At 42.6% G+C, this 71423-nt stretch overlaps 4 protein-coding genes across 18 annotated transcripts in view; 2 read left to right on the plus strand and 2 right to left on the minus strand.

The window, feature by feature from the left end:
• LOC139420137 (abl interactor 1-like) overlaps window positions 1-1022 on the minus strand; it is a 97048-nt gene extending 96026 nt beyond the window's left edge. For 9 of the 14 annotated variants that reach the window (XM_071169912.1, XM_071169910.1, XM_071169906.1 and 6 more), the window contains exon 1: window positions 834-1007. In XM_071169912.1, the coding sequence (XP_071026013.1) occupies window positions 834-950 (117 nt within the window). In that variant the 5' untranslated portion in view covers window positions 951-1007. Of the gene's footprint in view, window positions 1-833 lie in introns of all 14 variants that reach the window. The other 5 variants (XM_071169909.1, XM_071169905.1, XM_071169900.1 and 2 more) reach the window with 3 other exon arrangements.
• A 1019-nt stretch (window positions 1023-2041) lies between these two features.
• LOC139420141 (acyl-CoA-binding domain-containing protein 5A-like) lies at window positions 2042-21067 on the plus strand. The gene is made up of 13 exons (XM_071169921.1): window positions 2042-2081; window positions 2476-2602; window positions 2875-2995; window positions 5914-5986; window positions 6276-6393; window positions 9573-9812; window positions 9918-10121; window positions 12416-12504; window positions 12688-12931; window positions 13105-13304; window positions 13643-13684; window positions 15247-15356; window positions 20300-21067. The coding sequence occupies exons 2-13, from the start codon at window positions 2518-2520 to the stop codon at window positions 20310-20312; spliced, it is 1539 nt and encodes a 512-aa protein (XP_071026022.1). The 5' UTR covers window positions 2042-2081; window positions 2476-2517; the 3' UTR covers window positions 20313-21067.
• An 8080-nt stretch (window positions 21068-29147) lies between these two features.
• On the minus strand, window positions 29148-37580 carry LOC139420596 (serine/threonine-protein kinase greatwall-like). Its single transcript, XM_071170786.1, has 12 exons — window positions 37235-37580; window positions 36882-37019; window positions 36622-36761; window positions 36427-36515; window positions 36045-36151; window positions 35726-35885; window positions 35044-35242; window positions 33800-34955; window positions 33489-33630; window positions 30332-30445; window positions 29939-30040; window positions 29148-29378 (listed from the first exon to the last, which is right to left on the minus strand). Exons 1-12 carry the CDS (start codon window positions 37418-37420, stop codon window positions 29221-29223), a joined length of 2691 nt encoding a protein of 896 aa, XP_071026887.1. The 5' UTR covers window positions 37421-37580; the 3' UTR covers window positions 29148-29220.
• Window positions 37581-37871: 291 nt separating this feature from the next.
• Window positions 37872-56830, plus strand: LOC139420140 (ATP-dependent zinc metalloprotease YME1L1-like). Of its 2 annotated transcripts, none has more exons than XM_071169919.1 (18): window positions 37872-38203; window positions 39290-39424; window positions 40372-40570; window positions 40682-40783; window positions 41054-41160; window positions 41594-41747; window positions 42140-42247; window positions 42650-42823; window positions 43311-43463; window positions 44059-44191; window positions 44326-44388; window positions 45688-45800; window positions 46126-46281; window positions 48359-48510; window positions 48694-48820; window positions 50702-50775; window positions 52795-52881; window positions 55286-56830. In XM_071169919.1, the coding sequence occupies exons 1-18, from the start codon at window positions 38171-38173 to the stop codon at window positions 55427-55429; spliced, it is 2214 nt and encodes a 737-aa protein (XP_071026020.1). In that variant the 5' UTR covers window positions 37872-38170; the 3' UTR covers window positions 55430-56830. The 2 variants fall into 2 exon arrangements, with proteins under 2 accessions (XP_071026020.1, XP_071026021.1); XM_071169920.1 differs by having other exon boundaries at window positions 37873-38203; window positions 42140-42223.
• Window positions 56831-71423: the final 14593 nt, after the last annotated feature.

Consider the following 71423-nt stretch of genomic DNA (forward strand, 5'->3'; position numbering starts at 1 on the left):
CACATTTAAAAAAAAATAACCCTGTAAAATAATTTAAGTTCAGTTGTCCTTGCATCTATGAACTCAGTTCAGGAATCTGTGAAACCATGACCAAATTCCACACTCACCATCTGTGGAAATTTAGTTAAAGGATAACACAATCATATGGGGAAAATTTGCAGAAGCAATCGCTGAAAAACAAGCTCTGAACGTCTGATATTCAAACAGCAATAAGCTCATTATAAATGCCTTGAAATGTATTACGTTTGAAATTGCTTACAATATCATAGTGCAAATATATCACAGAAAATCCTAATAAAATAGGTGTAATTAAATAAATAAATGGAAGTAAAATGTCCAGCTGTCTTGGTGTCTGTGAGAGACAGTAATTAATTAAGCAAGGCCAGTGTTACCGAGAGCACAACTGCTACTCTACTTTGTAACGATCAGATTAAATATGTGTCTAGTACATCACGTTTCACTGACATTTTTCAACAGCGTCATAGTTTGCTACATTGTTTTTTTTAATTTATTAAACGAAGATAAACAGCAGAAGTTAGTACTTAGACACACCCTCTGTGTAAACTAACAAAATCTGACCAAGGGACCAATACAACAATGCAATGGATGGGCAAGACCGTGTCCAATGTGACCAGTGCGGTGAAACTACACACTGAAATGGACAAAGACTCTCAATGGAGGTGTAATCTCTGCGATCTAGTACTGTGGTCATTCATTGTGATCATTTCAATGTCTTTATCTACATTTCCTCTTCCCAGTTTCACACCAGTTCAAACGACAATGATTCAGAGATAACAATGTTGAGTAAAAATCACTCATTTTTTTGTGCTTACCTGAACATAATTGTTTTCACAGTAGTCTGCTACTTGTGTGAGATTCTGGTAACTCTCTACAAGAGCTCTTTTGCCGGCTGGAATTTCTTCCTCTAACAACATTTGCAGCTCTGCCATCTTACATCTCCCCGCATAGCGACTTCGCTTTCGCTTTGACTGAGGTTTGAAACAACCAGCTCTGCCACGGGAAATAAAGAAAGAAACTCCTTCGCCTGGTATTGTGGGATTCATGGGGTATATTCATTAGTCAGATTCCGTTGCAAAACGTTTCGTCTGTTGCAGAAACAGTTTACCGTTTACTCTAGGAACCAAATAGAAGCAAGCATACCGAATAGAACGAAACGGGGAGAAACCTGAGTTTAATCAATATAAACTCTCGTTTTCGTTCCGAAACGTTTTCCGCTTGGATAAGGCCTAAACGGTTTCAGTTGAAAAACATTTTGCAACAGACGAAACGTTTTTCAACGGAATCTGATTAATGAATAGACCCCTAGCCTCGCTTTCACGTCGGCGCAGGGAGCAAAAAAAAAAAAAAAAAAAAACAGCTGCTGGAGAAGTTCTCCAGATTGTCACTATTTACCCCAGTCACAACGTCAAAATGGGCTATATCTTAAAATGTATTAAAAACAAAAATATATATTTCTCGTCTAAATGTAAGGTTAGTGTAAGGCATAAAGTAATCAGTGTGGTTAAGGTTAGGGGTGAGCTTAAAATGACACTTTAAGAAGATACATTGTAGACATAGGCGGGGTTTATGACTTTGTGGCTGTGGTAACTAGTGACGACCATTTATCCCTCTCGCCTCTCTCCCTTTCCTCTGACCGAAACATGGATCACCGTGTAGAATGCTGGGATACGTAGTGCTACAATGTATCCTTGTCTGGGCTTCAGATCGAAACAAAAATCCTCACGTTTTATACAAAACATCAACGCGTGAGGATTTTTTTCATGCCCATGCGACATTTCTTATTGTGGCCAACAACACATAGCATTGTGATGGCTACATTATTTTACACTGCATTTGTTTTAGACTGTATTTAGAACTACATATCCCGTAAGCTGAGGCTGGTGCATTGTGGAGCTTGTAGGGATTTTGATGTCATAATAAAGAACATATTTATCGCCATCCTGGCAGTATAAAACTACAACTCCCATAGCATGCAGCGCCTGTCACCTCTGTATTGTGCCTGTCACTTCTGTCGTTAAGTACAGAGAGGTCGTAGTCTCAAGCAGGTAGATCGTTAAATGGTGAGTGACAAACATGTCCTACTGAGCTTATTTACCGAGTGAAATATATATATATTTTGTTGTGTTCATTGGAAAGATACATTATTAGCATGTTTTTAAACCATTTGTTTAGTCTCTGTTGCATGGAGTGCTCTAAAATTCACAGACGACATAACCTTAACCAGTGGTTTTGGTTTAGCTTATCTGCTATGGGGTTGTTGTCAAATAGTCACCTATAGTACTTATATATCAATATTTGAAGTACTTTTATGCTATTGTGAACGGTTTTCATATCATTTGACCAATGTTATTGTGGGCGTATGACCTAGCTTTAGCCACAACATAATTTCTGCAACCCATACTCAACTCTCATGTTGTACATTCCTGTCTGACCACTTTTAATGATTATCCCTAGGTTTTGAAGAGTTCGCGAGCGTAATTCACACTTTTTGGGGTCATGATGGAGATTGAGGATGGGAAACCATTGCACGAGCGGAGATTTGATGCCGCTGTCAAAGTGATACAGAGCTTGCCTCCAGACGGTAAGGGCTATGAAGGCTAAATGCAACATTGTAGCCTAAAGCCAATTATTGTTAACCTACTTTCCAAAGCTCTATGGGAGTAGGTATATTTATACACCTGAATAATATCACAATTATATTCATTGTGTTAAAACCTAAAGAGTTCCCCCCCCCAAAAAAGCCTTTCAAATACTAAGACAGTGTTTTTACTGCAAAGTTGTATATTCTTAGCCTGGGTACCAGTCTGTTTGAGTTATCATTCCTCTCATTGACACTCCTCATCCTCATTTCAGGTTCCTTTCAGCCCTCCAATGACATGATGCTCAAGTTTTACAGTTACTACAAACAGTCCACACTAGGACCCTGCAACACACCCAGACCTGGTTTCTGGGACCCCATGGGCAAAGTCAAATGGTAATGCAAACCGACCAGTAGGATTCAAATAGGATCTAAGTCACATGGTAATGCAAACCGACCAGTAGGATTCAAATAGGATCTAAGTCACATGGTAATGCAAACCGACCAGTAGGATTCAAATAGGATCTAAGTCACATGGTAATGCAAACCGACCAGTAGGATTCAAATAGGATCTAAGTCACATGGTAATGCAAACCGACCAGTAGGATTCAAATAGGATCTAAGTCACATGGTAATGCAAACCGACCAGTAGGATTCAAATAGGATCTAAGTCACATGGTAATGCAAACCGACCAGTAGGATTCAAATAGGATCTAAGTCACATGGTAATGCAAACCGACCAGTAGGATTCAAATAGGATCTAAGTCACATGGTAATGCAAACCGACCAGTAGGATTCAAATAGGATCTAAGTCACATGGTAATGCAAACCGACCAGTAGGATTCAAATAGGATCTAAGTCACATGGTAATGCAAACCGACCAGTAGGATTCAAATAGGATCTAAGTCACATGGTAATGCAAACCGACCAGTAGGATTCAAATAGGATCTAAGTCACATGGTAATGCAAACCGACCAGTAGGATTCAAATAGGATCTAAGTCACATGGTAATGCAAACCGACCAGTAGGATTCAAATAGGATCTAAGTCACATGGTAATGCAAACCGACCAGTAGGATTCAAATAGGGTCTTCTAACGACGACAGGGGTTTGTCTGTAATGTAAGTCCTTGCAGTCAACTTTCCTATTGCCACATTTTGTCTGATAAACTCTGGACTCGTTGCGCTGAAGAGGCATGATATGTCATGTCACCTTTTACACACTTGGCGGCAGTTGACTGTTTTTACTTGTTTGTTTATGTGTATATATTTATTTATTTATTTATATAGAAGATCTCACCACTGAGGGAATCCTCTTTTAGAGATGACACTGCAGCTGTTTATAAATTGGTTTAACTGTTATACTTGTAGACTGTTATTTCTTTACTGAGCCTTACTTGTAGAGTTGGCAGGCCAGCTGCTGCTTTAGGTTAATGAGCGTCTGGGTCATTGACCAAGTGGAGACTCTCTGCTGATAACAAATGACACGATGATCTCAACAATAATGACTTTACGTGCTGTTCACGACTCCTATGAGAATGACCATTTATGTCTAAGAGTTAAAGAATTTAAAGCAACCTTGATCATAATACCCAAGATCCATAAAAAAATTGTTGTTTCTGTTACTGATATCTTAACTCAAATAAAATAAAAATGGTCACATACACATGGTTAGCAGATGTTATTGGTCACATGGTTGGCAGATGTTATTGGTCACATGGTTGGCAGATGTTATTGGTCACATGGTTAGCAGATGTTATTGGTCACATGGTTAGCAGATGTTATTGGTCACATGGTTAGCAGATGTTATTGGTCACATGGTTAGCAGATGCTATTGGTCACATGGTTAGCAGATGCTATTGGTCACATGGTTTGCAGATGCTATTGGTCACATGGTTTGCAGATGCTATTGGTCACATGGTTAGCAGATGCTATTGGTCACATGGTTAGCAGATGCTATTGGTCACATGGTTAGCAGATGCTATTGGTCACATGGTTAGCAGATGCTATTGGTCACATGGTTAGCAGATGCTATTGGTCACATGGTTAGCAGATGCTATTGGTCACATGGTTAGCAGATGCTATTGGTCACATGGTTAGCAGATGCTATTGGTCACATGGTTAGCAGATGTTGTTGGTCACATGGTTAGCAGATGTTGTTGGTCACATGGTTAGCTGATGTTGTTGGTCACATGTTTAGCAAATGTTGTTGGTCACATGGTTAGCAGATGTTATTGGTCACATACACATGGTTAGCAGATGTTATTGGTCACATACACATGGTTAGCAGATGTTATTGGTCACATACACATGGTTAGCAGATGTTATTGGTCACATGGTTAGCAGATGTTATTGGTCACATGGTTAGCAGATGTTATTGGTCACATGGTTAGCAGATGTTATTGGTCACATGGTTAGCAGATGTTGTTGGTCACATGGTTAGCAGATGTTGTTGGTCACATGGTTAGCTGATGTTGTTGGTCACATGTTTAGCAAATGTTGTTGGTCACATGGTTAGCAGATGTTATTGGTCACATACACATGGTTAGCAGATGTTATTGGTCACATACACATGGTTAGCAGATGTTATTGGTCACATACACATGGCTAGCAGATGTTATTGGTCACATGGCTAGCAGATGTTATTGGTCACATGGTTAGCAGATGTTATTGGTCACATGGTTAGCAGATGTTATTGGTCACATGGTTAGCAGATGTTATTGGTCACATGGTTAGCAGATGCTATTGGTCACATGGTTAGCAGATGCTATTGGTCACATGGTTAGCAGATGTTGTTGGTCACATGGTTAGCAGATGTTGTTGGTCACATGGTTAGCTGATGTTGTTGGTCACATGGTTAGCTGATGTTGTTGGTCACATGTTTAGCAAATGTTGTTGGTCACATGGTTAGCAGATGTTATTGGTCACATACACATGGCTAACAGATGTTATTGGTCACATGGTTAGCAGATGTTATTGGTCACATACACATGGTTAGCAGATGTTAATGCGAGTGTAGCGAAATGCTTGTGCTTCTAGTTCCGACAGTGCAGTAATATCTAACATGTAATCTAACAATTCCACAACAACTACCTAATACACACAAATCTAGATAAAGGAATGGAAATAAGAATATATAAATATATGGATGAGCAATGACAGAGTGGCATAGGCTAAGATACAGTTGATAGTATAGAATACAGTTAATATTCTATATATTCTGTTAACCTGTGTTATCACTTGAAGGGGTATTAAACTCTAGGTAGGAAACTGTCAATGTAGGTGTTATTTCAAACATCTTGTTCTGTCTATTTAGGGATGCATGGAATGATCTGGGAGAAATGCCCAAGGAAGAGGCAATGATTGCTTATGTTGATGACTTGAAGCTGGTAAGTGTTTTGTCTTGAATGGATATGAAGGTTCAATGCAGAAGTCAGCATACCAGCGTTGGCGGTACATTATTGATTATTGATTATTGATGAGTCCAGGAAGCAAGGGGAATTATATTCTTTATAATTGAAATATCCCGAGTTCAATTAAGTTACAAAGGAATTGACTCCCAACCCAGAGGTGGATCATTTTGTTGATGAAAATCTGTCTAAATGACGTTCAGACAGGATGGCCTGGATGTCAGTGGACACTAAATGTTTTTGTTGTCGTGTTGTGTGTAAACAACAGATCCTTGAGGGCATGCCCTGTACTACTGAGGTAGAGCAGCTGCTGCTGGTGTTGGGCCCCTTCTATGAGCAGGTGCAAGAGAAGAGACACATAAATCAGGTTTCCGACCTGTCTGCAGGTACTGTCACTACCTTTTTCATTTGATTTTATATTCATTTGATTTGAATTTTATTTGGCATGTCTTCCATTTTAACTTATACATTTCTATCATGTACTCAGCCCGTTTGACAAAATTTGCACGGCGACTTCAAGGCAAGTCTATAGATGTGTATTTATCCACAATTCCCGGATCATTTTAGTTATGTCTGATGTTGTAGTTTAGTATAAATAGGTTTTCATTTTTTAAATTTATTTTAGCTTTATATCTCATAGTTTGGTTAAATTAGAACTTGTCTCCCGGTATGTCTCCCGGTATACAATATACAGTGCATTCTGAAAGTACTCAGTCCTTTTTCCCCATGTTGTTACATTACAGCCTTATTGTAAAATGGATCAAATGCAAACATGTCCTCATCAATCTACACACAATACCCCATAATGACATCACAATACCCCACAATGACATCACAATACCCCACAATGACATCACAATACCCCATAATGACATCACAATACCCCGTAATGACAAAGCGAAAACAGCTTTTTAGACATTTTTGCAAATGTATGTAAAAAAAAATCTATAATAATATCTTATTTACAAAAGTATTCAGACCCTTTGCTATGAGACTCTAAATTGAGCTGAGGTGCATCCTGTTTCCATTTATCATCCTTGAGATTTTTTTACAACTTGATTGGAGTTCACTTGTGGTAAATTCAATTGATTGGACATGATTTGGAAGGCATGATTGGGGAAGGGTACCAAATAGTTCCTGCAGCATTGAAGGTCCCCAAGAACACAGTGGCCTCCATCATTCTTAAAAGGAAGAAGTTTGGAACCACCAAGACTCTTCCTAGAGCTGGCCGCCTGGCCAAACTGAGCAATCGGTGGAGAAGGGCCTTGTTCAGGGAGGTGACCAAGAACCCGATGGTCACTCTTACAGAGCTCCAGAGTTCCTCTGTGGAGATGGGAGAACCTTCCAGAAGGACAACCATCTCTGCAGCACTCCACAAATCAGGCCTTTATGGTAGCGTGACCAGACAGAAGCCACTCCTCAGTAAAAGGCACATGACAGCCCACTTAAGAGTTTGTTAAAAGGCACCTAAAGGACTCTCAGACCATGAGAAACAAGATTCTCTGGTCTGATGAAACCAAGATTGAACTCTTTGGCCTGAATGCCAAGTGCCACGTCTGGAGGAAACCTGGCACCATCCCTACAGGGAATCATGGTGGTGGCAGCATCATGCTGTGGGGATGTTTTTCAGTGGCAGGGACTGGGAGATTAGTCAGGATCGAGGGAAAGAGATGAACGAAGCAAAGTACAGAGAGATCCTTGATGAAAACCTGCTCCAGAGCACTCAGGACCTCAGACTGGGGTGAAGGTCCACCTTCCAACAGGACCACGACCCAAAGCACACAGCCAAGACAACGCAGGAGTGGCTTCGGGACATATCTCCGAATGTCCTTGCGTTGCCCAGCCAGAGCCCAGACTTGACCCCGATCGAACATTTCTGGAGAGACCTGAAAATAGCTGTGCAGCGATGCTACCCATCCAACCTGACAGAGATTGAGAGGATATGCAGAGAAGAATGGGAGAAACTCCCCAAATACAGGTGTGTCAAGCTTGTAGTGTCATATACAAGAAGACTCGAATACTTCAACAAAGTATTGAGTAAATGGTCTGAATACTTATGTAAATTATATATTACTGTTTTATTTTTAATACATTTGCAAAAATGTCTAAATACTGTTTTTGCTTTGTCATTATGGGTTATTGTGTGTAGATTGATGAGGGAAAAAAACAATTGAATCCATTTTAGAATAAGGCTGAAACATAACAAAATGTGGAAAAAGTCAAGGGGTCTGACTACTTTCCAAATGCACTGTATACAAAAGTATGTGGACACCCCTTCAAATGAGTGGATTCGGATATAGCCATACCCATGGCTGACAGGTATATAAAATTGAGCACACAGTCATGCAATCTCCATAGACAAACATTGGCTGTAGAATGGCCTTAAATAAGAGTTCAGTGTCTTTCAACGTGGCACCGTCATACTGTAGGAAGCCACCTTTCCAACAAGTCAGTTCATCAAACCTCTGCCCTGCAAGAACTGCCCCGGTCAACTGTAAGTGCTTTTATTGTGAAGTGGAAATGTTTAGGAGCAACAACGGCTCAGCCGTGAAGTGGTAAGCCACAAAAGCTCACAGAACGGGACCGCTGAGTGCTGAAGCGCGTAGCACGTAAAATTGATCTGTACTTGGTTGCAACGCGCACTACCGAGTTCCAAACTGCCTCTGGAAGCAACATCAGCACAATAACTGATCTTGGGAGCTTCATGAAATGGGTTTCCATGGCCGAGCAGCCGCACACAAGCGTAAGATCACCATGCCCAATACCAAGCGTCGGCTGGAGTGGTGTAAAGCTCCCCACCATTGGACTCTGGAGCAGTGGAAACATATTCTCTGAACAGATGAATCACGCTTCTCCACCCTCTGGCAGTCCAATGGACAAATCTGGGTTTGGCTGATGCCAGGAGATTGCTACCTGCCCGAATGTATAGTGCCAGGAATAATGATTCGGGGCTGTTTTTCATGGTTTGGGCTAGGCCCCTTTGTTCCAGTGAAGGGGAATCTTAACACTACAGCATACAATTACATTCTAGATGATTCTGTGCTTCCATCTTTGTGGCATCAGATTGGGGAAGGCCCTTTCCTGTTTCACCATGACAATGCCCCCGTGGACAAAGCAAGGTCCGTACAGAAATGGTTTGTCGAGATCCGGTGTGGAAGAACTTGATTGCCCTGCACAGAGCCCTGACCTCAACCACATCGAACACCATTGGGATGAATTAGAACGCCGACTGCAAGCCAGGCCTAATCGCCCAACATAATTTCCCGACCTCGCTAATGCTCTTGTGGCTGAATGAAAACAAGTCTCCTGCAGCAATGTTCCAGCATCTAGTGGAAAGCCTTCCCAGAAGAGTGGAGGCTGTTATTGCAGTCAAGGGGGGGAGGGTCCAACTCCATATTAATGCCCATGATTTTGGAATGAGATGTTCGACCGGCAGGTGTCCACATACTTTTGGTTATGTAGTGTATCATGGTATATCTCCTTGTCTGGGTAAATGAAACTAGCAGTAACATAAAGCTTTTAGTTTTTTTTTTATCATAGTAACACAGTTGTTTCTATGACACAGGTTTTGGGACCATGATTACATCAGCACCTTCAAAAAGTGTCACAAGGAGCATCATCAGGACAATGGAAATGAATGGCACTTTGGAGACACGGCCACCCAGGCCGGCGGCTGAGCCTCCAAAGCCCAAAGTCATGGCAGTGAAGGAACAGGGGGAGGAGGAAGAGGAGTTTGAGTTTGATGAGGAAGATGACGTTGAAGTAGAAGAAGAAGAAATTGCTGAGATCAAGGAGGTGAAAAAAGGTATGTTGTCAAACATTAGAACAAGAAAATAACAATAACACAGAAACAGGAAACCGTTAAATCAGGAAACATCTTTTAATAATATATTAAGAAAATGTCTTTCAGCAAATGAAAAGTCGAGGAAAAAGGGCTCATCCAGGAGACCTAAAGTCCCCCTGTCCGAAGGTAATGTGAGGAACGGGATGAGCCACTTTTCCAATGGGACCCACACCTCCAAGGCTGCGCTGAACAATGAGGACTCAGAGGAGGGCCTCTTGAACAGCACCCTGCCCCTGGAGCCCCATGTGCAGGTCAACGGCCACCATGCAGGTGAGCACCACCAGATCCATGTGTTTAGAGAGTTGTTATCTCTCAATTAACATCACACACGGGGGGGATATTTAATATTTCACTGAACGTCTAGGACTAGAACAATATTCTTAAGGTGGCCCGACTCGTCTCTGGATAGCACATTAATGTTGTGTTGCCAACAGTGACGTACTGTAATCTGCCTATTAGTTAGAATGTTGTGCACACATTACCATGGCTGAAGGTTTGAGTTCCCTATGCCCATGGGCTAAACAAGTCTTTTATCCAATGGCCACAGGATTGTAAATTGTAAATGTATGCTTTTCAAGAGCATAACATACTATTTATTGTAAACACAAAAAGGTAGAAACTATTTCCCCGCGGTAACCAATGGGTATTTCAGGCACTGTAGAAAAAGGTAGAAACTATTTCCCCGTGGTAACCAATAGGTATTTCAGGCACTGTAGAAAAAGGTAGAAACTATTTCCCCGCGGTAACCAATGGGTATTTCAGGCACTGTAGAAAAAGGTAGAAACTATTTCCCCGTGGTAACCAATGGGTATTTCAGGCACTGTAGAAAAAGGTAGAAACTATTTCCCCGCGGTAACCAATGGGTATTTCAGGCACTGTAGAAAAAGGTAGAAACTATTTCTCCGCGGTAACCAATGGGTATTTCAGGCACTGTAGAAAAAGGTAGAAACTATTTCCCCGCGGTAACCAATAGGTATTTCAGGCACTGTAGAAAAAGGTAGAAACTATTTCCCCGCGGTAACCAATGGGTATTTCAGGCACTGTAGAAAAAGGTAGAAACTATTTCCCCGCGGTAACCAATGGGTATTTCAGGCACTGTAGAAAAAGGTAGAAACTATTTCCCTGTGGTAACCAATGGGTATTTCAGGCACTGTAGAAAAAGGTAGAAACTATTTCCCCGCGGTAACCAATAGGTATTTCAGGCACTGTAGAAAAAAGGTAGAAACCAACCAATCAGGTGCATGACGATTAGTACTTTATGATTGTAATGTACATAGGCGTACCTATTACAGTGTATATCAGGCCTAGATTTGTCTGTTACAACAGAACTGAGGTTTGAATTTGGATACAATTCAGGTTTGCCATTGATATCTAGTATGCTGAATATTAGCATTACTGTCTAAAACAAGAAGCAGGCGTTATAGGGGTGGCAGGGTAGCCTAGTGGTTAGAGTGTAGAGGCGGCGGGTAGCCTAGTGGTTAGAGTGTAGAGGCTGCAGCGTAGCCTAGTGGTTAGAGTGTAGAGGCTGCAGCGTAGCCTAGTGGTTAGAGTGTAGAGGAGACAGGGTAGTCTAGTGGTTAGAGTGTAGAGGAGGCAGGGTAGTCTAGTGGTTAGAGTGTAGAGGTGGCAGGTAGCTTAGTGGTTAGAGCGTTGGGCTAGCAGCCGAAAGGTTGCAAGTTCAAATCCCCGAGCTGACAAGGTACAAATCTGTCGTTCTGCCCCTGAACAGGCAGTTAACCCACTGTTCCTAGGCCGTCATTGAAAATAAGAATTTGTTCTTAACTGACTTGCCTAGTTAAATAAAGGTTAAAAAAATAAATAAATAAATATAGGCCTAATCCAGATCGTCCATTAACTAGATGGCAAAAAAAAAGTTTCAAAATGGCTACTTAGCACCCTAGTGGGCGGTTGTCCTCATGGATCCTTTGTCATGTGATCTTATTAAGCTGCTCAGCTTTACTCACAGAGTAAACAACTCTGCACTGGGAACAGACACAGACTCCCCTGCTCTGATGGGTTGTCGTGACATTATCCCCCTAAAAGCTGATCTGGTCTGAGGCCAGTGGACCTCGAACCATCTCTGCTCATCCAATCAATGATCACCTTGAGAAAGGATACGTTTGGAATGTGGAACACATGCACGACCAATCAGAAGTTTGGACACACCTACTCATTCAAGGGTTTTTCTTTATTTTTTACATTGAATAGAATAATAGTGAAGATAATAATAATAATAATAATAATAATAATAATAATAATAATAATAATAGCGCACTTTTTTGGTTACTACATGATTGCATATTGTGTTATGTCATAGTATTGATGTCGTCACTGTTATTCTACAATGTAGAAAATAGTAAAACATAAAGAAAAACCCTTGAATGAGTAGATGTGTCCAAACTTTTGACTGTATCATGCTAATGGAACATCAAAGGCCTCTGTACTAGTTACATTTGTGTTGCTTCTTAATGGGTCCTGCTAGCACAAACATCTCTCTGAAGGAAGGTTCCCATCTTATGGCTAAGTGTGGAAGCTGTGGGACATTGTGCTATCTATTCCTATAGATCTGGATGTATCCTGGCCCCGTCATGTGGCCAGTGACTCAGACAGCGAGGTCTACTGTGACTCTATGGACCAGTTTGGCCTGGAAGAGGTAAGAGTACACACACACACACACATACACTTACACATACACATACACTTACACACACACACACACACACACACACACACACACACACACACACACACACACACACACAGAGTACAGACAAAGCAAGTACACACACAGTACATGCAACATTTCCAAATCCTCATGTATGTGTGTTTGGTCCAGGGCTCTGAGGCACACACTGACCGCTGTCTGGAGCTGGATGAGGAAGAGCAGGGGGAGAGCCACAGCCCTCTGTCTGATCAGGAGGGGCCCGCCGAGGCACCGTGTGGGACCCCTGAGGACTCCCAGGGGCCACCCAAGGGCATCCAGTGTGGCGGGGAGGATGGGGAGACGAGTGGAGGGGCCTCTCAGAGACAGAGACTGAATACAGATAGGGTCGATAACTCCCTGGTTAGGAGAGAACGAGGTAAGGTGTGTGTGTGTGTGTGTGTGTGTGTGTGTGTGTGTGTGTGTGTGTGTGTGTGTGTGTGTGTGTGTGTGTGTGTGTGTGTGTGTGTGTGTGTGTTTAGGCCCGTTCTTATTTGTCTAGAAGTATATGTCAGTGTTCACACTTCTCTGTGTCTCTATATTTGTTTATAGGCTCCAGGTCTTCAGGGCACGGCGTGGAGGCCCAGGGGCCCTTGCAGGGTAGCGGAGGGGACGGGGAGCGATGGGGTGGAGCGGGGGCAACAGGAGGCAGTCTGAATGAGCAGATCGTAGCGGCGCTGGCCAGACTGCAGGAGGACATGCAGAGTGTCCTGGAGAGATTGCACACACTTGAGGCCCTCACTGCATCCCAGGTCAGAGACCAGAGACCCACATACCATTTTGAAACTATCTGTTACACAGCCTGATAAGATAGTAACTACTGCTAAAAGGTGTCTAATAACCCCGTGACAAACATGCTGTCATGTGGTACTTCCACCTATTGCTCTTACAACATTTTATTCATGCTCAAAAGGTCAGGATTTTGGTCTAAGATGATTTTGGTCCAAGATGATTTTGGTCCAAGATGATTTTGGTCCAAGATGATTTTGGTCTAAGATGATTTTGGTCTAAGATGGACTCTAACTATTTAGTTGAAGAAGTAATTTAATGTACGTTGTTGTGTTCCTTTCTTCTCCCTTTTGTTTTCTAGTCGTTGGCTCTACCATACCCACCGTCAAAGAAGGGTAGTAAGGTATGGTGCGCTGCTTTTCTGTCTGTCACTGTTTGTGTTGGACTCAGATCACACGGTCATAGACTGTTCACACGGTCATAGACTGTTCACATGGTCATAGACTGTTCACATGGTCATAGACTGTTCACATGGTTATAGACTGTTCACATGGTCATAGACTGTTCACATGGTCATAGACTGTTCACATGGTCATAGACTGTTCATGGTCAGAGACTGAACACACGGTCATAGACTGAACACACGGTCATAGACTGATCACACGGTCATAGACTGATCACACGGTCAGAGACTGAACATGCCCTTTGTATTGTGATTCAGAATACAGATAATTTTATTTTCAGGGATATTGTGAGATATATATATAAAGAAGGAAGTATTTATTAGGTGTGTTTTCTGAAAGCACAATTCTAGATTATTTACATAGTCTAATTAGTATTAGTATTATTCCAAAACACCTTCAGGATGATGGAACCACTTCATGAATATGTAGATCATGTAATTTATCCATCCTTAAATCAGTTTAAATTAGCATACATTTGCATATTAGAGAAACCACCACACGTCTGTAACCATATAAACTATAAACACGAAACCAACTTTCAAATGTGCAGAAGACCCCAACTTAGATTTCTATGAGAAAATATATTTTTTGATAGAATCTATAGTTTTTTTTTTTTACCACAATATTTAAATGCATTTAAATCCTAATGCATTTCAATGACAATTAAATGGCCATAGACTTACATGGGGGAAAATGTGTCCGCGCAAGTCCTCTTGAACCGCTTAAGCTATCAACACCAAACCAATGTTGAGGTATTCAGACTGGCCCAATTTAGTCAAAGGCTTTTTGATACTATTAATACTTGTTAAACGTGCATAAATTAACATGGTTTTGAATGAGGAACCATAGGAATACAGAGGAAGCTATTCAAAATGGCCAATTAAGCTACTAAACCAACTTTAAAACATTCAGGCTATCCTAACTTCACATTTTTAATTTTTTTATTTTTATCAACTATAACTGTAGATATTTGCATAAAATAACTAACCTACAGTAACTCTTGTACTGTTCAAGCTAGAGACACCAAACCAACGTTCACATGTTTAGGCTACCCTATCCATTCAATCAATCAGTCAATAGCCAAAATCAATTCATTAATCAATCAGTCAATAGCCAAAATCAATTCATTAATCAATCAGTCAATAGCCAAAATCAATTCATTAATCAATCAGTCAATAGCCAAAATCAATTCATTAATCAATCAGTCAATAGCCAAAATCAATTCATTAATCAATCAGTCAATAGCCAAAATCAATTCATTAATCAATCAGTCAATAGCCAAAATCAATTCATTAATCAATCAGTCAATAGCCAAATCAATCAGTCCATTTTTCCATATACCTACTTTTTTCAACTATAATCATTCACCACCATTAGTACTGTATTCATTAGCACTACTGGGACTACTTTTAGCCAATCTAGCAAGCACACTACATCTTCTTCAGGAAATGTACTTCTCTAGTTTTCAGAATATGCATTTTCATCCTATTTCGTCCCCTAGAAACCATCCTGGTGGCCTTTTGACGTGTCTCCTAGCGCTGTTGCCTTTGCTGTGGCATGGCCATTTGTGGTGCAGTGGCTTATCCGCCTATATCTTCAACGTAAGAGAAGGTAATTCTATAGCAACATGGGAGATATTCTACAATAACTGCCAGTCAATGGTATTGTTGAGTAAATTGAGACGGATATTTGTTACATTTCTGTTATTTGGTCATCCATTCACGATTCTACCCCTGAAACCTCTATAATGCCAATCTATTGATCAGACTGGTCTCATAGACTAGACGTCACATAGTAAACGTAAATCCGGTACACTAACATTAGTATGATATGTTACATTTGGTATAGTTACATAAAAGAGAAAAGGTTACTTAAGGCAAAAACAATAAGGAGATGGTGGTGGGTTGGGCGTATAACACGAAACATCTAGCAATCGAAAGGTTGCGTGTTCGGATCTCGTCACGGACAATTTTAGCATTTTGTAACTAATACGCAACTTTGCAACTACACTGAACAAAAATATAAAACTCAACGTGCAACAGTTACAGTTCATATAAAGGAAATCAGTCAGTTTAAATACATTTATTAATCTATGGATTTCACATGATTGGGAATACAGATATGCATCTGTTGAACACATACCTTAAAAATAAAACACTTTTTTTTTTTTTAAAGTAGGAGTGTGGATCAGAAAACCAGTCAGTATCTGGTGTGACCAACATCTGCCTCATATAGCTGGACACATATCCTTCACATAGAGTTGATCAGGCTGTTGATTGTGGCCTGTTGTGCCACTCCTCTGTGAGAAGTTGCTGGATATTGGCAGGAACTGGAATACACCGTCGTGCACGTCGATCCAGAGCATCCCAAACATGCTCACTGGGTGAAATGTCTGGTGAGTATGCAGGCCAATGGAAGAACTGGGACATTTTCAGCTTCCAGGAATTGTGTGAAGATCCTTGCGACATGGGGCCGTGGTTTGTATCGTCCTGAAACACGAGGTGATGGCGGCAGATGAATTGCACGACAATGGGCCTCAGGATCTCGTCACGGTACCTCTGTTTGGCTAACCTTAACCTCTTGAGCTAACGTAAGCCAGCTAGCTAACTTTAGCGTTAACTACCTAGCCACCTAGCAAACATTAGCCACAAGAAATTGGAATTCGTAACATATTATACGTTTTGCAAATACATAACACAGTGTGTTTTGCAAACATATTTGGAATTGCAATTTGTGACATTTCATACAAAATGATTGATGGACATCCACAAATGAATGCATTTGAAAAGTATTCACACCCCTTCCCTTTTTCCACATTTTGTCACGTTACAGCCTTATTCTAAAATGGATTAAATAAAGAAAAATCCTCAGACATCTACACACAATACAACCATAATGACAAATCGAAAACAGGTTTTCAAATGTAAAAAAAAAACAAAAAAAAACAGGAATAACTTATTTGCAAAACCTTCAGGAAGTATTCAGGCTTTTTCAAAATGTTGTTAGATTACAGCCTTATTCTAAAATTGATTAAATAGTTATTTTTCTATTCATCAATCTAAACACAATACCCCATAATGACAAAGCAAATACAGGTTTTTAGAAATGTATTTATGGAAAGAAAATACAAAAAACTGGAATATCACATTTACGTAAGTATTCAGTCTCTTTACTCAGTACTTTGTTGAAGTACCTTTGGCAGCGATTACAGCCTCGAGTCTTCTTGGGTAGGACGCTACAAGCTTAGCTTCTACAACTTGATCAGAGTCCACCTGTGGTACATTCAATGGATTGGACATGATTTGGAAAGGCACACACCTGTCTATATATAAGGTCCCACAGTTGGCAGTGCATGTCAGAGCAAAAACCAAGCCATGAGGTTGACGGAATTGTCAGTAGAGCTCCGAGATAGGATGGTGTCGAGGCACAGATCTGGGGGAGGGTACCAAAACATTTCTGTACCAAAAAATGTCTGCAGCATTGAAGGTCCCCAAGAACAAAGTGGCCTCCAACATTCTTAAATTGAAGAAGTTTGAAATCACCAAGACTCTTCTTATAGCTGGCTGCCCGGACAAACTGAGCAATCGGGGGAGAAGGACCTTGGTCAGAGAGGTGACCAAGAACACAATGGTCACTCTGACAGAGCTCCATAGTTCCTCTGTGGAGATGGGAAAACCTTCCAGAAGGACAACCACCTCTGCAGCACTCCAAAAATCAGGCCTTTATGGTAGAATGGCCAGACGGAAGCCACTCCTAAGTAAAAGGTACATGACAGCCCGATTGGAGTTTGCCAAAAGGCACCTAAAGGACTCTCAGACCATGAGAAACAAGATTCTCTGGTTTGAGGAAACCAAGATTGAACTCTTTGGCCTGAATGCCAAGCATCCATCTGGAGAAAACCTGGCACCCTCCCTACGGTGAAGCATGGTGGTGGCAGTATCATGCTGTGGGGATGTTTTTCAGCAGCAGGGACTGGGAGACTAGTCAGGATTGAGGGAAAGGTGAACAGAGAAAAGTACAGAGAGCGCCTTGATGTAAACCTTCTCCAGAGCACTCGGCCTCAGACTGGGATGAAGGTTCACCTTCCAACAGGGCAATGACCCTAAGCACACAGCCAAGACAACGCAGGAGTGGCTTTCGGGACAAGTCTCAATGTCCTTGAGTGGCCCAGCCAGAGCCAGGACTTGAACCCGATCTAACATCTCTGGAGAGACCTGAAATTAGCTGTGCAGCGACGCTCCCAATCCAACCTGACAGAGTTTGAGAGGATCTGCAGAGAAGAATGGGGAGAAACTCTCCAAATACAGGTGTGCCATGCTTGTAGCGTCATACCAACGAAGACTTAAGGCTGTAATCGCTGCCAAAGGTGCTTCAACAAAGTACTGAGTAAAAGGTTCTCAATACTTATGTAAATGTGATATTACAGTATGTTTTTTTTATACATTTTCAAACATTTTTAAAAACCTGTTTTTGCTTTATCATTATGGGGTATTGTGTGTAGATTGATGTAAAAAACAATTTAATCAATTTTAGAATAAGGCTGTAATATAACAACATGTGAAAAAAGTTAAGGGGTCTGAATACTTTACGAATGCACTGTACCATACGAAATGTAACATATCATACTCACTGGAGTGTTTACGTACAGAATAATACGAAATGCTCTGAGACCACATTGTGTTGATAACTCTATGTAACTCTATGTAACTCTATGTAACTCTAAGTACAGTGCCTTGCGAAAGTATTCGGCCCCCTTGAACTTTGCGACCTTTTGCCACATTTCAGGCTTCAAACATAAAGATATAAAACTGTATTTTTTTGTGAAGAATCAACAACAAGTGGGACACAATCATGAAGTGGAACGACATTTATTGGATATTTAAAACTTTTTTAACATCAAAAACTGAAAAATTGGGCGTGCAAAATTATTCAGCCCCCTTAAGTTAATACTTTGTAGCGCCACCTTTTGCTGCGATTACAGCTGTATGTCGCTTGAGGTATGTCTCTATCAGTTTTGCACATCGAGAGACTGAAATTTTTTCCCATTCCTCCTTGCAAAATTATTCAGCCCCTTTACTTTCAGTGCAGCAAACTCTCTCCAGAAGTTCAGTGAGGATCTCTGAATGATCCAATGTTGACCTAAATGACTAATGAGGATAAATACAATCCACCTGTGTGTAATCAAGTCTCCATATAAATGCACCTGCACTGTGATAGTCTCAGAGGTCCGTTAAAAGCGCAGAGTGCATCATGAAGAACAAGGAACACACCAGGCAGGTCCGAGATACTGTTGTGAAGAAGTTTAAAGCCGGATTTGGATACAAAAATATTTCCCAAGCTTTAAACATCCCAAGGAGCACTGTGCAAGCGATAATATTGAAATGGAAGGAGTATCAGACCACTGCAAATCTACCAAGACCTGGCCGTCCCTCTAAACTTTCAGCTCATACAAGGAGAAGACTGATCAGAGATGCAGCCAAGAGGCCCATGATCACTCTGGATGAACTGTAGAGATCTACAGCTGAGGTGGGAGACTCTGTCCATAGGACAACAATCAGTCGTATATTGCACAAATCTGGCCTTTATGGAAGAGTGGCAAGAAGAAAGCCATTTCTTAAAGATATCCATAAAAAGTGTTGTTTAAAGTTTGCCACAAGCCACCTGGGAGACACACCAAACATGTGGAAGAAGATGCTCTGGTCAGATGAAACCAAAATTGAACTTTTAGGCAGCAATGCAAAACGTTATGTTTGGCGTAAAAGCAACACAGCTCATCACCCTGAACACAACATCCCCACTGTCAAACATGGTGGTGGCAGCATCATGGTTTGGGCCTGCTTTTCTTCAGCAGGGACAGGGAAGATGGTTAAAATTGATGGGAAGATGGATGGAGCCAAATACAGGACCATTCTGGAAAAAAACCTGATGGAGTCTGCAAAAGACCTGAGACTGGGACGGAGATTTGTCTTCCAACAAGACAATGATCCAAAATATAAAGCAAAATCTACAATGGAATGGTTCAAAAATAAACATATCCAGGTGTTAGAATGGCCAAGTCAAAGTCTAGACCTGAATCCAATCGAGAATCTGTGGAAAGAACTGAAAACTTCTGTTCACAAATGCTCTCCATCCAACCTCACTGAGCTCGAGCTGTTTTGCAAGGAGGAATGGGAAAAAATTTCAGTCTCTCGATGTGCAAAACTGATAGAGACATACCTCAAGCGACTTACAGCTGTAATCGCAGCAAAAGGTGGCGCTACAAAGTATTAACTTAAGGGGGCTGAATAATTTTGCACGCCCAATTTTTCAGTTTTTGATGTTAAAAAAGTTTGAAATATCCAATAAATGTCGTTCCACTTCATGATTGTGTCCCACTTGTTGTTGATTCTTCACAAAAAAATACAGTTTTATATCTTTATGTTTGAAGCCTGAAATGTGGCAAAAGGTCGCAAAGTTCAAGGGGGCCGAATACTTTCGCAAGGCACTGTAACTCTATGTATGACTTGAACTTAGTAAAAAGGCTTTCTAACATTGAGTCTTTTCCCCACTTTTAGACGAATCAACTGAAAAGTCTCCCGTCCCAAAGACACAGAGCGACGATGAGAGCTCTCTCAACAGTCTCTGGTTGGGTAACGGCCGTAGCCTCCCTTCCGCTTTCCCACCCACACCTCTGTAACTCTAGCTTTTGCACTATGAAGATGGCACTAGGAGTAGTGAGTTGGGGGAAGCCTCGCAACCCACTGAGTAGTGAGTTGGGGGAAGCCTCACAACCCACTGAGTAGTGAGTTGGGGGAAGCCTCACAACCCACTGAGTAGTGAGTTGGGGGAAGCCTCACAACCCACTGAGTAGTGAGTTGGGGGAAGCCTCACAACCCACTGAGTAGTGAGTTGGGGGAAGCCTCACAACCCACTGAGTAGTGAGTTGGGGGAAGCCTCACAACCCACTGAGTAGTGAGTTGGGGGAAGCCTCACAACCCACTGAGTAGTGAGTTGGGGGAAGCCTCACAACCCACTGAGTAGTGAGTTGGGGGAAGCCTCACAACCCACTGAGTAGTGAGTTGGGGGAAGCCTCACAACCCACTGAGTAGTGAGTTGGGGGAAGCCTCACAACCCACTGAGTAGTGAGTTGGGGGAAGCCTCACAACCCACTGAGTAGTGAGTTGGGGGAAGCCTCACAACCCACTGAGTAGTGAGTTGGGGGAAGCCTCACAACCCACTGAGTAGTGAGTTGGGGGAAGCCTCACAACCCACTGAGTAGTGAGTTGGGGGAAGCCTCACAACCCACTGAGTAGTGAGTTGGGGGAAGCCTCACAACCCACTGAGTAGTGAGTTGGGGGAAGCCTCACAACCCACTGAGTAGTGAGTTGGGGGAAGCCTCACAACCCACTGAGTAGTGAGTTGGGGGAAGCCTCACAACCCACTGAGTAGTGAGTTGGGGGAAGCCTCACAACCCACTGAGTAGTGAGTTGGGGGAAGCCTCACAACCCACTGAGTAGTGAGTTGGGGGAAGCCTCACAACCCACTGAGTAGTGAGTTGGGGGAAGCCTCACAACCCACTGAGTAGTGAGTTGCGGGAAGCCTCACAACCCACTGAGTAGTGAGTTGGGGGAAGCCTCACAACCCACTGAGTAGTGAGTTGGGGGAAGCCTCACAACCCACTGAGTAGTGAGTTGGGGGAAGCCTCACAACCCACTGAGTAGTGAGTTGGGGGAAGCCTCACAACCCACTGAGTAGTGAGTTGGGGGAAGCCTCACAACCCACTGAGTAGTGAGTTTGGGGGAAGCCTCACAACCCACTGAGTAGTGAGTTTGGGGGAAGCCTCACAACCCACTGAGTAGTGAGTTGGGGGGAAGCCTCACAACCCACTGAGTAGTGAGTTGGGGGAAGCCTCACAACCCACTGAGTAGTGAGTTGGGGGAAGCCTCACAACCCACTGAGTAGTGAGTTGGGGGAAGCCTCACAACCCACTGAGTAGTGAGTTGGGGGAAGCCTCACAACCCACTGAGTAGTGAGTTTGGGGGAAGCCTCACAACCCACTGAGTAGTGAGTTGGGGGAAGCCTCACAACCCACTGAGTAGTGAGTTGGGGGAAGCCTCACAACCCACTGAGTAGTGAGTTTGGGGGAAGCCTCACAACCCACTGAGTAGTGAGTTTGGGGGAAGCCTCACAACCCACTGAGTAGTGAGTTTGGGGGAAGCCTCACAACCCACTGAGTAGTGAGTTTGGGGGAAGCCTCACAACCCACTGACATTACAATTGAAATCAAAGAGAAATGTGAATGAATTGAACTGCAGCTTTTATAAATCATGCAAGATTATACAACTACTGTACTACATTAGTACTTTTTTTGTTTTGCTCTGAAGAAATGACGATGATTTAACTTGGGCGGGTAAAGTTATTGGTTGTGTATGTTGAGTATAGCTTCTTTTCTTGCTAATGTTCCGTACGTCTTACGGCACGGATCGGCAACTTTGATGGGGGGGGTGTGTTCCAAGAAGAAGAACAAAAAAAAAAAAAACTCCCCTTTTTAGCGGTTCGTCTCCTGACAGCGAAAAAATTGACGTTTTAAACTTAATTTCCTGCAATTCTGCATATTTTGCCATGGGGCGTACAGAAAAATGTTGCCGTTTTAAATATGATGATCAGTGGGCCCCACCCCAGTTAGTAATTTAACCATGTTTACTACAAGTTTAGACAGCTGGCCACTAGACTAACTGACCAATGTAAAAACATTTAGCTGACCTGGGCTTATTGAGTGACTGCTGATTGCACAACAAAAACTGAATGTCGAAATTGCAGCTTATGTATTCTACTATTCTAACTCTCCAACATTTTCTTTTGTCGGTCAAATTGGTCCGCGGGCCTTCAAAGGGGGGGAGAGGTCAGCGGGCCTTCAAAGGGGGGGGGGGGGGGGGCGCGGGTCCGCCAGTTGCCCATCCCTTACAGCATTATAAGAACTATCCAACTGGTCCTGCAAATGGACATGCTGCAACAGAAACCTTACGCCATATATCATAATAGTTGCTCAGGCTGCTAATATATGGCGATAACGCTAGGTAGATAAGTGTGTATATATATATATATATAATAATGTATTATGTGTATAATGAAAATGTGTTAATTTATTATTTCTAATATTAAATGAAAATTAAGACTTTATTGTCTAGTTTTTGGTTAGGATGTGAATGGTTCAGATTAAGAATAATTTTTTAATATCGAATCAGCTTTTATACACTCAATTTGTGTTTATTTAGAATTGCATCAACTCAGGTGCCTCACCAATGTAGCTGTATACAGTACTTGGGGGATGGCAGGTAGCCTAGCCCTTAAGAATGTTGTGCTAGTGACCGGAAGGTTGCTGGTTCAAATATCCGAGCCGACTAGGTGGGGGAAAAAAGTCTGTCGACGTGCTATGCATTTAACCCTAATTGCTCTGGATACGAGCGTCTGCTAAAATGTTTTATTTGAGTAAAACATCTCAAACGTAAAATTGTAGTGTTGGTCCAAATTCTGAGAAAAATAAAGATGTGAAACTCTAATTGAACACTCAAATATTACCACCTCAGAAGAAATAAAACGTTTAGTAGTGATGGGAGATACGCTTTTCAAATAAATATATTGTACTTTTTTTGATGATGACTGTTCATATTTTTTATGTTCAAAAGTTTTGGGGGGGGTCACTTAGAAATGTCCTTGTTTCCCATGAAAACATACATGAAATGAGTTGCAAAATGATTATGAAATATAGTCAAGACGTCGACAAGGTTATAAATAATGATTTTTAATTGAAGTAATAATTGTGTCCTTCAAACTTTGCTTTTGTCAAAGAATCCTCCATTTGCAGCAATTACAGCCTTGCAGACCTTTGGCATTCTAGTCATCAATTTGTTGAGGTAATATGAAGAGATTTCACCCCATGCTTCCTGAAGCATCTCCCACAAGTTGGATTGGCTTGATAGGCCGTTCTTACCGTACGGTCAAGCTGCTCCCACAACAGCTCAATAGGGTTGCGATCCGGTGACTGTGCTGGCCACACCATTATAGACAGAATACCAGCTGCCTTCTTCTTCCCTAAATAGTTATTGCGTAGTTTGGAGTTGTGCTTTGGGTCATTGTCCTGTTGTAGGAGGAAATTGGCTCCAATTAAGCGCCGTCCACAGGGTATGGAATGGTGTTGCAAAATGGAGTGATGCCTTCCTTCTTCAAGATCCCTTTTACCCTGTACAAATCTCCCACTTTACCACCACCAAAGCACCCCCAGACCATCACATTGCCTCCACCATGCTTCACAGATGGCATCAAACACTCCTCCAGCATCTTTTCATTTTTTCTGCTTCTCACAAATGTTCTTCTTTGTGATCCGAACTACTCAAACTTAGATTCGTCTGTCCATAACACTTTTTTCCAATCTTCCTCTGTCCAGTGTCTGTGTTCTTTTGCCTATCTTAATCTTTTATTTATTTTTGGCCAGTTTGAGATATGGCTTTTTCTGAAGGCCAGCATCCCAGAGTCGCCTCTTCACTGTTGACGTTTAGACTGCTATTTTGCAGGTACTATTTAATGAAGCTGCCAGTTGAGGACTTTTGAGGCGTCTGTTTCTTAAACTACTTGTCCTCTTGCTCAGTTGTGCACCGGAGCCTCCCACTCCTCTTTCTATTCTAGTTAGAGCCAGTTTGTGCTTTTCTGTGGCGGGAGTAGTACACAGTGTTGTACGAGATCTTCAGTTTCTTGGCAATTTCTCGCATGGAATAGCCTTAATTTCTCAGAACAACAATAGATTGACGAATTTTCAAAGAAAGATCTTTGTTTCTGGCCATTTTGAGGCTGTAATCGAACCCACAATTGCTGATGCTCCAGATACTCAACTAGTCTAAAGGCCAGTTTTATTGCTTCTTTAATCAGAACAACAGTTTTCAGCTGTGCTAACATAATTGCAAAAGGGTTTTCTAATGATCAATTAGCCTTTTAAAATGATAAACTTGGATTAGCTAACACAACGTGCCATTGGAACACAGGAGTGATGGTTGCTGATAATGGGCCTCTGTACGCCTATGTAGATATTCTATTAAAAATCAACCGTTTCCAGCAACAATAGTCATGTACAACATTAACAATGTCTACACTGTATTTCTGATAAATTTGATGTTATTTTAATGGACACAAAAAAAAAACGTGATTTTCTTTCAAAAACAAGGACATTTCTAAGTGACGACAAACTTTTGAACAGTAGTTTGTGTTTTAATGTAGCAATGTGGGGGGTTTTTTGTTTGTAAAGGAACATTGTCCATGGAGGTCTGACTGACAATGGTTATGTTTGGCTTCTAATATGTGTTTTGAATACTTTCTATGGAATGGAGTTTGGTTAATTTAGTGTAAATTGTATACAATAATAGTTGTACAGACCAGATAAGAACATGATATTGACAAAAGTGCAATATTTTAATGTATTGATGTAGTATATGAATAAATATCAAAATAATGTAGGTATCATACAATGTACATTTGCAATAGAGTTGATATTTTCACAGCCATTGATTTGTTAAACTTTCTACTAAATATGCATATTTCTCTCCTTTTCTGCCTTTAGATTGTTGTTTGCATGTGATTGAGAATATACTAAACAAAAATATAAATGCAATGTGTAAAAAGTGTTGGTCACATTTTTCATGAGCTGAAATTAAAGATCCCAGAAATGTTCCATACGCACAGAAAGCTCATTTCTCTCAAATGTTGTGCACAAATTTGTTGACATCCCTGTTAAGTGAGCATTTCTCCTTCGCCAAGATAATCCATCCACCTGACAGGTCTGGCATATCAAGAATATGATTAAACAGCATGATCATTACACAGGTGCACCTTGTGCTGGGGGTCAATAAAAGGCCACTCTAAAATGTGTAGGTTTGTCACACAACACAATGCCATAGAGGTGCGGGGCTGCAGGGTAGCCTAGTGGTTAAAGCGTTTGACTAGTAACCGAAAGGTTGCAAGTTCGAGTCCCCGAGCTGACAAGGTACAAATCTGTCGTTCTGCCCCTGAACAGGCCATCATTGAAAACTAACTGACTTGCCTAGTCAAGTTCTCAAGTTTTGAGGGAGCGTGCGATTGGACAGCAGCACTGTCCACCAGAGATTTCCGTGTTAATTCTCTACCATAAGCCACCTCCAACATTGTTTTAAAGAATTTGGCAGAACCGGCCTCACAACCGCAGACCACGTGTAATCATGCCAGCCCAGGACCTCCACATCAGGCATCTTCACCTACGGGATCATCATGCACCAGCCACCCTGACAGCTGATGAAACTGAGTATTTCTGTCTAATAAAGCCCTTTCGTGGGGAAAAACTCATTCTGATTGGCTGGGCCTGGCAACCCAGTGGGTGGGCCTATGCCCTCCCATGGCTGCTCCCCTGCCACTGCATGTGAAATCCATAGATTAGGGCCTAATTTAATTTATTTAATTTGACTCATTTCCTTATGAACTGTGACGCAGTAAAATCGTTGAAATTGTCACGTTGTGTTTTATATTCTTGTTTAGTATAAATTGAATAAAGACTATTCATTTTTTTTTTTGACAAATTCCTCTTACGGGGATTCACAACACACACAGATCTGACCACAAGCACTTAGAGAGATAGAATGGGATGTGAACATACAAATTCATAACATATTTTACAAATTGGAATTTATAACATACACTAAGTTACTAAAAGTATGTGGACACCTGCTCATTGACCTTCTCATTCCAAAATCATGGGCATTTATAAGGAGTTGGTCCCCCCCTTTGCTGCTATAACAGCCTCCACTCTTCTGGGAAGGCTTTCCATTAGATGTTGGAACATTGCTGCTATAACAGCCTCCACTCTTCTGGGAAGGCTTTCCACTAGATGTTGGAACATGGCTGCTATAACAGCCTCCAGTCTTCTGGGAAGGCTTTCCACTAGATGTTGGAACATTGCTGCTATAACAGCCTCCAGTCTTCTGGGAAGGCTTTCCACTAGATGTTGGAACATTGCTGCTATAACAGCCTCCAGTCTTCTGGGAAGGCTTTCCACTAGATGTTGGAACATTGCTGCTATAACAGCCTCCATCCACTCGTCAGGGAAGGCTTTCCACTAGATGTTGGAACATTGCTGCTATAACAGCCTCCATCCACTCTTCAGGGAAGGCTTTCCACTAGATGTTGGAACATTGCTGCTATAACAGCCTCCAGTCTTCTGGGAAGGCTTCCCACTAGATGTTGGAACATTGCTGCTATAACAGCCTCCACTCTTCTGGGAAGGCTTTCCACTAGATGTTGGAACATTGCTGCTATAACAGCCTCCACTCTTCTGGGAAGGCTTTCCATTAGATGTTGGAACATTGCTGCTATAACAGCCTCCATCCACTCTTCAGGGAAGGCTTTCCGCTAGATGTTGGAACATTGCTGCTATAACAGCCTCCACTCTTCTGGGAAGGCTTTCCACTAGATGTTGTTACATTGCTGCTATAACAGCCTCCACTCTTCTGGGAAGGCTTTCCACTAGATGTTGGAACATTGCTGCGGGGACTTGTTTCCATTCAGCCACACGCTTTTATTAAAGGTTTATTTGTTGTGTATTGAATTATATTGTTTTATACACACGTGTAAGTTTTATTATAAAGTATACAGGGCACTCTTGTAAAAAAATCTCAATGTGACTCCCTGATTTAAAAAGAGCAATAGTGAGGTAGGGTACTGATGATGGGCGATTAGGCCTGGTTCGCGGTTGGCGTTCCAATTCACCCCAAAGGTGTTCGATGGGGTTGAGGTCAGGGCTCTGTGCAGGCCAGTCAAGTTCTTCTACACCGAGCTCGACAAGCCATTTCTGTATGGACCTCACTTTGTGCACATGGGCATTGTCATGCTGAAAGAATAAAAGGGACTTCCCCAAACTGTTGCCACAAAGTTGGAAGCACAGAATCATTCTAGAATCATCTAGAATGTTATTGTATGCTGTAGCATTAAAATTTCTCTTCACTGAAACTAAGGGACCTAGCCCGAACCATGAAAAAGATCCCAGACCATTATTCCTCCTCCACCAAACATTACAGTAGGCACTACGCTTTGGGGCAGGCAGCTTTCTCCTGGTATCCGCCAAACCCAGATTTGTCCGTTGGGCTACCAGATGGTGAAGCGTGATTCATCACTACAGAGAATGCGTTTCCACTTCTCCAGCTGACGCTTGGCATGGTGATCTTAGTCTTGTGTGCGGCTGCTCGGCCATGGAAACCTATTTCATGAAGCTCCCGACAAAGTTCTTGGGCTGACGTTGCTTCCAGAGGCAGTTTGGAACACGGTAGTGAGTGTTGCAATCAAGGACAGACAATATTTACACACTACGCGCTTCAGCGGTCCTGTTCTGTGTGCTTGTGTGTGGCCTACCACTTTGCAGCTGAGCCATTGTTGCTCCAAGACGTTTCCACTTCACAATAACAGCACTTACAGTTGATCGGGGGCCGCTCTAGCAGGGAAGAAATTTGACGAACTGACTTGTTGCAAAGGTGGCATCCTATGACGGTGTCATGTTGAAAGTCACTGAGTTCTTCAGTAAATGCCATTCTACTGCCAATGTTTGTCTATGGAGATTGCACGGCCGTGTGCTCGATTTCATACACCTGTCAGCAACGGGTGTGGTTGAAATAGCTGAATCCACTAATTTGAAGGGGTGTCCACATACACACACACACCATACGCAAGACGTAAAATAACATACAAAATGGATGAAGTTGTACAGAATTGTGCACAATTTTCAGGGACCCAGTTTGGTTCTAGTGCTACTTTTAAAACTACTAGCCGAAATACTAAACATTTAAACCATCTTTTCAAGACCTTCCTCCTTCAGAAGGAGGAGTGTTCTTCTTCCTTCATTTTATATGTTGTGTATCACAGAGGAAGAAAAAACACTTAATCACACAACTGTTTTATTTGTATTTATAACATGTAAAATAAAAAAAGTGAAAAATAAGAAATCTACACATTTTTGTGAAGAGTACGCATACAGATGTAGTGTATATAACCTGCTGCATGAAGAAGGGGCCGGCAGGTAGCCTAGTGGTTAGAGTGTAGAGGTGGCAGGTAGCTTAGTGGTTAGAGCATTGGACTAGTAACCGAAAGGTTGCAAGATCGAATCCCCAACGAGGTAAAAAAATCTGTCATTCTGCCCCTGAACAAGGCAGTTTAACCCACTGTTCCTAGACTGTCATTGAAAAAATAAGAATTTGTTCTTAACTGACTTGCCAGAGTTAAATAAAAGTACAATTTTAAAAGAAGTCCATCATAGTAGTGCATAGAAGAGCAGTGAAACATGGATGAAAAGACAGAAAGTACAAATCTTTAAAAAATAAATAAAAAAATCTTATATATATATATATATATATATTTATTTATTTATTTTCATTTGAAGAGAATTGGAATTTCAGTGTACTTCCTAAATGGACCCCAACCCTGGAGAACAAACCTACAGACTGAAGCCAGACATCACGAGGTGCTGCACAGTGTTTCTTGCGTCAAAGTAGGACGTGTCCGTTTCGTCCTCCGGCTGAGGGATGAAGGGCATGGTCTGGTTCTGAAGGTGATCCCAGTCCAAACCCGCAAACAGAGTGTGGCTCCGAAGTTCTGATGCAGAAACAAAAAAACTAATATAGTTGTAGCAGGAAAAGAAACGGAATCATCATACACCCAAATGGCCCATTTCCAAATGGAATCATCATACACCCAAATGTTCCATTTCCAAATGGAATCATCATACACCCAAATGGCCCATTTCCAAATGGAATCATCATACACCCAAATGGCCCATTTCCAAATGGAATCATCATACACCCAAATGGCCCATTTCCAAATGGAATCATCATACACCCAAATGGCCCATTTCCAAATGGAATCATCATACACCCAAATGGCCCATTTCCAAATGGAATCATCATACACCCAAATGGCCCATTTCCAAATGGAATCATCATACACCCAAATGGCCCATTTCCAAATGGAATCATCATACACCCAAATGGCCCATTTCCAAATGGAATCATCATACACCCAAATGGCCCATTTCCAAATGGAATCATCTTACACCCAAATGGCCCATTTCCAAATGGAATCATCATACACCCAAATGGTCCATTTCAAATGGAATGGTATTATCACGGTTTAAACTGGTCAAACCAAACCCTTACCTTTGAAACCAGCCCGTTTGTTCATGTCCACGGTGAGTAAAATCTCTATGGCATTACGGGAATTGTGGGATAGCTCCTCCTCACCATCGGGCCATGGAATATCTGAGATTAAACATAAAAATAAAATATTGGGTGATAGAAAATGTATTTCATTTTTAAATGCACAATTTTATTTTGCTGTAAAAGACATGTTACACTGAAAACATAAAACAGATCATTTACATTTTAGTCATTGATTGACTATCCAGAATGATTTACAGTTAGTGCATTAAGATAAACTAGCTAGGTTAGACAACCACATAATCACAGTAAAGTCAAATCTTTTCTCAATAAAGCAGCGATAAGAAAAGTCAGCGTTGGTAAGAAAAGACAAGTGGAACTGCAAGAAAGTACCTCTGTTGAGAATATTCTGGAAGACAAGCTGAGGGGTTTCATCGTTGAAGGGGGGCACGCCGGTAAGGAACTCAAACAGACACACACCCAGGGCCCACCAGTCCACCATGCAGTCTTGGGGGGGGCAATAGAGACAGTAGGTCACATATTAATCCGTACATTAACATATTTTACCAAATTACCCACTATTTTTTGGAGTTCGGGGTTTAACGGCTGTGCCTCTATTCTACAGCAGTGGAAGCAGGAACTGAAACAATTGGACAACATTAGGCTTAGTGTTTCAATGCGGGGAGTTTTTCCCGAGCCATCGTGCTTCCACACCTGCATTGCTTGCTGTTTGGGGTTTTAGGCTGGGTTTCTGTACAGCACTTTGAGATATCAGCTGATGTAAGAAGGGCTATATAATTTTTTTTTTGATTTGATGTACAATTTGGGATAATTGTAAGATCCACACACACACACTTCAAATACGATGTGAGGCGGGTGTTGAAACTGTATTGCTTTTAATTTGTTTGTTGAACACTGTGTTGGTTACTACATGATTTTATATGTGTAATTTTATAGCTTTGATGTCTTCACTATTGACAACAAAATCATAAAACAGAGTAGGGCTGGCTAATAAGTCCTTCGTTTTGGGGTGTCATGCTCAGGTAAAACAATTTGGCCAAACTATACTTCCATATTTCCAAGTCCTGTTCTTGAAGATCAAAGGGGTATAACATTTATAGGAATGACTGGAATTCTGATAGACTTTGGTTTTTAATGTAAAGATATACAATAATAAGATTAAATGTAGTAGTAGAAAACGATGGGTTAGAAGAATCCTACATAACCAACCCATAAAGTAAAAATTTAACATCCATATAATGACCAGCTATGTAAACTTTAACATTGATTTATCCTGCAATAGATGTCGTTCAATTGGTAACATACACTTTTGTCTTCTTCTAATGCCTCTTAAGGGGGAAAGTAATCTAAATGTAATCAGATTACATTACCGAGTTTGCGTGAGCCTAAAGTTACATTAGCGATTACATTTTGGGACGGGTAACCCCTTGTTAGCACCAAACATATTTCTGGACAAAACCCATATCAATGTATGAACAAATTTCATCAGCTTGAAAATACACCTTTAAAAATTAGGCCCATCGAGTGGTCACCAATCAATGTTCATCCTCCACCTTAAAACAGTAAAGACCCCCGTTTAGAATCCTTAACACCATGTACTGAAAATGGCTTCCCTGTTACAATCCCAACACGGCTCCAAACCCAATACAGAGGCCCAGAAGCAGACAATAATGTGTGATTGCGACACGCAATTCGGGTGGTGTTCCTGCATAAGCAGGAACCCCCCCCACCTCAAGCACATCATCTTCATGCTTGTGTGACACTAATGATATTTTGGATTTTCCCCTGATCGTCTATGCAATTAATCAAACGGGAAATAAAAAGTATTTGAGTTTTTAAAAAGGGGGGGGGGAGAAAGACGCTGTCTACCCGTGTCTTAGCTAGCTAGCTATCGTCGTTTCCCCCGCTTCTTCTGTGAGGTTTATTGGTGGTTGGCATCCAACGTTATGGTACATTACCGCCACCTACTGTACTGGGGCGCTATCGCCTGTGTACCGGAGTCCTAGCCGGTGTAGGCCATCATTAAACCTTTATTTAACTTGGCATGTCAGTTATTATTTACAATGACGGCCTACACCGGCCAAACACGGACGACGCTGGGCCAATTGTGCGCCGCCCTATGGGACTCACCCAATCAACACCGGTTGAGATACTGCTATTGGTCCACAATCAAGGCTGTATAAAGAGGGGTTCCTGTAAATGCAGGAATGCCCACATGCAGGAACGGCCCGAATTGAGGGCCGCAATTACATCATTTTCGGAAACAGGAAGTACAATTGGGAACCAATTAGTAGCATTCTGAAACCCATCCATGGCATTTTGAATCAAGCAGCCATTTCCTCTGGTAGCAGACCGTGAATGCAACACAGCGAAGCTGAGAACACATGCATTCACCCTTTGCAACGTTAGCAAGGTTATGAACAACTTACCACATTTACAATATCCTGAAACTTAAAAAAAAAGAAAATAAATCCTGTTTAAAAAAAAATGGCTTAACTGTTGATTTTTCCAACAGATATTTATACCTTCATGTAAAGTTGTGAAGAGGATGACAGCAGTTATACCAACACACATTCAGAAAGAGGAGGAAGGGAAGCGCTACTAAGGTACACAATAGTACATCTTTTTTTTTATTTATTTTTTTTACCCCTTTTTCTCCCCAAATTCGTGGTGTCCAATTGTTGTAGTAGCTACTATCTTGTCTCATCGCTACAACTCCCGTACGGGCTCGGGAGAGACGAAGGTTGAAAGTCACGCGTCCTCCGATACACAACCCAACCAAGCCGCACTGCTTCTTAACACAGCACGCATCCAACCCGGAAGCCAGCCGCACCAATGCGCCGGAGGAAACACCGTGCACCTGGCCACCTTGGTTAGCGCACACTGCGCCCAGCCCGCCACAGGAGCCGCTGGTGCGCGATGAGACAAGGACACCCCTACCGACCAATCCCTCCCTAACCCGGGCGACGCTAGGCCAATTGTGCGTCGCCCCACGGACCTCCCGGTCGCGGCCAGTTACGACAGAGCCTGGGCGCGAACCCAGGGACTCTGATGGCCACTGCGCCACCCGTGTGGCCCAATAGTACATCTTTTAGTAGACAGATGGTGCTCTTTGGTAAAAAAAGGGGTGAATTGGTCACCAAAAAGAAAGGAGAGCGCTCTTCATATAATTCAGTAAAAATGCCTTTATTTGTATGGCATGTTCAATAGAAACAAAGTTTTAAAAATCTGATGCGATTTTCGCTGCGTGGCCTTCGTCAGGGAGTTCAAAGAAATAATACAATGTCCTCTATTGAACAGTTTTTCCAATTAGCCCTAATTTGAAGAGGAAGTGGTTACAAAATTGATTGGACAACACCTAGTAAGCAATACTATACGATACACATTAAAAGGTGAAATACTGTAGCTAAATTATCATAAAAATACAACTCCAAGCTAGAAGTATCAGAACACTTAGAAAGTTAGTTCTAACCTTAAATATGACTGGAAATGTTTTGACATCCCAAACAGGAAATGCGTCAACTCTTACCATGTGGTTTCCCCAATAGCAGCTCTGGGGCAAGGTAATCTGGAGTGCCTAAAATCGGTACTCCCTCCACGGGTACAGGACCACGTCGGACACTCTTAGGGGTCCTGAACGGAGTGTGGGAGGTGGTCGACGACTGTGGGGTCTTAAATTAGGAAACAAATGGAAAAAATAACTGATAAAACAAGTGTTATGTGTAATGTAAGTTCTCTGAAGCTATATTTAGGTCCAACATTTTCAACTTAGCCCAGTACCCTCCACCCCTGAATCTCGACTCTGTATCCTCCACCCCTGGATTTTGACTGTGCATCTACCTGATCGAGGGAGTTGTTGGAGCTGGGTCTGTTCTGGACCGGTGTGACAGCAGAGGGCATACTGTGGTAGGAGGTTGAGGTGGCCATATCCATGGCCTCCACTGAGCCCAGGCTGAGGCGTGAGCTCCCCGACATGTTGGAGCGGTTGATGGAGCTGCAGTAGCTCCGGAAGGCCACCTCGTTCCTGGGCTTGAGGAACGAGGGTGACATGGCCACCCTGGGGTCCAGCTCAGGGACTCGGTCGAGGAAGGAGCGTTTGGATTCGCCTCCTCTCAGGGTGAGCCCGTTGCCCGGCTTTGCCGTTCCTGTACTAGCGAAGATGGGTGGCTGAGGAAGGAGTGGGGTACTGGGTGATATTGCTGGGTCATATGGTCTATCGTCTAGCTCGAACAATGCCCAATGCCCCTCTTTGGCACTTTGAGCCGACCTCTTTGGGGTTGGGCTGTTGTCGATGGACATTTCATGAGCCGACCCCTTAGAGTCTGCGCACAGGCTCCTGCTCAGCTCGTGGTCTTCACCAAATGACGTGCCTTCGATGAAGACCCCCTCTGCTGGTCCGTCCAACTCACACAGGAGGTTTTTAGCCAAAGCGATGGGACTGGGAAGTTTAGGGGCCTGGCCTTCAGAAGTCTCTTGACCCTCAGATCCAAACACCTCCAAATGGACATTTGCAAACACCCCTGTCAGGCCAGTGCGATTCTTCAAAGCAATATCTGGGACGCCAGAACACCTCTGGTACGCTGAGTCGCTCTTCTTGGAAAGGGATTCCAACTGTTCAGAACTTCTCTCCACCTCCTCAAACACTCTCTTTCCTGCTGAGGTTACCACAACATGGCCTTCCTTTGGTTTACCTTCGGTGGCACAGTGACCTTCAACTCCAGAAACATAGCCTCTGATTGGTTGAGAGAGATTAGGCTTCTGGGGTGGGGTAGACTGCTCTACCTCGTTAAACTGAAGCCTCTTCCAAGCAAGAGGTTCCTCTTTGGCCTTCCTGGACAGTTCACCAGTACTGGGTTCTCGGTGGAGCTGTCCACGTAGGTCTAAGTTGTCTAACGACGCCAGAGCAGAGTCCCGGCGCTGCAGTCGCATATCAGAGGTCAACTTTCCTTTTGTTGGTCCACTGGTATTCCTACCATATAGGTGCAGGAAGTTCTCTCTCTCCTTCTAGAAAAGCAAACCGAAAACAATAATAACATCTTCTATTGACCCACAAATACAGAGGTAGATCTGATTGAAATGAACACAATTGTATTTCCTGCTGGCTTCTGATCTGCTCTACCTCCCATAGTGGGCTGACACCTCCCTCGGAGTCCGTGGTGGAGGGGAAGAGGCATGATTGGCTGCTGCCTGCGCTCATTGTGTCAAACCTCCTTCTGGACTTAAGCAGCCTGGGAGTCAGGCTCTTGGTCAACGCATTTGGGCTGAACACAAAGCTGTCGGGTCCTGACAAAACAAAAAGGAAGACTGATTAGAAACAGTTTGAGGGAACCCACCCTCTCTAGACAGGTTTGATTACAGATCTGGTTAAAGATTTTTTTTTTTTTTACTGAAACACATGGTCATTTACAGAGGTAGAATTCGCTCTGCCGGAGCTCAATGTCCAAGAAGCTTCTAAACAGCTTCTACCCCCAAGCCATAAGACTCCTGAACATCTAATCAAATGGCTACCCAGACTATTTGCGTTGCCCCTCAACTAACCGGTGCTCCCGCACATCGACACTGTACCGGTACCCCCCTGTTTACAGTCTCACTATTGTCATTTTACTGACGCTCTTTAATTACTTGTTAGTTTTATTTCTTATTCTTATCCGCATTTTTTTTTCAACTGCATTGTTGGTTAGGGGCTCGTATGTAAGCCTTTCCCTGTAAGGTCTACTGTTGTATTTGGCAGATGTGACTAATAAAGTATGATTTGAAGAGACATACCCAAAGTCTGGCTATGCCAGACAGGGGAAAGCAGATATTCCTTCTGTCTCCTCAAGGGTGAACAGAGCGAGTTTTTCCGCTGATCAATTTTCCCACATGACATAGGGCTGAACACAGCCGAGGCGCTGCTGCGACGTTTGCTCTCCCCTGCTGGTGTGTTCTGTGTTTGATGGGATGAAAACACAGAATAAATATTTAATATGGCAATGGAAAAGAATGTACTGTATCTGCACAAACCAATCATATCACATTTACTATCCTTACTGATGTATCGTCTATGAATTACATTACATACTTAAATGCAATGAATTTTACTTACAAGTCCAAGAGAGCTGATCAAAGACAGGACTTGACCAGGGGTGCGGAAATAATCCTGTTTAGGCTTTGCCAAAGATGGGGTTGTCAAGATATCGGCAAGACTCAATTCTGGGTAGAAAATGAATTAAAATGTAAAACTAAAGCCTTCAAGTGGATGGGGGTGTATGCTTTGGTTTAGGCAGCAGGTAGCCTAGCAGTTAAGAGTGTTGGACCAGTAACTGAAAGTTCGATGGTTCAAAATTCTGAGCCAACTAGGTGAAAAAATCTGTCAATGTGCCCTTGAGCAAGGCATATAACCCTAATTCCTACTGTAAGTCGCTCTGAATAAGAGTGTCTGCTAAATAATTAAAATGTTTCATGTGTGCTACAGTTTATGCACATACCTCTGTCAAGCTTGACTTTGGAGAGGCCAAAGTCTGTAAGCTTGATGTGACCATTATTAGATACAAGCATATTGTCCGGCTTCAGGTCCCTAAATGATTGAACAGAATACAAAACTCAAATCATACTAAAATGTGAAGAAAAAAAAATAATATTTAAACCACACATTTCTTGAAGATGGAGAGTCATAAAAGTACCTGTGGATGATTCCATGGCGATGGAGGTAGTCTAAAGCACGTGCCACCTCTGAAATGTATTTCACTGACATATCCTCATCAAAATACCCGTAGGTGTGAAGAAGGGATTTCACGTCTCCTCCAATTAGGTACTCCATCACCTGTGCATAAACACGTACAGAGGCAATATATCAAAGTTAGGAAAGTGACAAGTCACTGTTGTCATTGATCTTTTTTTGGGACACACACACACACACACACACACACACACACACACATACCAAATACACTTTTGTTGCTGTTTGGAGACAGTAGAAGAGGTGTACGACAAAGGGACTTTTGCTGAGGGCCAATGCGTCTCTCTCTGCCTTCATCTGACCTGACAAATTTTTGTCATGCATGTCAGATTTCTTCACCACCTGGAGAAAAGTTTACAGCGAATTGAGTGTCATTATCCTCAAAATGTCAAGTTAGGCATTTCCATTATATAAAACTTTTTATTTTTTTAAGTTGAACATTATTTCCAATTCCTTCACATTAGCAGCTGTTACTGGTGGTTTACCCCACACACACGAATTTGAAATGTCAGCTGTGGAGGAGGTTCGTAGCAGTGGTAAAACCGTTGATGACTTGCCTTGATTGCATATAATCGTGGATTACATTTCTTCCGTGCAAGGTAAACCTTTCCAAAGGCACCACGGCTGATGGGCTTCAAAACAACAAAGTCATCGATTGAGGCAGGCCTTAGGATATCGGATAACTTCCTATCTGAACAAGAATTGGGCTGTTTTTCATCCATAACTGGGAGCAAATCGGTCATACAGCTAACTTTAACTTCTCAGGGGACACACATCGTGAGTTTAATTAAACTAAAATCGTGCATGCAATTAAAGTAGTAAGGTTTTCATTGAGGTACTTTGAAATGTAACAGCATTTGCTCCCTTATCACTAAAACCTGACAGACAAGGCAAGTTCGTTTTAAATTTCAAATCCGCTCCCAGAGATAGGACGCTATTCGTGGCCAAAAAGAGTGCCTATACGAAAACGTTTGACCAGTCAAGAATATGAACACTTAAAATTAATATTATACAAAATTAGAAAGTTAGAAATTAATCGATAAATATAATTGACGTTTTGGAACATCAATAGTTTTACTAGAGCAACTCTGTTTCATGAATTGAATCAGGCAATGGGCAGGACACCTATTCCAGGCATCAACATTAACGCATATTTTGTAAAAAGTAAAATCAACTAGTTTACAAATGTTTGACAACAACGTGGTAAACCAAATTATTTGTTTAAAAAAACAACAACAACAAAAGAACACAAATATTGGAGAAGTAACTAGAGAAGTGTAGCGAAGAAAAATAATCGTGTTCAAACCGGTAGTAATTTCTTCCAGAAGTCACGTTGATGTTGACCTCTCAGGAAGAAGCCATTTTCACGAAAGTAACAGTTTAGTAACAAGAGAGAAAGAACAACAACAAAAGGACTGTGCCCAGGAGGAGTTGGTATAATCAGTAACATTGAGGGTCTGTCTTCACATACTAACCCTCAAGTTGCTGTGATAATGTTGTCCTTCTCGGCGTCGCTCCAGCCACAGGTAAGTAAAGACACTAAGCCAGGATCGGATAGCTGCTTAATAACCTATCTAGGTGACTGATGTAACCTAGCTGCTCCAAAGCGCTGGCTAATGAACGTTTAGATATACGAGACAACACATTTTATAACTAGCTAGCTGTTTATAAAGTTTAAAGTATTTATCTAGACATAAATATTGTTAACTAAATAAGCTTGATAACAAGAACTAGTTAACTAATTACTGTAGGTAATGTTACGCATTTCTCAATCTCAGTATTTCCTAACGTTAGTTGTCTATTCATACTAACACCACAGCGATATTTTTTTTGACAGTTAAGTTAATTTGATGCTAGCTAGTTATAAATTAGGGTAACTAACCAAACTAGCTGGCGAATTGGTTATGTCATACCATATCAGTCAGTTATATAATCGAGCTATCGCGATAAAAAAAAAAAGTATTGCTTGATTTTTACACCTGCCTGTGAATGACAATATCAATGAATACTGTCAATCAATGGCATGAGGACGGCTGTTTTTAAATGGTAACATAGGATAAATGAATGTTCCCCCCCCCAATGTCAAACCTGGCCAGTACATAACGTTAGAAGCAACTCTTCACACCAGTAACTATATGGCAGGGACTTGTAATGCCTTTGATCTCATTAGAAGATATTTACAAGTTGAACTCAAATTACCTTCCCTCATCAGTGCCCTAGCCCGGGTGCCTCACAAATCTGCTGTAAATTGCACAGTGAAAGAAATATCGTAGGCTGGTCACCTAGACCCAGGCAGGGTAGCCTAGTGGTTAGAGCGTTGGACTAGTAACCGAAAGGTTGCAAGTTCATGTCAGCTCGGGATATGAACTTGCAAAGGTACAAATCTGTCGTTCTGCCCCTGAACAGGCAGTTAACCCACAGTTCCTAGGCCGTCATTGAAAATAAGAATTTGTTCTTAACTGACTTGCCTAGTTAAATAAAGGTAAAAAATAATAATCATCATTATCCCTCCTGCAATGTTGTTTATCAGAACAATATATACCAACATTACACACCATGCATGTCATGAATTTCCAATTTGTCCATCTCTGTTGCCACTTGACTCTTCTTAGGTAACGAGTCAACTCATTGGCCAACTCATCAATGCCCTCCATTCCCTGAAGAACTCAGCCAGCTCCACAGCCACAGCTTCTGTCCAGAGCCTGCAGACATACGTCACACCAGAGCAGGACCTGTTGCTCACAGAGGTACGGTAACACTAAGGGGATGTGGCTTACATGCAAACCCATATTTAATTTTCAAATTGGTTCGATTCAAGGTAAGGGTCAAGTTATAGATTTTGGCTAGTCTGGCGGTCAATGGGATGCTGGTCAGAAAAGTCCCGTTAGACTCTCCCCTGTAAGATTAGCCTATTTAATGGCAATCATAGGTGGTACATTTGTTATCAGGGATTCCTCTTCTCATAGCCTAGGCTTAATCCTGACACAACACTGCAGTTCTCCCTCAGACTGGACAAGCCTCAATGTACACAAGCTGTGTCTACCTTTTAGAGCTATAGCTTGCATCATCTGGCTCCACTGTCCTCAGGAGCCCCAGTGCGACTTTGTACTGACTAACATATAACATTGGAATTATGGGAATCCTGTTGTGTTCAGGGCCACCAGGTCTACCGGACTAGGCACAGCTCCCCAAGCAGACATGTCTTTGTTGTGGTTAGGGAGAGTGTTGTTGTCTAAACACAGCAATATCATGTGCCATGGACACTGAGCATAAGTTACATTATTGCAGGTATGTATTGTTATTGCTCATCAATTGGCTAGAGATCATGGCCACTGGAGTCAAATGTATTTGCAGATGTTTGGGCTCCTACAAGATAATAGCAGTTAGGTTGTAGATTCCCTTTACAATTGCAGCAGCAGCACATCATTTCATACTGAGCCTGACTTCCATAGCTAGCCAAACTCACACTGCATTGCTACATTTGCCCACTTTTCTCTCTTTAAATTCCACTAACTATTAAATGATTGTACGGCAAGCTTAGCTAAACCAGACTGGTCGGCAACCCCTCCCCTAGGGGAAACCCCTGTGGCCGTGAATTGGCCACAAACAGATCTGGGACCAGGCTAACGCTTGCTCATTATTACAGTTGATGTGTCCTTCATAATGACTTCCTGTTCCCACTGTGAACCTCCAGGACCTGGGTCTATCAGAACAGAGGGTGAGTCAGCCCACCGTGAACCTCCGGGACCTGGGCTTATCAGACCTGAGGGTGGGTCAGCTGGATGAGCTGGTGAACAGGTTACTGCCCTCACCGGGCTCAGAGGAGGGCCCAGCTGCTTCAATATGGAGGACGTCCCACGTCTCTGCGGACTCTTTCTTACAAAACAAACACGGTGAGGACATAGTTTTATTTGATGAATCTGTGTTTTTGTTGCCGGGTGTATATTTGTAGTAAAATGATTTGTGGTTTGTCTTCAGTTGACTTGTGTTTTTGTTTTCTGTAGGGTTGTCAAACGGAAGGTTTGGTGTTTTTGGCTCGCCAATGTTCCACAGACCAAACCAGAGTCCTCTACACGCCATCTGTTCAGAGCTCCAATACTGGCCTGGTAAGGAACCATACCAGGTTTATTTAGTGTCATCTGTGGTCCTCATCTGTGGTCCTCATCTGTGGAATGTGCCCAGTGACCCTCAAGTGAAGATAGGGAATTCACCATGGTAAAATAATCAACTATTTGAGAGAATTTCATTGGTCCTAAAGTGAAATCTCCACCGACACCAGGCGAATCAAACGCCCACTCACAAGTCCTATGACATAACATAGTGAAATGAATAGTATTGTATTTGGTGACCCCCCCCCCCTTCTCCTTCTTCTTCAGTAAGGGTCCAGAACCGAGGCTTCAAGACTCTGAGGAAGAGCAAACGCGTGGAGTCTGGTTACCAGGGGCTTGCAGAACCAGAGGGTTACACTTCAGCATTCATGAAGGTCAGGAAGTGTTACACTATGCAATCAGTACTCCACAAATGTACGTACTCCACAAATCCCCTTCTTGGACAGACATAGTTTGGCATGCAGTCAATGAACCCATTGGATCTGTTTTGTTGTCCTGAAGTTTACCAGAATTTCCCCTTCAACGTGAAGATTGGCACGTGTTGTTAAAATTGTGACCCAACCCGCTTTTTCTGTTGTTCTTTATGCTATAGTGGTGATTCTTCACACACGGTTTAGTTTTTTGGCCCCCTTCGTGTGGAAAGGGCTGTTTTTTTCAATGTCTTGTAACCACTCTGGCTAGGCCCATCTCATTTTCATGTTCAACATCTTGCTTTCTCCTCCCTCTGTTTCTCTCACCTGCTGACACACACATTATGCGCTCTCTCTCTCTCTCATTATTTCACCACCCACACCCCCTCTGTCACAGGGTCTCCTCATGAGACCTGACAAGTCCCCAGAGGCACAGAGTCTGGATCACGTGGTAAAGCAGAAGAACCTGCAAGGTGACCAACAAGATTCCTTCAAGTCTGGTTTCACCGAGGGCTTCATGAGGTCCCAGGCCTTCACTCAGAGGACACACGGCACGTCACACAACTTTCTTCATATATGGCATCTTAATCACTCAGCATATTCCCTTCCTAGAGTGACTAACAGGAAGCAACATAAAAAAAAAAAACTGTATTGAACCTTTATTTAACTTAACAAGTCAGTAAAGACAATATTTAAAGGAATGGTGTTAGTCATCATTGAGAAACATTTTTAAAGTGAAGACTGATATTTGAAACCCTGCCGCAGCTCGTAACAGATTTGCTCCTCCTTGAAGTCAGTCATGACTGCCAGTTACAGTGAAGCACTATGCCCGTGGGCACCACTAGCAGTTCCACCAAGTGTCCACAAGGTGGCGTAGCTGAGTTGAACTTAATCTCTTATGTTTCAGTAACTCATTTACATATTTCTATCTTCCCATTGACAGACTCGCTAAGGAGGACCAGGCTGATTCTATTGGTCCTCCTCGTTGTGGGAATCTATGGCCTGTCAAGAAGCCCGTTTCTTTCGGGTAAAGGGTCCTTTTCTGATGCTGGTTTGTGTTCTATTGAATTCTTACGTTTGCATGAATCACCGCATTGGGGTTGTGCTTTTTCATCAAGAGCAATTGTTGAATTGGCTGCTATATTCCACTGATTATGCCTTATGATCAATTATCAGCCAGCTGCCCGACCCCTAGCTGCCCAGGCGCTGGTCCACAATAGTATTTATTTAGAAACTCCACCTTTGGTCATTTTAACAAAGAATGATTGAATAGTAAATGGATATTTGAATATATATTTGAGTGTAAGATGAAAGCGGTATTAACAAAAATCAGTAGTTCATGGCAAATGTTATTCTAGCACAGTTTCTATGATAAGTAGAGGCCTGTTGGAGATTCCCAGGTGGTGTCTGTGTCAGTGGTCTGATTGAGTTGTCGTGGGTTTGCACTGAACAGTGAGGTTCCGCACCACGTCAGGCCTGGACTCCCAAGTGGACCCGGTTCAGGTGAAGAGCGTCACGTTTGAGCACGTCAAGGGGGTAGAGGAGGCCAAGAATGAACTGCAAGACGTGGTGGAGTTTCTCAGAAACCCCCAGAAGTTCACCGTGCTAGGAGGGAAGCTCCCTAAAGGTACGGTGTCTTTCTGTAAATGTGACATTCGGTTTATCTTCTATTAACTCAGTGGGCCTTTTTTTGGTTTAGCTTCAGCCTTGAGGATGGGAGTTCGATCCCCGGCTGAGTCATACCAACGACTGTAAAAAATGGGACCCAATGTGTGTCTACTTGGCACTCAGCATTAAGGAGATAGATTTGGGGGGTAAGGCCTTACGATGAGACTTCAGTCCTGTCCAGGGGGTGTATTTGTACATTAAGCTGCCCCAGACTACAGAAAGCAGTTATGTCCACAAGGCTACTTCCTTACTTATGAGATGAGCAGAGATGTCCTCAAGCCAAAGCTACTTCCTTACTTATGAGATGAGCAGAGATGTCCTCAAGCCAAAGCTACTTCCTTATTTGTCTTATCTTTCTGTGTGGTCTCTTTACACAGTGCCATTACATTTTCTTTCTTTCAATGTGTTCATATGTTCCACTTTTCTGTGGCCTCTGGTCCTGTCAGGCATCCTCCTGATTGGCCCCCCAGGCACAGGAAAGACTCTCCTGGCTCGGGCTGTAGCCGGCGAGGCCGACGTCCCCTTCTTCTACGCATCGGGATCCGAGTTTGACGAGATGTTTGTGGGTGTCGGAGCTAGCCGCATCAGAAACCTCTTCAGTAAGTCCCAGAGGAGATCTAAAAGCTGTGTACTGTTATCAATACACTGACTGACCAACCTTCACCCTGTCACTCATGATCGCTGATTGGTGAAAGGACCTGATAGGTTTGATTAATTAATTTTTATTGGGGGGGGGGGATGCACCGAGTACAACCCAGGGGGTAACACCTTAATGTGATTCCATTAGTTTCCAGCGTTAGTGATTCATTTCCGGCGTTAGTGATTCATTTCCGGCGTTAGTGATTCGTTTCCGGCGTTAGTGATTCGTTTCCGGCGTTAGTGATTCGTTTCCGGCGTTAGTGATTCGTTTCCGGCGTTAGTGATTCGTTTCCGGCATTAGTGATTCCATTAGTTTCCGGCGTTAGTGATTCCATTAGTTTCCGGGTTAGTGATTCCATTAATTTCCGGCGTTAGTGATTCGTTTCCGGCGTGGTCCCTGATGGAATACCGACCAAGTTAAATAAAACAGTAACCCCTCTGCATCACAGTCATTCCACAATATGGCTTTCAACTAATCAAGTACTACTTGATCAGTGGCCATGAAGCACAGGAAAGGAGGGACACAGCCTCAATCTCTTTCTGTTTGGTCCGCAGAAGAGGCGAAAGCCAACGCACCTTGTGTTGTCTTCATTGATGAGCTTGACAGCGTGGGAGGAAAGAGGATCGAGTCTCCCATGCACCCCTACTCCAGACAGACCATCAACCAGCTGCTGGCAGAGATGGACGGGTCAGAACAACTCAGAATATACTGTATATAGCTATTGCATCAGAGAATTAAGCCTGCATATCATTTTTTTTTGTTTACCTGGTGCATATCACAAGGCTTGTATTTTCATCATTCAATGTGTTGATACTCCACAGGTTCAAACCAAACGAAGGGGTCATCGTTATCGGCGCTACAAACTTTGCTGAGGCTTTGGATAAGTATGTTTTCAGTGGGTAGTATGCAGGTGTTTCTGTAGGCTTTTTACCAGCCCAGTAGGCTTGGTCCCTTTGTCAGGACTTGGCTGGTTGTCTGTCTCGTCTTAAAGTTTCAGACCGCTGGATTTCAGCTCCGAGTTGCAAAATCACACTTGAAATGTGGTACTAAGGCTGGGTGGTTCATTGGAACGAATTGCACAGTGGGAACTACACTTCCCATGTGCCCAGATAACTGATTCTGCCTTTTTTGGCCCTCCTCGTATGTCCTCGGTGAGATTACTGGAAAAGTCGCCCTAAGAAAGTTATCCTTGAGAGCTGGCCTAGGAGGACCAGCAAAATGCTGTATAAATGGAACAAATCTATTTTTTAGAAAGAGGTCGTAAATAGAACCGCTCTTAATTTTGCTCCCATTGATGGAGAAGCTTTATACATTCATTGTAGAATCGCAAGGCTAAAGGTATATAAAGAATGCATTTGTTATTGGAGCCTGTACTCTGTTCGAATTGTATACAACCATGTCAGCTCTCTGGATCATTAGCCCCATTGCTCTCTGGATCATTAGCCCATTGCTCTCTGGATCATTAGCCCCATTGCTGTCTGGATCATTAGCCCCATTGCTGTCTGGATCATTAGCCCATTGCTCTCTGGATCATTAGCCCCATTGCTCTCTGGATCATTAGCCCCATTGCTCTCTGGATCATTAGCCCCATTGCTCTCTGGATCATTAGCCCCATTGCTCTCTGGATCATTAGCCCCATTGCTCTCTGGATCATTAGCCCCATTGCTCTCTGGATCATTAGCCCCATTGCTCTCTGGATCATTAGCCCCATTGCTGTCTGGATCATTAGCCCCATTGCTGTCTGGATCATTAGCCCCATTGCTGTCTGGATCATTAGCCCCATTGCTGTCTGGATCATTAGCCCCATTGCTGTCTGGATCATTAGCCCCATTGCTGTCTGGATCATTAGCCCCATTGCTGTCTGGATCATTAGCCCCATTGCTGTCTGGATCATTAGCCCCATTGCTGTCTGGATCATTAGCCCCATTTCTGTCTGGATCATTAGCCCCATTGCTGTCTGGATCATTAGCCCCATTTCTGTCTGGATCATTAGCCCCATTGCTGTCTGGATCATTAGCCCCATTGCTGTCTGGATCATTAGCCCCATTGCTGTCTGGATCATTAGCCCCATTGCTGTCTGGATCATTAGCCCCATTGCTGTCTGGATCATTAGCCCCATTGCTGTCTGGATCATTAGCCCATTGCTGTCTGGATCATTAGCCCATTGCTCTTCTTTTTTTTAGTGCCCTGGTACGTCCGGGGAGGTTTGACATGCAAGTGACCGTCCCTCGTCCGGACGTGAAAGGACGTACAGAGATCCTCAACTGGTACCTGCAGAAGATCAAAGTGGATCCCAGTAGGTCTCAAATCAGTTGCTTGGATCAGTGGCTTTCAGATCTCTCCTTGAGGAACCCCCAGACGTTTCACAATGTTGTTGTAGCCCTGAACCATCTCGGGTCCCGCGAGGAGAGGTTTGAAAAACCCCTGGCTTAGACTGTATATCAGCTGACTAATGTATCATAGCGACGTTAAACATAGCCGCCTCGTCGAGAGGTTCTGATCACTAGGTGTTACGGCTACCCCCCCCCCCCCACACACACACACACACACATTTGCTGTATGAAAGAGCCCACTGTTTTGGACTGACAACCTCCTTTTGGCCCTGCCGGTTGTGTGTTCAGACGTGAACGCAGCGATTATTGCCAGGGGGACGGTGGGCTTCACGGGGGCGGAGCTGGAGAACCTGGTGAACCAGGCAGCCCTGAAGGCAGCGGTGGACGGCCTCGACCAGGTCACCATGAAGGAACTGGAGTTCTCCAAGGACAAGATCCTCATGGGTGGGTGCACACACACACATTTCGCCACACTTGTGTTAACATCTGCTAACCGTGTGTATGTGACCAATAACATTTTATTTGATATTTGATATATATCTATCTATTTTATATATATATATATAGAGAGAGAGAGGAACCTTCCTTCAGAGAGGTGTTTGTGCTAGCAGGACCCATTAAGAAGCAACACAAATGTAACTAGTGCAGAGAGGCCTTTGGTGCACCGTTAGCATTATACAGTACCAGTCAAACGTTTGGACACGCCTACTCATTCCAGGCTTTTTCTTAATTTTTTTTACTATTTTCTATTCATTTAAAATGTACTTTTTTTTTTAACGAGGCACACCTGTTAATTGAAATGCATTCCAGGTGACTACATCATGAAGCTGGTTGAGAGAAGGCCAAGAGTGTGCAAAGCTGTCATTGTCGTGGAAATACTTCTTAATAATATCTCTTAGACTCTGGAGCTTGTGAGCTTAGAATTTTACTTTATTACAAAATAACAAGCCGAGCTGGTCCGCGGAGCAACTGCCTGTCCCAGACTCGGCGCTCTCCTTCTATACCGTTTCAGTTTGACACATCATACATAGTCACTCCTCTTTATGTAAATGACCAACACCTTTTCGCATTCTGCCACTATTGTTTCCTAGTCTTCCTTCTAGATTGTCTACGCCCATCTTTAAATGGCTTCCCCTACTCTGATTGGCACATACTCCAGGGTGTAGATTTTGGTGGCGTGACCATTTATTTTTTATTTATTTAACTAGACAAGTCAATTAAGAACAAATTCTTATTTACAATGACGGCCTAGGAACAGTGGGTTAACTACCTTGTCCAGTGGCAGAACGACAGATTTTTACCTTGTCAGCTCGGGGATTCGATCTAGCAACCTTTCGGTTACTAGTCCAACTGCTCCCACCACTAGGCTACCTGCCACCTCTACACTCTAACCACTAGGCTACCCTGCCGCCTCTACACTCTAACCACTAGGCTTACCTGCCACCTCTACACTCTAACCACTAGGCTTACCTGCCACCTCTACACTCTAACCACTACCTGCCACCTCGACACTCTATCCACTAGGCTACCTGCCACCTCTACACTCTAACCACTAGGCTTACCTGCCACCTCTACACTCTAACCACTACCTGCCACCTCTACACTCTAACCACTAGGCTTACCTGCCGCCTCTACACTCTAACCACTAGGCTTACCTGCCACCTCTACACTCTAACCACTACCTGCCTCCTCTACACTCTAACCACTAGGCTACCTGCCGCCCCTACACTCTAACCACTAGGCTACCTGCCTCCTCTACACTCTAACCACTAGGCTTACCTGCCACCTCTACACTCTAACCACTAGGCTTACCTGCCACCTCTACACTCTAACCACTAGGCTACCTGCCACCCCTAATCACCATAGTGATGATACAAAAAAAGAACACAGACATACACACATAATGTAGGTGTACGTCTGAGGATAATTATAAGGTTATGCAGCAGCTTCTCTTAAGCCCGTAATGATTATGTTTACGACTCGTAAGATTACACAACACATGTACTGGAGAATGACCCATATCATCGAGGCAAAATGGTGGCTACTTTGAAGAATATCAAATATATTTTGATTTGTTTCTTAAAACACTTTATTTTGGTTACTACATGATTGCATATTGTGTTATGTCATAGTATTGATGTCTTCACTGTTATTCTACAATGTAGAAAATAGTACAAATAAAGAAAATCCCTGGAATGAGTAGATGTGTCCAAACTTTTGACTGGTCCTTTTATATATATATATATATTACACACACACAACCTGCCATGTGAGAGAGCTTAATGACAAAGAGTCTCTGGTTAAGAGACATTCCAATGTAGACTGTTAGAATGCCTGTCTGGTCAGGATCCCTCTCATTCTCTAGGGCAGATATTTACCCAGGAGTTGGTGGTCCTATCTTTCAGGTTGGAATTCCCAAATATAACGAAACTGGAGTAAACCTGCACTACAGTAATATGAATGATGTGCGTTTTTAATTCATCAAAGTGGGACCTCTTGTCTCTCTCTTTTATTACTGAAGGTCCTGAGCGCAGGAGTGTGGACATTGATAAGAAGAACAAGCAAATCACAGCCTACCACGAGTCAGGCCACGCCATTGTGGCCTATTACACCAAAGACGCCATGCCCATCAACAAGGCAACCATCATGCCCAGAGGACCCACTCTTGGCCACGTGAGTAGTACTGAGCATTGCATTTTGATTGGCCAGGAAGTGTTTGAAGCCGTGGTATATTACCATGGAATCACCCCACTTTGGATGTTGGCAGCCCCAGGGGGTTTGCCTCAAAACAGATCAGGAGGAACATTGGTTTACCAAAGGAAGGACTAGTCTGAGACCATCCATCTGTCTGTTTAGGTGTCCATGCTCCCAGAGAATGACCGTTGGAGTGAGACGCGGGCTCAGCTCCTGGCCCAGATGGACGTCAGCATGGGAGGCCGCGTGGCCGAGGAGCTCATCTTTGGCGACGATTACATCACGACTGGTGAGGGGGGGAAAAACCTAGATTGGTTGGGCTTTAGATATAGAATATATTGCTACATCAATTTTGGGGACTTCTAAATGATTGATGTATAATCAGTTGATTCTTGAAGAATATAACTTCTAAATGAGCTTAGTTTAACTGTCGTACCCCATCAGAGTCCAAAATAACCTTGAGTTATTCCATTGTTTGTAAACAATACAGTTGTCAACAAACGTTGTATAGCCTCAACTATTTGGATACCGTGGATGCATCCTTAGCTCTGTCTATGAATTTGAGTGGTTACATTTCTCCATCGCCAGCCCTCAGCCTTACTCCTGTATTGTGGTTTCTCCATCCCTCAGCCTTACTCCTGTATTGTGGTTTCTCCATCCCTCAGCCTTACTCCTGTATTGTGGTTTCTCCATCCCTCAGCCTTGCTCTTGTATTGTGGTTTCTCCATCCCTCAGCCTTAGTCTTGTATTGTGGTTTCTCCATCCCTCAGCCTTACTCCTGTATTGTGGTTTCTCCATCCCTCAGCCTTAGTCTTGTATTGTGGTTTCTCCATCCCTCAGCCTTACTCCTGTATTGTGGCTTCTCCATCCCTCATCCTTAGTCTTGTATTGTGGTTTCTCCATCCCTCAGCCTTACTCCTGTATTGTGGTTTCTCCATCCCTCAGCCTTACTCCTGTATTGTGGTTTCTCCATCCCTCAGCCTTACTCCTGTATTGTGGTTTCTCCATCCCTCAGCCTTGCTCTTGTATTGTGGTTTCTCCATCCCTCAGCCTTAGTCTTGTATTGTGGTTTCTCCATCCCTCAGCCTTACTCCTGTATTGTGGTTTCTCCATCCCTCAGCCTTAGTCTTGTATTGTGGTTTCTCCATCCCTCAGCCTTACTCCTGTATTGTGGCTTCTCCATCCCTCATCCTTAGTCTTGTATTGTGGTTTCTCCATCCCTCAGCCTTACTCCTGTATTGTGGTTTCTCCATCCCTCATCCTTACTCCTGTATTTTGGTTTCCCCAGCCCTCATCCTTACTCTTGTATGATGGTTTCTCCATCCCTCAGCCTTACTCCTGTATTGTGGTTTCTCCAGCCCTCAGCCTTACTCCTGTATTGTGGTTTCTCCAGCCCTCAGCCTTACTCCTGTATTGTGGTTTCTCCAGCCCTCAGCCTTACTCCTGTATTGTGGTTTCTCCAGTCCTCATCCATACTCCTGTATTGTGGTTTCTCCAGCCCTCAGCCTTACTCCTGTATTGTGGTTTCCCCAGCCCTCATCCTTAGTCTTGTATTGTGGTTTCTCCATCCCTCAGCCTTACTCCTGTATTGTGGTTTCCCCAGCCCTCATCCTTAGTCTTGTATTGTGGTTTCTCCAGCCCTCAGCCTTACTCCTGTATTGTGGTTTCTCCAGCCCTCAGCCTTACTCCTGTATTGTGGTTTCTCCAGCCCTCAGCCTTACTCCTGTATTGTGGTTTCTCCAGCCCTCAGCCTTACTCCTGTATTGTGGTTTCCCCAGCCCTCAGCCTTACTCCTGTATTGTGGTTTCTCCATCCCTCAGCCTTACTCCTGTATTATGGTTTCTCCATCCCTAAGCCTTACTCCTGTATTGTGGTTTCTCCATCCCTCAGCCTTACTCCTGTATTGTGGTTTCTCCATCCCTCAGCCTTACTCCTGTATTGTGGTTTCCCCATCCCTCAGCCTTACTCCTGTATTGTGGTTTCTCCAGCCCTCAGCCTTACTCCTGTATTGTGGTTTCTCCAGCCCTCAGCCTTACTCTTGTATTGTGGTTTCTCCAGCCCTCATCCTTACTCCTGTATTGTGGTTTCTCCATCCCTCATCCTTACTCCTGTATTGTGGTTTCTCCATCCCTCATCCTTACTCCTGTATTGTGACGGCTCTGTTTTCCAGGAGCGTCAAGTGACTTTGACGGGGCGACCAGAATAGCCAAGATGATGGTGACCAGGTTCGGAATGAGTGACAAGGTAAGAGATTATACCTCGTGCACATAAAATGGTAGATAGAAGATGAGTCTACACAAATCGTTCCTAACTGCATTTCTTTTTCTCTCTAGTTGTCTGCATTTTAGATGGTCTAAATGCATTTCATTTCACTCAAAGGCCTTATCTATAAATTTAGAAGGCAGCGTTGCCTTTGTGCAGTAATGCCATTCTCAAGCATTGCACGTGATTGGAGGGATCTCTCAGCCATGTTGTACATGTGCCGACACATTCTAGACTTTGTTCCGACTCAACCCTGAGAGATTTACTCTGCCACTCACCTCGTATCTACAGACCGTAGTATCTACAGACCGTAGTATCTACAGACCGTAGTCTACTGAGGCTGCTACTCACCTCGTATCTACAGACCGTAGTACCTACAGACCATAGTACCTACAGACTGTAGTATCTACAGACCGTAGTCTACTGAGGCTGCTATTCACCTCGTATCTACAGACCATAGTATCTACAGACCGTAGTATTTACAGACCGTAGTCTACTGGGGCTATTAGAATAATAATAGATGTAAAGAGAAGCACTACATGAAATACAAAGAGAATCTGACACTTTAAAAACAACAAGAAGGGTTCTGGCAGTGGCAAGTCTTGACCTATGTGATGGTCTCCCACAGCCGACAGCTAGTGTTGATTGTGATGGCTGAATGTCGATGGTACAGGGAGGGAGAAGCGTCAGTCGGATAGACTGATCTGAAGCTCTTCATCAGACACCTTCGCCGTATCCTCCTCCGTAGGTTGGCTGGATCATGGACTACTGAAAGTGTTACACCCACAAGGGTGCTGCTTCGGCGGGTGTAGGCTAAGCTCAGCGCCTGAAAGACCACCACACATCAGTAGTGGTAGTCTGGTATAGTCACCCTATGAGGCGAACTGCATCCCCTCATCACGTTCCAAAAACTGGGGCAAGTGGAACCAAAAAAAAAAGCAGTGTAGAAAGCCGCCCGGTGCTGTGTGGGTTATTGAGATGCATCGTTCAAATGATCGCAGAGCCAGCTAGCATAGCTATCTAGCCAGAATTTAAAAAAAATAAATGTTTTTCTTGCCTTTATTTAGTCCAGCAACTTTGAGTCAAGACCACCAGATATTTTAGCTCAGTAAGAAGTTATCAAAAAAATACAATGAACACATAAAACAACAAAATATTCATAAATGTACAGAAGCTCTCTGCCAAGGCTTCCTCGCGGTGCCATGGCAACCACGGAACTTATCATGTAAACATAAGACGGCATCAGTTTTGGGGGCGGCAGGTTGCCTAGTGGTTCGAGCGTTGGGTCAGTAACCGAAAGGTTACTGTTCCTAGGCCGTCATTGTTAATAAGAATTTGTTCTTAACTGACTTACCTAGTTTAAAAATATATATATATATAGTATAATAATAATTATTGGGCCAAATGTCATTTTGAAACGCATAAGGAGGAGCTATTTGATTAGAGTGTGTGTGTGTGTATATGCGTGTGTTTTATATATATATATATATATATATATATATATATAAAATGTGTGTAGATTATATAACCTCATCAGTGTCCTCCAGCTCTCTGACTATTCTGATCCAACCATTTACTTAACCTGCCCTGCCAACCCTGAAATTAGTGACTGATTTACTGTGCCACAGACCTGGCAACCCATGCTGCCTTACCTTGTTCATTACTATAAGTAAGTAAGGAAGAAGCCTTGGCTTGGTCGTGCCGGAATGGCTCACAGGAGCAGGAACCTATCTCCTGTTTCTGCAGCGTAATGAAGCTTGATGTACTCTCCCTGGATAGGACGCTAGTCTATCGCAGAGCCTTAGAGTAGCTGCTGCATATGTGGTCTGCTGTGCCCCTAACCCTGAGACTGTTGCTGTGCCCCTAACCCTGAGACTGTTGCTGTGCCCCTAACCCTGAGACTGTTGCTGTGCCCCTAACCCTGAGACTGTTGCTGTGCCCCTAACCCTGAGACTGTTGCTGTGCCCCTAACCCTGAGACTACTAAAACGTATTGTTTCAGCTTGGTGTCATGACCTATGCTGAAGTAACCAAACAGAGCCCTGAGACGCAGGCTGCCATCGAACAGGAAGTCAGGGTCCTGCTCAAGGTAAGCTTCCCAACCTTCCCCCACTGAACTTATTTTTTATTATGTCAAATCCTAATTAATTAATTAATCGTTTACCTTTGATCTTCTGATGTTTTCACTCACAAGACTCCCAGTTACACAACAAATGTTCCTTTTGTTCCATAAAGATGATTTTTATATCCAAAATACCTCCGTTTGTTTGTCGCGTTATGTTCAGAAATCCACAGGAAAGAGCGTCACGACAACGCAGACAAATTCCAAATCGTTTCCATAAATGTCCACAGAAACATGTCAAATGTTTTTTTTATAATCAATCCTCAGGTTGTTTTTTAAAATATATAATCGATAATATATCAACCACAAATGTCTTTCACAGTAGGAGAGGGAAAAGCGTTACCTATCCAAACTCTGTTGCGCGAGCAAAACTCATGTTACCACTTGACACGATGTTATCGTTCTGGCTAATTTTTCAAAATAAAAGCCTGAAACTATGTCTGAAGACTGACACCTTAAGAAAGCGATATGAAAAGGAATCTGGTTCATACCCCTTTAAATCCAGCAAAGGGAGGCTATGGAACATGGAGTTTTCAAAATAGAAGCCACTTTTGATTTTCCTCAGGGTTTCGCCTGCAATATCAGTTCTGTTATACTCACAGACAATATTTTGACAGTTTTGGAAACTTTAGAGTGTTTTCTATCCAATACTAATAATAATATGCATATATTAGGAACTGAGACTGAGGAGTTGGCCGTTTACAATGGGCACCTTTTCATCCAAGCTACTCAGTACTGCCCCTGCAGCCATAAAAAGTTTAATTAATTAATTAATTAATTAATTAGGCCCAGTCGATGGATTTCACAATTGGGAATACAGATATGCATCTGTTGGTCACAGATACCTTTTTAAAAAAAAGTAGGGGCGTGGATCATCATCTGTTGTGACCATTTGACTCATCCAGAGAGATACATCTCCTTCACATAGAGTTGATCAGGCTGTTGATTGTGGAATGTTGTCCCACTCCTCTTCAATGGTTGTGCGAAGTTGCTGGATATTGGCGGGAACTGGAACACATTGATCCAGAGCATCCCAAACATGCTCAATGGGAGACATGTCTGGGGAGTATGCAGGCCATGGAAGAACTGGGACATTTTTAGCTTCCAGGAATTGTGTACAGATCCTTGCGACATGGGACCGTGCATTATCATGCTGAAACATGAGGTGATGGCGGCGGATGAATGGCACAACAATGGGCCTCAGGATCTCGTCGTGGTATCTCTGTGCATTCAAATTGCCATCGATGAAATGCAATTGTGTTCATTGTCCGTAGCTTATGCCTGTCCAAACCATAACCCCACCACCAGTGGGCGCTCTGTTCACAACGTTTACATCAGCAAACCGCTCGCCCACACGACACCATATACACCGTCTGCCATCTGCAGATGGTACAGTTGGTTCAACCGTGAGGAGCTCACTTCTCCAGCGTGCCAGTGGCCATCGAAGGTGAGCAATTTGCTGCAGTTTGGTGAAGACCCTGGTGAGGACGACTAGCATGCAGATGAGTTTCCCTGAGACGGTTTCTGACAGTTTGTGCAGAATATTTTTATTTTTTTGTTTCATAAGCTGTCCGGGTGTCTGTTCTCGGGTGGTCCTGGGTTCTAGTGGTTACATGTGGTCTGCGACTGTGAAGCCGGTTGGAGACGTACTGCCAAATTCTTTAAAATGACGTTGGAGGTGGGTTGGTAGACATTCCTGCAGTCAGTGTGCCAATTGCACGCTCCCTCAACTTGAGACATCTGTGGCATTGTCTTGTGTGACACAACTTCACATTTTAGTGGCCTTTCATTATCCCCAGCACAAGGTGCACCTATGTATTAAGCAGCTTCTTGATATGCCACACCTGTCAGGTGAATGGATTATCTTGGCAAAGGAGAAATGCTCACTAACAAGGATATAAACACATTTCTGCATAACGTCTGAGAGAGATATGGAAAATTTCTGGGATCTTTGAAACATGAGACCAACACTTTACATGTTGCGTTTATATTTTTGTTCAGTATAGTTAATTTTCGTATTAACCAACCAATAATCGTTCAACTTCCTAAATAATAGTTTCTTCAATATTAATTCTTATGAAAACGGAAGTGTGATAATAATCCGGGGCTCCCGAGTGGCGCAGCGGTCTAAGACACTGCTTCTCAGTGCTAGAGGTGTCACTACTGGTTCGATTCCGGGCTGTATCACAACTGGCCGTGATTGAGAGTCCCATAGGGCGGCGCACAATTGGCCCAGCGTCGTCCGGGCTTGGCCGGTGTAGGCCGTCATTGTAAATATTTATTTTTTTTTCTTAACTGACTTTCCTAGTTAAAGATTACATTCTGTTTTTCTTTGACGTTCATTCTCTCTCATTCTCTCTGTCCTATCCAGGACTCGTATGAGCGAGCCAAAAACCTCTTGAAGACCTACAGCGATGAGCACAAGACGCTGGCCGAGGCTCTGCTAACGTACGAAACTCTGGATGCCAAAGAGATCAAGCTGGTCCTAGAGGGCAAGGCCCTGGACCCTAGATGACTCGCTGAGAGACGCCTAGTCAGAGACTGTTAGAAGTCAGGGTTGGGGGTCATTCCATTTCAATTCTAGTCAATTCAGAAAGTAAACCAAATTCCGATTCAAAATGTTCCTCAATGGAAAAGCATTGAAGATAATAGGAATTGGAATTTCATCGTACTTCCTGAATTGACTGGAATTAAAATGGAATGACCCCCAACCCTGTAAGACATATTATCTGAATTATGTAAATTTGAAGATGTACAATGGAGTGGCCTTTACAGGCTTTATCGGTTTCTTCCCCCTCAACGTAAATGACTGACTAGCTCATAGTCGCACCTCGTTTTATCCCTCTGAACCTATGACTCCTCTTGTCTGAACCATTCACGTTGGGCAGGCATTCCCGTACGGCAGCTTTGTCAAGCGACAAAGGCCCCATAGCAAGGTTCACTTCAACACCCTGAGCTCAAAATGCCCTTTCAATGCCAGGATTTTAGTTTTTTGATATCGACATTGTCGTCGTTTTCCCCCTTAAAGTTTGTATATACAATATTGATCTAGAAAGTGCTGCATTATGATGCATTAACGTGCTCCTGGGAAAGTGGGAGGTTGTAAATCCGATATGTGCTTTTGAAGTCGGACCAATTCTTGAACCAATAAGAAGCTAGCTAACATTGCTAAGAATTAAGTTAGCTAGCTTGCTAAACATTTGCCGATTATGGTCAAACTGGCTACGGTATCCACATTGATAAGTTTGTAATTGTCAAATTTATTTATTGTTAACTTTTGGTTGAAAAGGGGTGGTTAAATGTCTTCGTTATTAACAAACAAAAAATGCAGTTTGTAATTACGACTTGGAGAGTCGTTCAAGTGAAACTTGAAACGACAGTTTCAGAAGCATGTGACCGCCCCCCCCCCCCAATAGTCCTCAGCCAATAGGATCTTATATCGCACAATTGTTTTTTTCTTTAGCAATTTTGTGCATGAAAGCCTCATCGTGTATTTAGTATCGAAGTTATGAGGGGAAACAACTGTTGGCAGATCTGATCCTACTTGACCTTTGGCCTTTTCACTGAGCAGAATATTAGTGATAGAAACGCCGACCATAAAATATGGGTTTATCATTTAAAAAAAACATACAGCCATTTTGTATTTAGATTGTATCAGCGTTCCCTTATATGATTCATCGTCTGTGAGTTGTGAAGGAATTCATCTGCGTTCACTGTGTGCAGGTCAATATACACATTTTATGTTGTCATTTTATTTATTTACCCAAAGTGTGCCGGACTTGCCATCGTTAGCTATTTTAGGCCCTCGTGTCTGTGCCCATCCATGGTGTAAATGAAATGTGAGAGGAGATGTACTTAAATCTGTTTCTCATTGGAAGTGGATCTTGTGGAAGCTCAAATAAAAATTATTCTAAAATCATGCTGTCCTTTGTGAGATTGACTTTGGTCTCTGGTTGTGAGACTTTGGCTGGGATTCATTCAAACTGCGCTACTGACAATGTGTGTGTTTTTTTTATTTTTATATAAAGGCAATTTCCTTGTGGGATTGTAAACACTGTCAGCTCAAGCGTAAAGGACCTTTTTTATTTTTCAAGGTAGAGTCAGCAAAGCACAATATCAGTCCGACTTCTGCAACAACAATGCTAAACTTCTCTGCTGTTTTTGATTTTGCCTTTTTAACTAGGCAAGTCAGTTAAGAACAAATTCTTATTTTCAATGACTGCCTAGGAACAGTGGGTTAACTGCCTGTTCAGAGGCAGAACAACAGATTTGTACCTTGTCAGCTCGGGGGTTTGAACTTGCAACCTTCCGGTTACTAGTCCAACGCTCTAACCACTAGGCTACCCTGCCACCTCTACACTCTAACCACTAGGCTACCCTGCCGCCTCTACACTCTAACCACTAGGCTACCCTGCCACCCCTACACTCTAACCACTAGGCTACCCTGCCACCTCTACACTCTAACCACTAGGCTACGCTGCCGCCTCTACACTAACCACTAGGCTACGCTGCCGCCTCTACACTCTAACCACTAGGCTACCCTGCCGCCTCTACACTCTAACCACTAGGCTACCCTGCCGCCTCTACACTCTAACCACTAGGCTACCCTGCCGCCTCTACACTCTAACCACTAGGCTACGCTGCCGCCTCTACACTCTAACCGCTAGGCTACCCTGATCCTGCAGCTAGCACGCTACAGCAGAGTGATACTCCTAGTGAGTGCATTGTCTTGCTATTCTTGGACCTTTTTAACATGTTGGCTACACTGACCTGAGACGGTGATCTTTTATTGTTTTGCTAAATTACCCTCAATCACAGGAAACACTGGATGGTCTATCATGACCTGTCTGTAGTCCGCTTAGTGTTGGTTCCACTTAAGTGAAAAGTCTGGCTCTTTTTTTTCCCCCAGATTCATTTAGTCTGATATTCTGATACACGATGATGGAACTGTTGTCACCACACCCATTTTTACCTGGTTAATCTGGTTTCATGAAAATGACAATACCTAAACAACCATTAGGTGCAAAGACACGACTTACCCAGATCCGGCCAACTTTTTGGAAGTGAACCACTCGATTTTGTCCCTACGTTCCATTATTTTGGAATGAGATGTTCGACGAGCAGGTGTACACATACTTATAGCCATTTGTTGGTTTATTAAAAAAAAAAAAAGTATAGGCGTGCATCAGAAACCAGTCAGTATCTACTGTGACCACCATTTGCATGTGTAGCACAACACATCTCCTTCGCATAGAGTTGATCCGGCTGTTGATTGTGGCCTGCGGAATGTTGATCCACTCCTCTTCAATGGCTGTGCAAAGTTGCTGGATATTGGTGGGAACTGGAACATGCTGTCGTACCCATTGTTCAATGGGTGACATGTCTGATGAGTATTTAGGCCATGGAAGAACTGGGACGTTTTCAGCTTCCAGGAATTGTGTACAGGTCCTTGCGACATGGGGTTGTGCATTATCATGCTGAAACATGAGGTGATGGCGGTGGATGAATGGCACGACAATGGGCCTCAGGATCTCGTCAAGTTCTCTCTGTGCTTTCAAATTGGCATTGATAATACGCAATTGTTTTCGTTGTCCGTAGCTTATGCCTGCCCATAACATAACCCCACCGCCACCATGGGGCACTCTGTTCACAACATCAGCAAACCGCTCGTTGTCCGTATTGCCTAATTCTCTAAAATGATGAGGCGGCTTATGGTAGAAAAATGCACATTAAATTCTCTCGCAGCAGCTCTGATGGACATTCCTGCAGTCAGCATGCCAATTGCATGCTTCCTCAAAACTTGAGACATCTGTGGCATTGTGTTGTCTGACAAAACAGCACATATTAGAGTGGCCTTTTATTGTCCCCAGCACAAGGTGCACCTGTGTAATGATCATGCTGTTTAATCAACTTCTTGACATGTCACACCTGTCAGGTGGATGGAGAAATGCTCACTAAAAGGGATGTGAACATTTGAGAATAATAAGGATTTTGTGCCTATGGGAAATGTCTAGGATATTTTATTTCAGCTCATGAAACACAGGACCAACACTTTATTGCCCTGTTGCTAAATGTTTTAATATCAAAATGGGCCAAAATAGTTTGAGAACCCTTGGCCTAATCCAAGGAAAGTTATTTTTTAATAACTTAAGTTTTAAAAACAAACAATAAAAATGCCTAGGTGCAAGACAGTATTGAAAACGCCATATCTATGGCATTTGAATAATTTGGGGCGTTTCGTTGGGGAAAAATTTATTTAATTTGTATTGTTCCCATGTTCATCTCTGTGGGCCTTGATTGAGGATTTTATTTCCTAGAAGAGAGGGAAGCAAACGGAATTGAAGAGATGTTTACACCTGTGAAGAGATGTTTACACCCGCTAAAGAAGAACAAATAATTGTCAAAATCCACATTCCACATGATGATAGGGACTTTTCTCGTTTGTGACTGAAGGGACTTTTACATCTATTTTAATTGTTGCAGAAAATGTCCTCACAGTTTCTGTTTTCAGAGAAATAGCTGCAATGAATGGCAAAGTGAAAAATAGCACAGTTGGTCAATTCAATTGCAAAAATGTTTGTGCAAGTCATATTGAATATCTGACATTGTGAAAAAAACCTAATGATCTTCCCACAACATCTACAGTACTACTTACCAAATTAAATAGATGGTGTGCTATGTAAAACTGGATCACAAACAGGAAACACAATTAGACTTTTTTAGCTAGCGTTATGTTGACCGGAGCGACAAGGTACATAATACGATATTCCTGTAGTCTGTCCACACTAGTGCGGTAGGCAGCTAAATACTCCGGCTCGGTCACCGAACGAATATCTTCTAATTTCTAACCTTTGTGGCTCTAGAAGTTAATATTGACCGACAGAAATAGTACCGTTTGGCCTAACGGACTAAATCTGGAATTTATCACTCATTGCTCTGACGCTAAAAACCACAACCGGAGGCTCACTGTAGCCTCTTCAAATGGGAACACACATACAACCAATTTGAATGTATACAAAGCAGTCTGTTCGTACACTTCTGTTTGCACAATTGATATATAGAATTCCACAGCAAAGTCTAATTCTATATTAGATGCCTCGCGACGGGGCGTCAATGTATATTATCAAAATGACCCAAACGTGCGTCCTTGTTTTAGTCCTCACAAGGGGGCGCCATAAATGTCGTGTCTTTACTATCATTAACTGAAGACTGATAGTTTTTATCAAAGATTCTCTGTAGTTAGTTACTGCGCGATCAACTGATTAATCACGTAACTAATTAACTAGGAAGTCGGGGCACCAAGGAAAAATATTCAGATTAAAGTTATCATTTCCTAAAATAACTTTTCAGATATTTTATCTGATCAATTAGTCTTCGAATTAATGAATGATTTACTCTACCTCACGTTAGTCTCATTCCAAACGTCGTAAATTGTTGGTTATCTACACGAACCCAGTCTTCACTATGAGTCATCCATACATCAATTGTCTTAAATCATTTATTTATTACTAACTAAGTAATTCACAGAAATGCATAAACAAACAAACAAAGTAAATGTAAAAATAGGAAAATGCGCCCTAGTGGGCTAAACCGGCATGGCGGCTTGTTAGACAAAAAGGGGAAGTGGGGGTCAACTAAGAAGTCACTACAAAGTGATAACTATAACAATTGAAATGCTAATCCTTTGCACATGAACGCTCACTCAGTCGGGAACAATTGCAATCAATATATATATATTTACGCTCAGTGTGTCGTCTTGATCGCTGGTGAAAAGTTAATTTATTTTGTAGAATTGTCCGTCTCCCTCCCTCTCTCTCTCGGTTGTGGTTAGAGTGGATTGTTCAGAGTGATATTCGTTATAGAATGGATGTTTCGGTGGTTGTCATTCTTTGCGTTCAATGATGCCGAATTCCTAGCTGCAGACTAGTAATTAAAATCAAAGACTTGTTCTTATTCTGTCGGTATCGAGAGTCTAAGAGTTTAACCACGTGGTATGGTTAAAATTTTCAGCAATGATCTACAACCTTTGTTCCCCTCCTAATGGAGAAAAATGTGGTCTGCAACCTTTAGCCATCTCGTAATTGAGGTAAGCTTGGTCTGCTGATAATTTCTCAAAGTTGGGTTTTATTCGGAAGGGCCGAAGAGGGCTGTCCCAGGATGTATGACCCTAACTGGGCTCAGGGGCGGTCCTCTGATTTAGTTAAAATCAAAAGGGAATTGTATTTTTATTAATTAAACAGTCAAAAATCATATTACACAATTATACAAACAGTATCATACTCACTCATTCATCTTATAAAACAATTAGATGTAAACCTACTATCTGAAGCTATTTTATAAACAGCGTTATGGTAATGTGGCCACACCGTCTCCCATGAGCTTCCCAAGTTGTGAAAAACGGACCAGTTCGTAGCTGGATTCTTCACCGGTCTTTTACACTTTCTCCGGAACATAAAATTTGTTTGTACCTCAAGTTCTGTGAGGTGGAAGGATTTCCTTTGTCCTCTATGAAAGTTTACCCTCTCTCTACTATGTGGCCATGTGGCAGGGTCTTCTCAGGAATTTACGATCTCTGACCACAGCAGCCTAGTTGAAGGAGGCAAGGGGGAGGCAGGGAGAGGGGGATGGGGTTGCTATACCCAAAGAGGCCAACGTCATGACATACATCCCCTGGTGGTTTGGTTCTTGTTTGTCCTGCAAGTTACAAATCAACATAAAATCATGAACACGTGATGTCCTGTTTGTAGATCATCATTGGTGGTTGAACTTGGTAGGCTTCTCTGAAAGCGGAGCAGTCCACCACAAGGATGGCACTTGATGTCCGGTTGGTGATCGCCCTTGCGGTCCCTTCTAGTGATGTTCCTTGGTAGGTTTCCTGGAAGCTGCAAAGTACCCCAGGGAGGGCCATGGTTGGTGATGTCCTGGTTGGTGATCGCCGTTGCGGTCCCCCCCCGCAATTTTCCGCCTGAATGGAGGATTCTATTTATTAGTGACATGTGTGTTAACCATTGGAAGAGTGCACTGGAGATTCCCTTCCACGTGTTGCACTCTGAGTGACTCCTATGTCGCTATTGTCAAGGGTCATTTGATTGGTTAGGTCTCTAACCTTCATACTGATTGTAGCTAGACTGACTGTTGCTGGTATTGGTACTGGTGCTCAAAGGGACCAGTTATCCTAGCTATTTATTCAGAAATATTATACTACCGGAACACATGATTGGAGCATTTTACTAGTTGTCTTGTAGTGATTACTACACATGGCAAGGAATGATTATTGTTGCCATTTGTTTTGGAGGTGGACAAGTCCACTGGACTTCCTTTACGACCAGTGTGGTACACCTCAGTACTATCTTAGATGTGTTCTAAGATAATCCCCGTATAGGGGCCTGTCTGCTCCTCACTGTTCTCAAAATGGGAGTTTACAACTAGATTTGATTTATGCTCTGGCGGCCTCGTACGGTGTTGTCCGTAGTCTCGACCCCCCCCACCGGCCTCGATGAGGCTCATCATGGGTCTGGGCTACTATTCCACCAGCGGGTGGTGTTGATGTCCGAGGCGCAAACGAAAAGGTCGGACCCTATGTACGAGTTGTCACTGGCCGCGATGTTATGAGAATGGCTGTAACCTTTCAACCAAATCTCCTGGTGTTTGTGCTTCAAAACGCTCAGTGGCGACTGCAAGGAGGAGGGAAGTTGCGTATTCACAGAGACAGCTGTCTCGAAATCATGAAAAGAATGGTGAATCAAGTTGGCTGATGGAATGTGTTGAGATATCGTAATATCTCCTTGGATCGGATTCTGCCCCAAGAGGTTTCTAAACGTCTTTTTTCAAAGGGGTGCTTTTGACAGATACCCCTCGTGAATGACTGCGTTGCAGCTAGCGTTAGGGGAAGACAGTGTGGTAAGTGGAGGAGGCACTGTAGCCTGTGACCATACCTGGTTGGTTTTCCAATCCATCAATGGGAGTAACTGATCCATCAAGTCTACTCCAAGTAGCAGGGTTACAGTTTCGAGGCTGGTAACATACACAGGGTGAACGAGCGATACGTCCTTGAAGTGTAGTTTCAGCATGACTCTCAATGTGAGAGACGAGGTAGTCTGAGTGACCCCTCGAAGTGTAGTGTCGCATCGTTCCACTTTTAACCAACGTTTAGTTGGCTTCAAAGCCCTTTTGAGATCATCAAAAAATGTTTGAGAGATGAGTGATATTGTCGCACCCGAATCAATTAGCGCATCACAAGTTAAGCAGTCTTCCAGGACTGTTTCCAGGAATGGCCGTTTAGATTTGTGGTAAGTGGACATATTCCCCACGAAGTGGAGTGGTCGCTCGCAACGACGTGATGTGCCATTTCTGTTCAAGGTGGAAGCAGATTGACTTTTCCGATTTTGAGTGGGCTTGGCTTTAACGAAACATTTGACCTTTTTCTTCGCAACCTTTGTATCAGAGTCTATAGACAAAGTCTGTGGGATTGTTTCTTGATCAAGTGGGCCCTGGATAGGGTCTTGAATGAGAGCGGGAGAAATTTGAACTTTAACGTCCTTGCTATGGGTGTTGATTCCTGCGGACCTGGTGTCCAGTAATTCCCCGTCTAGTCCTTGTGACTTATCTTTTACCCTTTTCTCAAATTGTTCTCACTTTAGTTCTTCCCGTAGTGGAACTTCTGGAGAGCATTGGTCTACGTTTTGATCGTCCTTCACCCCTTTGTTACCCTTGTGCTCTGACACTTTGTGTGGGTTGGGTGCAGGAACGTAGCGAACAGGTCGATTGTAGCGGTAGTCGTTTTGAGAGTGACGTACTTTACAGTTATTTCGACCACGGAGGTTATTGGAATCATGGTTTCGTGGTAGAAACTGTTGTTGTGCGTCATCTCTCAATGCTCCAATACCTGATAATGCACCCTCTGACCGGAGTGAGTGCTCCTGGTCAAACTTTAAAACCGAATGGTCAGGGCTCTTAGTGTTGTGAACTTTTGATGCCTCAAAAGCTGTGCTTGCAAGCTCTCTAAATTGTAAGATAGGCAAGCCAACGTGGGCGGCAGGGCCCAATTAGGTAATGAAGGTAGGATACATGTTCGACAGGAACATTTGTTTAAAAGGTAACAGGTCTTCCATGCCTGTTTCAGTGAGTAGGCCAAAGTAAGCTGAACGAAGCCTATGATAGTAAGCTTGTGGGTATTCGTTCCGAGCTTGTTTGACGGTGTTAGCCAGTGAGCTATCGTGTTTGCGAGTCGCAGAACCGCTGAATTGTACTTTCAAAACTGTGGCAAGATTAGCGTAGTCTTTTAGCACGTGTTGCTGTTGTAGACGAATGAACCTTGTCACGTGTCTATTCAATGTTCCCTTCAACAGGTAAACCCTGTCAGAACCCGTAGCGTTCGGATAGCCATCCAACGCGTCCTCTATGTCAGCTAGGAACGTCTCAGTATCGTTTGGCTGACCTGGAACGGGGTCAAAGGTGGGGAAATTCTTGCAGAGTTTGTCAAGGTATTCTGCGCCAAGCGGGCGGAGAGGGTTGGCTTCATCCTGTGGGGAAAGTGGGCCCAAAAGGCCAAGAGGAGAAGCCCAGCCTTGTTGTTGTTGGCCAAGAGGCGCAATATTACTCAGTGCCGAATGGCCAAGAGGAGAAGACTGAGGGACACATGAGGGAGGCAAGGTCTGAAACCTATCGTCTTTACTCCTGTGAGTACAGGGCTCCGGTTTCTTGGATTGGTAGTCACGCTGTAGAGTGTGACCATTCTGTACTTCCTCCAGATGGTACCTAAGGGTGGTATTCTGCTGCATTGCAGAGTCCACTTGAGCGCTTAGAGAACTGATTTTGGACACGTGAGTGTCACACTTTCTCCTTTCGGTCTCAAACTTATCTGTCATGGTTGGCAGATAGAGAGGTCTTGAGTACGGAGCGAGAGATTCAGTGATGAGATTTCCTCCGCTTGCTTAGAAATCAATATTTCCATCTTCATCACCTGAGTTCGCTCATCATTCATTTGGTCAGCGACTTCAATGAGTTCTGCTGATTTGTCATCCAACTTTGTCATTGTGTTCATTAACTGATCGTCTTTGGCCTGCAGCGTTTTGAGTAGAACCGTGTTACTCTGAGTAACGTTCAACAAAACCTCATGCATGTTATCAAGTTGAGCGCTCCTGTTTGTAGATAACTCTTCAGATGTATCTAGTTTGGCGTGGATATCATCGTATTTAGTTTTGGATAAATCGAGTTGTTCCTGTAGCGTATGATTTTGTTCCTGTAGAAGAAGATTTTGTTGAAGAGCTTGTGCTTGTTCATCGTGTCGTGGAAGATTCAGAATTTGTTGGTAACATATGTAAGATGTTTTATATTCATCATATGTTTGTAAGTTACTTCTCATCAGAATGTTATTTTTGTATAATACTGTGGCGGGGTTGCAGTATCTGTTCTATGTCAAGACTAAGTTGCTTGGTCCGCAGAGAGGGGAGAGGTCAAAGTATCGTCATGTGTAAACATATCTCTTGGCTCCACAATGTCTGTGTACCAGTCAGTGTGTCTCTGTGATCTTGTCAAGATAGGATGGATTTGATATATGCCTGTTGATATGGAGGGTTGGTTTATGCTTCTGGGGTTGGAGTAAGGAGACAAAGCTGAACGATTTATTTTGTCTATGCTGTCTTATCCTGTGTGTGTCTTTACTATAAAGGACCTCATTTGAAATGTGGAAGGGGCTCTCAGAGAATTTATTTGATAGACACTGAATTGTCTGAGAGTCACAGGTCATATAATTAAAAGATGGACTTTGATAACTAACTCTGACTTGTGTTGTGGTTTGCTCCCATGATTTGGTAAATAGAGGAAATTTCCACGACATTTGGCGACGAGGAGGGGATGTGAATCTTCACTCGGTGACCGTTCCTACGATCTAGGTAAATAAATCGTGCACGAGGGATCCCCTAAACTTGGGATCTCAGGGAGACCACACTTCGGGAAATGAAGCAGATGGACCAACCTTTGATCTAAGAGGAAGCGAGCCGAGTGGATACCACATCTCGAACTGAGTTTTTTTAAAGAAAAAGGTGAGCGAACCACACACAGATTTGAAGTCAAGTTTTTTAATTATGCCTGTTACGTATACTCTGAGCGTGAATTCCTTTGTAAGGAAGGCACCTTGGCGGCGTAAGCAGGGCCGAGTCAGAAGAGAGTAATCTGGGGGTTTTGTGGACTCAAAAGATACTCTGCACTGTCCGGTTGCCAGTGACCAAGAGCCCTCCTGACACTGAATTAATCAAAGTGGGGATTGGTGCGGTCTGTTTGGGGTGAGGGGCCAGGGGGTCTGTGTGTTCTAGGTGAAACACGGCACTTGGTGAAGCCCTATTGGAAGAAGGACCTCATTCTGTGCGTCTATGTGATTTGTCTAAGTGACCCTCAGATGTGGTGAATTCCAATTATTTTAAATGTGCTAGCCAGGTATGCCCTGGGTTACTCTGTGTGAGTATTTTGTTATGGGATCACTAGGTAATAGTTGTCGGACCGTTCTGTGTGAGCGGGGTAGGGTTGACTCTGTGTGGGAAAACCTTTTGATGTTCTGTGTGGACGTCTGACCAGTTCTATGTGAACATCTGACCAATCCTGTGTGGATGATCCTGAAAGTTCTGTGTGAGTACCTAAGATTTCTTAAGTTTTATATGGATTCTGTGAATTATTTGAAATTATGATGAATTGTATGTGTGTGTAATCAATTACTAGAAAGTTGATAAAGTAATGCTGAGAATCATTAGATACAATTTAAACCACCCATTCGTAGACGTACGTAGGTTTTGAGTTGATATCTTAAAAGGATAATTTGATAAGGAGGAAGTTTTTAAGCACTATTAAAATAATCTACAAAATCTGGGAAATTGAGCTCTAGAAACTGATTATCAAATCAAATCAAATTTATTTATATAGCCCTTCGTACATCAGCTGATATCTCAAAGTGCTGTACAGAAACCCAGCCTAAAACCCCAAACAGCAAGCAATGCAGGTGTAGAAGCACGGTGGCTAGGAAAAACTCCCTAGAAAGGCCAAAACCTAGGAAGAAACCTAGAGAGGAACCAGGCTATGTGGGGTGGCCAGTCCTCTTCTGGCTGTGCCGGGTGGAGATTATAACAGAACATGGTCAAGATGTTCAAATGTTCATAAATGACCAGCATGGTCGAATAATAATAAGGCAGAACAGTTGAAACTGGAGCAGCAGCACAGTCAGGTGGACTGGGGACAGCAAGGAGTCATCATGTCAGGTATTCCTGGGGCATGGTCCTAGGGCTCAGGTCCTCCGAGAGAGAGAAAGAAAGAGAGAATTAGAGAGAGCATATGTGGGATGGCCAGTCCTCTTCTGGCTGTGCCGGGTGGAGATTATAACAGAACATGGCCAAGATGTTCAAATGTTCATAAATGACCAGCATGGTCGAATAATAATAAGGCAGAACAGTTGAAAGAAACTGGAGCAGCAGCACGGCCAGGTGGACTGGTGACAGCAAGGAGTCATCATGTCAGGTAGTCCTGGGGCATGGTCCTAGGGCTCAGGTCCTCCGAGAGAGAGAAAGAGAGAATTAGAGAACGCACACTTAAATTCACACAGGACACCGAATAGGACAGGAGAAGTACTCCAGATATAACAAACTGACCCTAGCCCCCCGACACATAAACTACTGCAGCATAAATACTGGAGGCTGAGATAGGAGGGGTCAGGAGACACTGTGGCCCCATCCGAGGACACCCCCGGACAGGGCCAAACAGGAAGGATATAACCCCACCCACTTTGCCAAAGCACAGCCCCCACACCACTAGAGGGATATCTTCAACCACCAACTTACCATCCTGAGACAAGGCTGAGTATAGCCCACAAAGACCTCCGCCACGGCACAACCCAAGGGGGGGGGGGGGGGGGGGGTCCACTTTTGGTTATCTTACCCTAACGATGTAAATATAAAACGCATATTGGATTATCTCCGTCTGGGTGAAACATTTGAAATTTAACTGCCCTTAAGGTCTGAACATGTTATAATTTTTCTTCCCAGTATGAGAGAAGTTGCGGGATTTATTGAATAAACTGTTTTCCATAAAGTTAAAGAGAATTCGAGGGATGCTCGATGTAGTTTATAATGTCGTACAAAGCCTAAGGTTTTCCATCAAACTAATTATCATTGCGTGATTAATGTGATGTAGTAAAGTAATTGAAAGACGTTGCATAAGTAAAGTAATATTTTTGACGTTGCATAAGTAAACATAATCTACTTTTATTAAAAGGCGCAATATCTGTTTCCTAGTCATTAACTGTCGATTTTATTCTTTGATTGCTAATATATTCATTTGGAATTTGAGAATCATAGCTGGAGTATGAGAATCATAGCTGGAGTAACGTTTGTACTATTAAAATTGGTCTATTATTCTTCTGGGAATTACCGATAGTGACGTGTTTTGATATTACTTTGTAAATGGGGTTTATATGCGGAGAATCTTAGTTTTTCGAAATAGCATTAGTGGTTCAGTGGTAGAATTCTCGCTTGCAACACGGGAGGCCCGAGTTCCCTTCCCAGTCATGGCGCTAGCTGAATTCAGAGTTTTTGATTGTAAATAATCTATTTGTATGTTTCGCCTGGAAAGTTATGGTCGCTAGTGTTTGTATAAGAGATAAATTGAACGTTTTCAATAGATTGTTTAGGTTAAATTGATAGACTAATTCAATTTAAAATAATAACGAAGCGAATTCTGATGCAAGACGATGTCTGTTCACTAAATTATCTGCTGGAATAATGTATTGAGAATTGGGTCGTATTTAAATTACTGTATCAATAGAGAGGGCAGTTACCTAAGTTAAAGAAATTCTGAATAATAGCGGGGAGAGAATGGCAATGGAAAGTGGTAACCGAAATGTTTTTGCATTCTTATAGATTGACTGACGCATGTTATAATCTTGGCGCTGCGTGTTGTTTTTAAAGAAATAGGATACATTTCATAAGTGTGAAGAGCAAAGAGAAGAGGAAGTTATAAAGTTGGGGTTTTAATCTTACATAGAGGTAAGGAAAAACGTTGAAATGAGAGGGGTTAAATTTTTGCCCAATGAGAAAAATAAATAGTCTAACATTATGGTATGTTTCCATTATGTGGAACAATGTCAGGTCATTAAAGATGATTGCTGGATTGAATGGTATGAGAACCTGTTGACAGAAGACTGAATGGGTATGAATGTTGAAAAGCAAGCTTGGGCCAAACTAGTAAACTAAGTATGTTAAGTGGGGGAGTATCATAGATTTGAATTATAGTGTTGTTACCGCAATAGTCAAAACGATTTCATATGTTTTGGGAATTTAGCTAGGTTGAATTTTGTATTTGAGTTCCTTTATTATTTGCTTTTTAAAAGAAAGGTTGGAATCAAGTATGAAACCTTGGCACTTAAAATCAGATACCACCAGGAGCTTTTTACATCAGTGGTTGTTTTTGAGGAACATGCAGACTGTGTTTTATTTTATTGAGATGTAAACATGAGTCTCTGAGCAATTTTGTCATCTGAATCATTATAGTAGTGAGTTCTTGTGTAGTTTGTTATTTGCATGAATTTATCACTGTATCATCTGCATACATTGGAACTTCAGACCCTGTACAGACTAAAGGAAGATCATTCATGGATGTGCTGAACAGTATTGACCTTTGTGGATATCAGTGGGGGAAAAAATACGTTTATTTTATTTTTACGATGATGAGACAGCACCGACTTTTGAAGGATTTTAGATTTGCATTAAAAAAATCAGGATTGGTTTTTACTAAATTTATATCAACAGATTGAAATTATTAGGTTGCTGATTAAAATGTTTTTTAGGAGTTGATTTAACTTAATTAAACATTGTATCATGCATATACATTGATGTTGATTAAAACTTATGATTAATGATTTGAGGTACAGTGGAATTATCATTAGGTTTGGTTTATAGTTTCACGTTTGAGTTTCTGAATCGATGTAGTGTAATGAATACTAAGTGTTTTTGTGTTTTCTCCGGGAAAATTGATATTTCACTGTCTCTCTCTGGAATGTTTCCAGGGACTATACTCTTGGGGAGAGTGAGTGAAATTGAGGCCATAAATTACCACATTGGGATTTGAATGAGTTTTTATTTTCTGACTTTTCATTACACACGCAAATTATTTTGATAAAGGAATGTTCTGGGAACATGGAAATACAAAAATGTTTGGAACTAGTTGATTATTGTTTGCAAATTGTTTTATATAGTGAAACACTGCTTTAAAGGGTTTTGTATGACCTTCTGATTTCCGTTGTGGCTTGATCACCCGCATTGGAAAGCCATTTGGATAATGAAATTAGGGTCATTTGTAATACTGCTTTCAAAATAATTTGTGTAATTGGTAAATATGTTTCTTAGCCATATTTGTAATTTGGCCCACTGTGGATGGCATTGCTTTTAACTAAGGATATGCTGCTTTAAGTCTATTTTCCTATGACCATAGGGGTTAAATAATTTTTCTTTGTGGAGTTTTTTTTCAGTTTAGTGATTTTAATTTGATTAGGCTAGCTGAAATTTTGTTTTACATTACTCTCATACGGAGAGATGTGTGTAAAACATGGGGGAGGATTCAGTTTTTTGAGGGTTTGAATTGAAGTTATACAACTTAAGTGATATGTGAATGAGTGTATTGTATTGTTGAGTGTATTGTATTGTTGAGTGTATTGTATTGTTGAGTGTATTGTATTGTTGAGTGTATTGTATTGTTGAGTGTATTGTATTGTTGAGTGTATTGTATTGTTTAGTGTATTGTATTGTTGGGTTTGTTTTGTTCTATTCCCGAGGAGTATAGGTCTAATTTCTTGATCCTTGACTCTACGATGGAGTTGACAGTGAGATGGGGAGTATAAACCAATTTGAAAGAATAGTTTCAATAGAATGTTTTGATATTCTCTGTGAAATATGTTTAGATATGTGTATTAAGAATAATTGGTAAAAGTAATAATTTATCATGTAGTTAATGAACTGAACTAAACTGTTGTTCTGATCTGTTCTTTCGAGGTTATCATGAAAAGTGACATCAGACGGTATGGTATCTTAATGCATGGAAGAGATAATTTGGACCGAATGGTGTGTGTACCTCAAAACCCCCTCTAACTGGCTGAAGAAGAGAGACAAAGGCATTGAAGGAGGTTTTAAACCACTTCGACCGAGAGAAAAGAACCAAGCCAGAAATTGGTGTACAGTATCAGATCTAAGCTATCAACTGCTTTTCTTTCATGGTTCTGTCATACTGTGAGAGTCCACTTGGAGTGATCATGGAGAAAGATCTGTTCTAACATTTTCTTATGATGCTGGTATATTGGTTGACGAATGGACAAGACATGAGTGGTAAAGATGAGACATTGAAATTGGGACATTATCATGGGCCGTCCACTTTGAACTGTAAAGATATCTGAAGAAAAACGAAGATGCCAGAAGATGCCATGCCTGAGAGGAAGGTGGGGGCAATCAAACTGTGTCATTAAATTGTGTATACTTTTG

This window comes from Oncorhynchus clarkii, chromosome 11 (assembly GCF_045791955.1).
Source record: "Oncorhynchus clarkii lewisi isolate Uvic-CL-2024 chromosome 11, UVic_Ocla_1.0, whole genome shotgun sequence".
Taxonomy (NCBI): Eukaryota; Metazoa; Chordata; class Actinopteri; order Salmoniformes; family Salmonidae; genus Oncorhynchus; species Oncorhynchus clarkii.

Bases quoted from the DNA above. Each gene is read 5' to 3' on its own strand.
- LOC139420596 (XM_071170786.1), bottom strand. From the start codon at position 37,420: ATGACCGATTTGCTCCCAGTTATGGATGAAAAACAGCCCAATTCTTGT. The intron at 36,762-36,881 runs GTATGTGTGTGT...GTTTATGCACAG, and splicing joins CAGCAACAAAAGTGTATTTG to GTGATGGAGTACCTAATTGG. The intron at 35,243-35,725 runs GTATGTCTCTTC...TTGTTTTGTCAG, and splicing joins CTGGCATAGCCAGACTTTGG to GACCCGACAGCTTTGTGTTC.
- LOC139420141 (XM_071169921.1), top strand. From the start codon at position 2,518: ATGATGGAGATTGAGGATGGGAAACCATTGCACGAGCGGAGATTTGAT. The intron at 2,996-5,913 runs GTAATGCAAACC...CTGTCTATTTAG, and splicing joins CCCATGGGCAAAGTCAAATG to GGATGCATGGAATGATCTGG. The intron at 9,813-9,917 runs GTATGTTGTCAA...AATGTCTTTCAG, and splicing joins GATCAAGGAGGTGAAAAAAG to CAAATGAAAAGTCGAGGAAA.
- LOC139420140 (XM_071169919.1), top strand. From the start codon at position 38,171: ATGTTGTCCTTCTCGGCGTCGCTCCAGCCACAG. The intron at 41,748-42,139 runs GCACGTCACACA...TCCCATTGACAG, and splicing joins CTTCACTCAGAGGACACACG to ACTCGCTAAGGAGGACCAGG. The intron at 52,882-55,285 runs GTAAGCTTCCCA...TGTCCTATCCAG, and splicing joins AAGTCAGGGTCCTGCTCAAG to GACTCGTATGAGCGAGCCAA.